The 72,089-nt window shown below is 42.5% G+C and overlaps 1 long non-coding RNA gene across 2 annotated transcripts; it reads left to right on the top strand.

Moving 5' to 3' along the window:
* The first annotated feature begins 17,672 nt into the window (after positions 1-17,672).
* Positions 17,673-44,218, top strand: LOC131585020 (uncharacterized). 2 transcript variants are annotated; one of them, XR_009278841.1, is made up of 5 exons: positions 17,673-17,764; positions 19,822-19,883; positions 23,595-23,750; positions 33,638-33,792; positions 43,984-44,218. It is a non-coding gene; the product is annotated as an uncharacterized LOC131585020 (long non-coding RNA). The 2 variants fall into 2 exon arrangements; XR_009278842.1 differs by lacking the exon at positions 43,984-44,218 and adding an exon at positions 34,848-34,867.
* Positions 44,219-72,089: the final 27,871 nt, after the last annotated feature.

Here is a 72,089-nt window from a genome sequence, read left to right as displayed (position 1 = left end):
CACAAGTCTCTCAAAATCACTCCCTCATAGTCTAAACTCGTCCCTATCACAAAATCTGTGCTGTGCTTAGCCTGAAGTAGGCAGAGCTCTTACAGCAGGGAAGGGAATAGCTGCACAAACCTCTGCCTGCAAGAAAGCTCCTTTCTCATGGCTGCCGTGGTTGTGTTTTGGAGAGAGGGACAAAGGGAAAGCACTGAAAACAATGTTTTTGCCTAAGTAATATAAACTCCTCAACTTTTTCCAAAAGTGTCAATTCAGAGCCATTCCTTAAGAAGGAATGAGTTGAGGATTTGATCCAAAGGCTAGCTGTCAGTTGCAGTCCTGCCCATTGGCTGCACTGGGGATTGGATTTGGCCCTAAATCCTACAGCTGTGCCCATTAAAAATTAAGTAAAAAGCCTTGGCAAAGTATCCCAGGCACCGTAAACAAACACATTCCCAATATGAAGTTCATTTAATGGAGTTTTGCAGCACTGGTCTCCCAGGCAAGTGTATTAGTCTCTGTTTTCCCTCCCTGTCCTAATGGCCACAGCCAGAGGGGGGCTGGTTTGAACTGTGAAGGAGGCTGGTTTGTGTCCACATTGAGTGCAGAGGCATAAATTGGCATTCCATATCATCATAAAAAAACTTCCCAGCAATTATTAAAAGATTCTTATCTCTTGCTCCCTACATGGATAATGAGATCCCTCTCTGCTGGACTGAGACAGCCTGTCTCTCAGCTCACTTAATGAAATGGACCCAAGTTTGCAAATTAGCATAGCCCTGACTCCAAACGTAACCTCTTGTTGTCTAGTTGTACATCAAGGCCTCTGGCTTATGTCTTTTCTTATTAACACCCCGTAATCATGTCAATCCTCTTTAGTTTTCATTTCCTGTTTCCTTTTACAAATTCACTCTTGAGTTTTGAGCAAGATGTTGGATGCCTTTGGATGCACTGAGATTTTATTTTTGTCTCATTTTTAACATTATTGCAGTATAAGTTTGTCAGTGGGTCCTGGGGTAGATCAGGGAATCTGTTTTCTGTTCCATATTTTTGCTGGTTGGTTGCCATGTGATCTTAAAGCAGCTCCTTTTTGTATGTCTGTGCTCATTTCCCTTCCACTGTTTAGGGTTTTTATTTTAGACTGTAAAATCTCAGCGACAGATATTTTGTCTTGGCCTATATTTGGTCGGTGCCTTGTAGTGTGGTTTTTTGTTTCTGCGAGCTTGTCTGTGTAATAGACTATTAATAATCATAAAGAACAGTGATATTGGGCCCTAACAAACACAATATGCTAAAGGCTTTCTAAGAAGTCAAGAAGGATGAACCCTTTGAAACTCTTTTTCTTTCTCTCTCCCCTGATGTGAAACTTCATTGTTGGACCTTGAGAGTAATAAATCAAAGCAGCTGAAAGAGGAGAATCATGATTTCTTTTGCCTATGTGTAGCTGACCCAAGCTGCCTTTGATAAGGCAGCGGCCTTCCACTTTATCCACTACCCTACTAATTATCCTTCACTTTCATGAGCACTAAAATCCACTCAGACATTAGAATAAAAAGAGAAACAGGGATGTGATTAGTTGTGTACAGATAAGAAGCAGCCCACAGTGTTAGCTGGGTAATAACATTTTCTAAGACTCCTTTTTTTTTTTTTTCCCCTGGAATTCATTTCCTCTCACTTACATCCATAGCAGTAAAAAGTACTTACAGTTTGTAGCACAAAAGATAACTCTTAATGCAAAGCTTTAGTGTGTGTCTTTAAAAGATTTACTCCTTTATCAAGTATTAATTTAAGAAAGGGTGCCTTGTAGGTAAGGCAACGACATCAGTCGTAGTCTTCGGGGCAGCAGATTTATTAATTTAATAGGTTTATCCATTTTACAGCTTGGATAATCATATTTCACCAAACTGGTACACAAGGAGCCCTCAGCCCATCTGACAGCTTTATTCTTGTGTAAGTTAACAAGCACATTTTGTACTCATGACCTTGTGAATTGTACAAGTGCGAGGAGCTAGAGAGGAATGACAGACAAATCCAAGGAACATGTCAGCATTTCAGCTTTCTTGAGTGAGATTTATAAAGGGAGCAGTGAGGAACCCCAGCTGAGAACTTAAACATTTGTTAATTTATTTGGTTTAAGAAAATATGTAGAATTTAAAAAAAAAAAAAAATAAAAATAAACTAATGGAATGTTAATTTAAAAAAAAATAAGAACTTAATATATTTATCAAAGACAGCAGTTTAACAGTGGAATTGTTCCCCTGACTGTAGAAAAGTTGTTCTTGAGCTGGAACAACTGGAAAATAGTTGGATTGGGTTTGTCTAAGGTAAATTCCTTTGGTACATACTTGTGTTTACTCCTCATGTTTATCTGTGCTTGCTGTGGCCAGTAAACTCCCTCTGTAAGTGTCTAAAATTCTTGAAACTGGCTGGGAATTAGAAGATTAAGGCAAGAATGGAGCCAAGATTTTAAAAACACCTCGATAAAAATCATTTTATGGTTAAGACCCACAGGAATATGTGTTGCTTGAAAACATTTCTTATTTGCTATATAAGACAGCAAGCATGCACTTCTTTACTGCTTGGCATTTCTTTTCCTATTGAAACTGTTGGGAGAAAAAGAAAATATTTCCCTATTTGTTTAAAAGCTTCACTTAAAACTGCATTTTGTAAAAACTGTGTTTCAGTGTCTTGACAAAAAAGATGACTTATTCAGGAAGAAGATATTTCCTGGGCAAAATAACATCCAACTGAAAATTGTCTTGTGTCAGAAAATTTAAGGTAAAAGTTGGGGCTAATCCTTTTAATAAAAGGAAAAGCAGAGCTACTTACACTGTACTAACTGCAAACCCTTCAAATAAAAGAGCAAATACCTGGGACCTCATCATAAAATGGTCCATTTGGCAGCAGTGAAAGAACTGAAAGAATTGTGGACCTCAGAGATTTGTTTTCATTTATATTCAAACTCCTTTACACCATTCTTGACACATGAAGAGGAGTATTTTGTGCAAATCAGAATTAGGCCGTGACGACAGAAATTTCAAAAGCTTTGAGTATTAGTTGAACATGACAGGGCAGTGCTGAGGCACAATGTGCCCTTAATTTACTCTCTTCTATATCCCTCACTTGCATTTCACTGCTTTGTGACAGCAGGTGATGCCTTTTAAGCTCCTCTTTGAAGGTGTCGAGGTCTGCGTGCCCAATTTGGATACAGAGCAGCCAAACTCTTGCTCTAAAAGTTCAGAAAACTTCATGTCCTCTTCCAGTCACTTGCACTTTCTGGTTTGTACACAGCAAGAGTGTTCAGGTTTAAAGTGTTGTAGCAGGATATTTGTGTTTACTGGAGAATTCCTTTTAAAAGGAAATGTTATTAATCATGTTGCATTTTGAGCTGTTGTATTTACAGCAATGTCTGAACTTTCACCAAAAAGTACACAAACAAGTGTCACTCAGGGAAAATATTTCTCTGGCTGCTAAAAATTTAGTGCTGCTGCCTGCTGTGGACTAGAAAGAAAGAAAAAAAAAGATATTGTATGAACTTCTGTTTGGCCCTTTTTTAATTTGCAGGGCCTGAAAATCTAATTGTGTCCTGCCTTTAGCCGTGTTCCCTGCAGCTCTGGCAGGACTGCTCTGAGAGATTTATTTGGCTGTGTTTTTTTGGGATCCTGTGTTTATTTTCCCAGCTGGAAGTCTGCAAATTGAGGTGGCACTCCCAAGGTATTGTCATATAATTGAACCTCCCATTAATTTCTGACCATCTGAGGCACACAAAGAAGGTGGCCAGTTGTGCCAGAGGACACCAAAGCACATCTTGCCTAAAAATGGCAAAAGAAGAACTTGTTGTTAGAGGTGACACCATGGTCCCTGCAGGCTCTGGAGCTTTTGATCATTCCTTTTCTCCCACTCTGGAGCCTGGTGTTCACAGAACCTGCTCAGCCACAGGGATGTGTTTTAGTTGGCTGTGGATGCGTTACTGGTTGGGATCCCTAATTATTATCAATTTGCAGATTGCCTGGAATGTCTTATTAAAATTCGTGTGGAATGATTGATCATAATCAAAAAATTAATCACCAATCAGCCCTGGCAATTAACATTAGCAAGTCTATTTGCATATATCTGGTAATTTATGCTGCTGCTGGAAGAAGGGACTTTTCCTGAATGTTATTGATTAGGGAAGAAGAGCCAGATGCTTTTTTCTCTGGGATATGAGCCTTTATTAATAGGACTATGTGTAAGGAACTAAAGTCTGCTCTGACATGGACATCTTTAAGTGTCTGAAAGAGATTTCTTACATATTAAAAATGTTATATTTTGCTTTTATAAAGCTTTGGCTTTTGGCTCTTGTTTACTGTAGGTGCTTTAAATCCATTAGGATAAAAACACGCCATGATATCAGCCCAGACAATGAGATTTTCACTGCAAGAAGTTACTTAATAGATGTAGTTATTTAATATTATGAATAAGGAATTTGCAGCCTTGTAATTAATTTGATGAATTGTGGTATTTAAGCTATGAAGAACAGCATAACAAAGTCTTAGTAGTGGTTGACAATAATCTGCTCTGTTCAATCAGGGGATTTTTCTTAATAAATTTTTAATCTTTCTGCATTTTTTTTTTATTTTTAAACTTATATTTTTATTAATGTTTTTGAGCTTTATTATCCAGTCATCAACACTGATTTTGTTTTCAAATTTGCTTGAAATTGCTCATGGGATAACACATCTGAGATGTTCTGGTCAGAGTTTCTGGTATTGATAATCTTTTTTGCACTCTAACCTGTGGTTTTGTTTCAACACCTTTATGAGTCTTTCATACCTGGTGCTGTAACTGCACATGAAAATGTAGAGTCTGCTGTCATAAATTCAGATTAGTTTCTCATTTATAACTGCTTAAATATTAAGAGCAAATTAATTTAAGCCAATAGGCAAAGTGATAACAGTTTATCCTCTGGCCATTGCAGCCCTATTAGTGATAGCAGAATTAAATCTTTTCCAATAACCAAAGAAGGTCAACAATTTAAGTGACAAAATTATATTGAAAAGAAAGGGAAGCAAAACCAAGATTTTTTTCTCTAGCATCAGAATTTAAAAGGTTGAACAATGCAAAAGATGTTTAATTTTAAAAATTTGCATTCTTTTTGAGTGATATTAATTCTTAGCAGTAGCTTTGTTGTAAGCTAGGAATCTTTGTAGTTCATAGAGGATTTTAAAACAACCTCTTGTACTGAAACTCTAAAACTGTGCTGATTTTAAAGCTAAAAGGTGCTCTCTAAAATACATGAGTAAATGATGGGAAGCTCTATTCCTTACATATCCAGATTGGCTTGTTCTCTGATGTCAGCTTATCTCAGTCTTTCTTGAACAAGGTTCTTTTTTCTTATTTATCTGACTGTTTATACTAATCTGTTTTTCAAGCTTTAAATGCCTGTGTCCTTAATGCTATTAATATAGTTCTCTGGGTATCTTTAATTAATTTTTCTCCCCTTATTGATTTGAAATGGGAACAAATCAAACTCCAGCTCTGATACAATACTCAGACCCACAGTTACTCCTTACTCTTTTGGTGAGCAATAAGAGATCTGAGAAGAGCCTCACCAAACCCCAGCTGTACCCTGAGACCTTGGATTAACCAGTTTTCACATCTGGATTCTGCTGAAGTTAGTTGGTAACCATGAGATCTTGTCACTGCAAAGTTCAGGGGTTAATTGAAATCAGAGAAGCATAACCCATTCCATTGTCCCGTTAATTACGCCCGGCTCCTGCCTCCCTCCTGCAGCCTCCTGTCCCCACCGGCCGCAGGGGACAGCTGCCACCAGCTCCTGTCACCAACTGGGAGAGAGAACTGCAATGCCTGAGCCCATCAAAAATGCCTGTGAGAGGGGAAAGGGGCATGTGCAGGAGGGGAGGGAGCTGCTGACATCCCCATACATCATCCTGAGGCACAGCGCTGGCGGCCGGTGCTGAGAGCTGGCAACGCTCCGGGATTTATGGCAGGGGTGCTCTGCTCAGTGCAGAGCTTTGCCTGCAGAAAATGGGGAGGCCTTGCTTGGCACCCTGGGAGAATGGCAGGGATTTCTGGCAGTGGTTTGCAAGGATGGTCTTTAGGCAACAGCAGTTCCTATAGCATTGGATGAGTAATGATTTATGGTTAAAATATATCAATTTCCCTTCTTCTTCACCAAAGTGATATGAACAGTGGAATTTTTGCTAGTAACTATTAATTACCACATGTTGTGATGGTAACTATCTCCAGGGTTTCTGCAGCCAGCAGTTATGCACTATTTACCCAAGAGTAACCAGAGGAGCACAGTAGATTTCAGAACTGAAGGGACATTAAAATGTTAAAATAGACCTGAATCTTGTAAATCTATACTGACCTTGGGGAGAGAGTGGGGGGAAACCATTGCCTTCAGTGGGAGCTGGCTTGGCTGTGGAGAAAAAGAAGTCTTCCCACCTGGGGTAGTTTTGAAGTTTTGAGTGTAAGGAAAATAAATTTGAGACAGATTGGTTAGAGGTGGGTTACAGGTGTCCTAAAAACTGAGATAAACTAACTCAGATAAAGAATAACTAACTCAGGTAAAGATAGATAACTCAGATAAAGAATCTAAAAAATCTCACCTTGCATTTTTGTCTGTATTTACCTGATCTAAACCCCAATTTTAATGGGGTTTCAGCATGGCCTGCTTTCTTCCCTTTTCTTCTCACAGCTGCACAAACCTGAGACAAACCCTTGTCTTTATTCCCTTAATTTAAACCAAATTCTTTTTAATCTGGCTTCAGGTGACTGTTCTCAATATTAGGGGTGGCAGTGTGAATATTACAGCTTGAAATGAGTGTCCCAGTCACAGTGAAGTGTATGAATCACCCAAATGATTCTTAGGAGTAGTTCTTCAATCTCTTCTTACTCAGCCCCCAGAAATAACAATGTAGAAATTTCTTTTTCTTTTTCTTTTTTTTTTTCTGCAAACACATTAAAATAAAACATCTTTGTATCTTCTTTCAAAAAGGCAAAAGCAAACCCCAAACTGTTGAATTTTTTTAATGAAAACTGAAAATTTTTGAATTTCACAAATTTACTTGATTTTAACAGACAAATATTACTTTGAAAAGTGACCTAGCTTCTGACAAGAAAATAAAAATTATCATTTCTATTCTGTATACACTTTGAGTTAATACTTCATAAAAGCTTCTCCTCTGATGGGGTGACAACGTATATAGACTGTACACAACCACAAAAGGTTTTTCCTCTGTAATTTATGTGCCCCAGCCACACACTGAGCCCATACACTGCCGAGGAGGAGAAGGTAAATCAATCAAGGGTGATTTCCAGTGAACAGCCATATCACATCTACCACCCATTTGCTCTTGGCTGGCTGAGAAATGAAGCAATTTAAACCTATTGGGTCACACTGAAATGGGGGCCAAAATCTTATCAATGTGCTGCACACAACAGAGCCTCATTTCATCTTCATTTCCAGAGGTGCATGGGCTGCAGCGTGTCCCCACAGTCCATCAGTGTCTCTGGCATTGCAGCCAGCCCCTGGCTGCTCAGACGATGCCAGAGGTGGAAAAAAAACAACTCTTTGATGTGAAAGGGGAGGGTCTAGATTGGAACTTTTTTGATCTACAGAAAAAAATACAGAGGAAAACACAATTAGCATTCACTTATAGTGCAGATGTGAAGATAAGCCTGAGAAATCCAGTATTGGGGTGGAATATGAGATGAGAAAATAAATGTTCTCCATTCACTTGCTTAATGTTTCATATAATCTTGGAAGCGTTCCACTGGCTGACCCTCATGTTTTCAGATTATTTCCACATTTGTCTCCAAACCATACCCTCCTCAAATGGACCAAGCAGCTAGTTTCTTAGTTAAAATAATAAAAATAAAATGTAAGAGCACCCCAAGCGTGCTGGAGCTCCCCACAGCTCATGCTCTGTGCAGAGGAGATCACCTGGAAAGGCTCAGACCCCGTCCCAAGCCCGCAGGCAGCAGTAACACACGGCATGTGTTCGCCGCTGGCTTTTCCTGTTCCTTGTTGCTTCATATTAAAAATGAAATTCCATACAGACTTCCCAATGGTTGCTTGGAAATTGGATGTCTGGCACCCCGGAGGGATGCGTTGGAATTCTGCACCTGATTGCATTTCCCCCTTCTCCCCCACAGGAGGAGTCAAAGGTTATGGTCCAGAGGAGAAGGAGCTCGTCAGCAGCAGGTTCTCCTCAAGCTGAGGAAGCTTCTTCCTCTTAATAGTGTGGGATGATCCTCTGTGTGGATGTAAATGGATTTAGGAATCTGATCCAAAATGAACCGACATGAACAAGAAAGTTGAGGCTGACCCCAAAATAAATTGTTCTGATCTTAAACATTGGCAAGAGGTGTAAAACAAAGCAAGCAGAAATAAAGAGGCAGTTCAGAGCTAGGCACAAATCTTCATCCAAATCTCTTTTGTTTTTTTAGCCTGCTTAAGGAAGAATTAAAGGGCTTCTCTGAACTATAACACCTCTAAACAGCTTTTTGAAAACTTCAGAAATAATAATATTTCAGTATCTATTGCCATGTTGTTCTCTCCATGTTACCCTTCTCCCAAGAGGCCTGGGTTTGTCTGTGCCAGGGTCACACAGGATGGTTCATAGCAAAATCTCTCACCTGAATCTTCCCAGACCCTTCACAGTGCCCTGGGATGCTCAGCCTTGTGATGCCTGCAGGGATGGGAGCACAGGAATGGGCAGGGAGACCCAGTGTCAGCATCTGCTGTTGAACCTGGGCTGCTGGAGTGTGGCTCTGCACATTATTTCAATAAATCTCGCTCCAATTCAGTTAGGGAGACAGAAATCTGTCCTTACACCTGGGTGTTGTTGTGGGAAACAATGACAAGCAGTTAACAGCTTTCCAATAATTCCAAATATTTAGAAATCATGAATCAGTTTTCCAAATCTCAGAAGTAATGAATTTTGTTTTTTTAAACAGCGTATTTCAGGTTATGTCTAATTTCTGCCTTCTCAACTCTTTTGGGTGCAGCTGGTTTACTTGTGAAGTATTTCAACAGAAATACTTGGGTTTGAAGCTTGCTTTTAAAAATGACACTCAGCTTCTGACATATTCCTGCCTTCTAGATCTGAGCTTTAACAGCAAGACCAAACATTCTTGGTATATTTATACGTGCTAATAAATGCAAACTCCTTGCCAAAACCATATCCCCCACAATATGCAGCGAGCATCAGAAGTGAAAAGTAAATTAAATCTGTGACTGTTTCCTAGTTCTGTACTAGAGGTTGCACAAATTTAAAGCAAGTGTGGGGTTATAGCCAAGTTTTGTTGCACGAGTTTCATTTACAGTAACATTGCTGTTGTCAGCTAGCCAGTAACCTCTATTCTAGCCATCAAATATCATCATTAAAAGTTCAAGATAAATAAGAAATATTTAATATAATAATAATTTTAAATTGTCTTCTGCTTTTCAGTAGGGTTTACCTTACATTCTTCCCTCTAAGTATTGTTTTCATCATTTATTTGAATGGTGACAGCTAAAACTTTGAAAATGAAAGTTGAGATTCATAACAATCACCTAATGCCTGAGGCCAAGGTGGTAATGAAAGCATCAGTCATCTCGAGTCCTGTAATATATTCACAGGAATTAACAAAATCACTTGAGCTGGCAATGAAGGAGAGTTTGTCTTGTCGTCAGGTCGCTCTGCCTGTATGTGATTTTATTTTAAGGCCGTCGCTGCGTTCTCAGGGTGTTTAAAGACTGATAGACTTTTTATAGATTTTCTTTTTAAAATATGCTTTTATAATATATAGTCAGGGTTGTTTACAAGCAGACAGGCCCAACCCAGCTCTAGCTTGATGTTATTAAAACATGAACATGAACAGTCCTTGTCTTGGAGCTGGTCCTCACCTGGCCAAAGGATTCCCCCAATCCAAAGGATTCTGTCCCTGGCACGTCTGTGTCCCACTGCCCAGCACTGCCCACTGTGTCCCACCTGCAGCAAGGGCTCAGTCCTCAGTGCAGCAGATTGCTCCAGCTCTGGTGAGGGCAACTATTAAATTCCCTTGACTTCAGCTGCAGCTGTAAAAATTTCCAGACACTGAAGATTTCACTGCTTTTTCTGTATGAGAGCTCCTCGGAGTTTGATGGAGTTTGCCTGCTCAAGGAGCTGAGCCAGTGTTTTTAGGAAGGGTTTTTGAAAAGATTATATTCTAATTGTTAGCCTTAATTGACATAATATTGCAAAAATCTGAATGGCTTATTGGCCTGACAGAGCAAACAGCTTTTTGGAGGTTTCTTAATATGAAATATTTCAGCCTTCTTTTACACAGAATGCATGGAGAAAATAAGCAATAAAATACCAGATGGATTTCCTTTGAAATGTAATTACTACCCAGGTGCAGTCTCCACCTTTCTTAGTCAAAGATTTCCATCATTTTAAGAGTATTCTTTTAAGTTATAGTATCAGCATCTCCTGACCTGAGCTATGAGATAGTGCACCACACTGGGGAAAAAGGAGAGGCTTCACATCTCAATTGGCTTTTACCCCTGACTTTTTGTCCTGAGATAAAAACTGGTGCCCACCTGGGCAAGGATTTTCAGTGGGGGACACACCAGGCCTGGGGAGCTGCACTGAAATTCGTTTCTCTTCACAGAAAGCCAAACAAGATCATTTTTCCCTCTCCTCTTTTCCTTGCAAAGAAGCAGACCAATAAAATAATAAAAATAATAATAATAAAAGACATAACCAGTCTCCCCTCCCATTCTGACATGCTGAGTGCCAAAACTCAGATCAAGTCTGTCAGGCAAGGTGAGAATGCAGTGAAAACAGGGGCTTTATTTTAAGGGCAGAGCTGTGAAGTTTTTAACTCTCCCCGTGCTGCTGGATGTGCCTCTTCACAGCTGCTGGAGGCTCCCAGGGCGCTGGGTGGTGGGTGAGGAAAGGGGAAGCGGGAGTTTTGCTATGCACAATATTTCCCATAAGAAATAAAGCAACAGAGTCTCACCTCACTGCCTGTTTTTCCACATGTATTGAGACGGGAATGTATTTATATAACCCTATTAAAAGGGAACACTCAGTAGCGAGCTCGGTCTTTAAATAGCTACTGTTCTGCATATTCCCGTCTCCAAACTCCTCAATTTCAACTCACACCCACTTACATTCTTTTGACATATTCCTCAGGTTTGGGGTTTTTTGTGACGTTGGGGTCAAATCCAAAACTTACTGAAAGCAGTGGAAAGACACTCAGTGAATTCAGTGGAATTTGGATAATACTCTTAGAGCTCAGATACCATGGTGATAAATGCAATAAATTACACAGACAAAGGTGGCCCGTTTTGGGCTAGCTCTGCTTCTACAGAAACAAATTAAACTGTTGCTATTGACTGCCACAGGAATTGGTTCTGCCCCTCCCCTGGTGGCATTTAAGCAGCTCTCAAAACAGTTTGCAAACAGGGGAATATCTTTATCTCCCATTTACAGAATGGGATAAACTGAGACGCAGAGCCACAGCCGAACCTGGAAGTAAGGCAGTGCAAAAGAGCTGGAATTAGACCCAGATACCAATCCCTGGACCACCCAGTGGAAAAAGAGTCTATTAGCTGCTAGCAGGCTCACAGACTTTCCTGGTGCTCCCAGATCCCAGTGGTGCCAACAGGAGTGGAGAGGGCAACCAGCATCGTCCTGTAAATCGCTGGGTGTTAATGAACTGTGCAGCCCTGCAGAAGCCGTTTGTTTTTGCCACCAAGATGCATTATTTCATCCTTCCCCCCACCTCACTGGTCAGATTTTCCCTTTGACTCCTGTTATTTTGGTTCCATTTAGCAAGTACATTCTTGGGTTTTTTTCCCCTGTATCCCTCCAGCCACCTTATTTTGCCTTTTTTTTTTTTTTCCTTCTTTCCCTTAAAATCTTTTTTTTTCCCTCATTCAGTGCACTAAGTGGATTTACGACCCATTTAGGCAGCTTACAGTGGCATTGCTTTTACAGTTCAGAGGCAGAAGGGCCATAAAAAGATTTACAGTTACAGCAAAAGTCTGTTGCATGGAAGTTGGAGATCCAAATTAGACAAAGGGAGTGAGGCTGTGTGAGTGGCCAGTAAAAGAAGCTTGGAAACAAAAACAAATGAAACTGCTCTTAGAGGACGAGATTGGGGTGGGGGCAGAGAAGGAGGAGGAAAAGGTGCCTGTTAACTTCACGTTACTATTGCAACAGCTCTGTTACTTCTGTTATATAAAGCCCTTTTTCCTCCTTTTTTTCCTCTCTCGATGTTGTTGTTGGACAGATTTCCTTTGCAAACACAAATCTCAAGCTGAAGAGCAGCAGCTTCACACAGTAGTTGAGATTGCAAGGCAGATATTCCCAGGATGTTGGCAGCTGGTTTTGCTGCTGCTGGGACTCCAGGACACAAACACCAGAGAAAAAGCCAAGTGGCTGAAGGAGCAGGACTGGTCAGAGTGGAGACCTTCAGGTTGTGCTGCATGAGGATAGTCAGGCATTTAATAGAAACTGGAGACAGGGAAATAGGTTTGATCCTCTCCCGCACTAGATTTTTCCTGCTGAGTTCAAAAGAAACAGAAGAAACCAGATCCATAACAAGTTGAGGTAAAAGGAATACTTTTGGCACTAAAGGAACAGGTCTGGGCACAGAGTGAGCCCATTGCTGGAGTCTGCAGAAGCTTGGGGGCTACACCCACACATCCCCACACACCTGGGGGATCCCAAAAAGGACACTTTGCTTTCCTTTTCTAAGCACAGCTCTGGCAGAATGGCCCATGGGCTGAGTCCCACAGAGGTGGGGCAGGTGAGCCGTGGGCCAGGTGCTGTTCAGGCTGTGCCATGGCACTGCCCTGGAGCTGATGGGACTTTCTTGCTGTGTGATCCAGCTACAGGGCTGGGCACTGGCTGGAATGCTGCTGGAGCCAGCACAGCTGGTCAGCACTTATCCACTGAGATCCCCTCCATTGGAGCTCTTGACATTGTTTGGTTCCTTGGACCTTGGCTTTTGGTGTCTTGCCTATTTACTCCCTGTGGGCTCACAGCCCTCCAGTAAAATTAGTGTTAGTGGTGGTGGAGATGCCACTGGGATCCTCTGGATGGAAATACTCTATAAAGACAGACCTTTAATCCATGTTCTTTGCTCCCACACATTCTCACATGGATGTTAACACTCAAGTTTCTGGATTTCTGTAAGAGGAGAAAAGAAATCATAATGCTTTCCCTAAACCCTTCTAGACCTTGTTGCTCCTCCTTCAGAAGAAAAATCTCCTCATTAGAAGAATGACCATGTTTTAGAGAGTTTTGTCTAGGACTTTTTCTTTCTAGAAGAAAAAGAAGCAGCAAGAGAGAAACTTCAGCCTAAACCAGAAACAACATATCACTCAGACCCCTGTTAAACTCTAAGAGCTAACTGGCATTTGCCAGCTGGACATCTCCTCCCCTTTCCCCCTGCCCAGCTGAATCAACCCATGAGTGCAGCTGGAGCCTCTCAGGGGTGCCTGCTGCTGGTTTTGTGTCCTGCACGTTCACAGTGCTGGGTGCAGGTCCCTGTGAGCTCTGCTGTGGGCTCACAGCTCCAGGCTCGCTGCTGTCCGTGTGTCCCAAGAGCCCAGCTGGGCTGGCACCAGTGATGGATCTCAGGGATCCTGAGGGAGGTTTGCAGCAGGACACAGAACCATTCCCAATTCTGCTGCGTCAGGGCTGTTCCTCTCTCCTCCTTTTTCAATCTTGCTCGCTCTCGCTTCTGCCTCATTCCCTTTTTTCTTCTTCAGTGAGAAGGGCCTTGAACTTGTGGCAGAGACTTGACATATGGGAGAAAGCACTGAAAAGGAGAAAAGGCTGTATTTCATGAGTGATGGTTAAAATGTATTCTTGAAGCACAATTTTTTTTTAAGCTGAGTATAGTCGGGTGGACAATGTAGCAATTTCCATGAAAAATTCTTAGAGTAGTAAAAGGTTTCATTTTTCTGGGGAAAAAATATTTTAAATTAATATAGTCTTTTTACAGACTTACCATTTCTGTATTTCTTGTTGATTTTTCCTATTCCCTCTTTTTATTCTTTTCATTTTTCTTTTATATTTATACAAGACATATAACCCCCAGTTATAAAATTTAAAAAAAAAAAAACAAAACCTCAAACAACCAGTAAACCAGTAACTTTCAGACTTTATTATGATTCTACACATTTTAAAATCAAATTAGTATTTGCAGTTGAATCAAGCTGGCAAAAGCATGAAAGCCATTATGGATCTATTTTGAAAAAATCTACTGTTCTTTATAGAAATGGATATATATTTCTAGGAGAAGGCTGGTAGAGCAACCCTCTGTTTTTATAAGAAAATGGGAATTTGAAAGCTAAGTTTTAATGGCCATCGATATCACAGGTCAAGGCATCCAGTATCCAACCCTGGCTGGGTCTGAGATCATCAAGAAAGGCAAATTAATCTTTCCCCTGTTGAAATTGTTTTGACTCCTTCCACTTTTTTTATTTTTTTACCTTCCACTCACCACCTGGCAGAACAGACAGAGGGCCAGGCAAGGGGCTCAGCCACCCTCCCGCACCCTCTGTGTCCCTGGTGGGTCCCCTGTGCCACTCCTGGGGAGCAGGAGCTTCTGCCAGCCCCTGCACACACAACCCCAGGGCAATCCCCACATCCCAGCCCAGCTCAGGCTGCCCGAGCGAGCTGAGGACCAGAAACTACTTTGAGTTACCCAAGGAGGGGCCCCCACATCCCCTCTGAGCTGTTTTGGACTGGGAGAGCGCAGTGTGCTCCGTAAACAAATAACCTGTGTTTGTTTAACTGGGTCATTAGGAGCTGAGTCCTACCTCAGGCACGGGACCTGGGGAGGAAGTGGTGGGACGGGAGCAGGAGGGGAGACAGCAGCAGCCTCAGACCCAGAGGACTGCGAGGAAGCAAAATATGGACGGCTGCCAGAACAAATGCTGAGCCTTTTGGGAAACTGTTCCGAGGTCTCATGAAAAGGCCAGAGAACAAAGAGGTGCAGGAAGGCACTAATGATGCCAGACCTCCAGGAGAGCCCTTGGCCATGGGCAGGTAGCTCCAATCCGTGTGACCAGGTGGCACATTCCCCTCCTGCTCTCCTGTCACAGCTCTGATGAGGCTGTTTGTGGACACTGAGGCCAAAACCTCTGGACTTCTGTAGTCCAGGAGCTTGAAGCATTATAAAAACGAATGGAAAAAAAAAAAAAGGGAAAAAGGAGCTTGAAAATAGCAGCAACTCTCTAAGTCTCCATATGTGGTCTACCTTTTGGGTCTGGAATGAGCAGTCTCAAAGGCACTTATGTGGCTAAAAGTCTGTGAGGCCTCGTCAAAGCACAATGTTGTGTTAGAGAGAGACATCCGGGGATATTCCTGGATGTGTTTCCTCCCAGGCTGATCTCCTTGAGTTTACGGCCCTCTGGCTTGTTCATTAAATTTTATTTTTGGGGTTTAAATCATTGTGAAGACTCATTGTGAGAATAAAATACCCATCTCAGCTTCTGCTCACTCAAAACTGATTAAAAAACTTTATAATTTAAATCCTTGCTTTCTCTAGAATTTTAATGCAGTAAATTCCCTTTTTATGCCACGGGTGACTACATTCACTGTGGGTTTGGACCCTGAAGTTCCAAAGCCTGCAGGCGGCACCCAAGAGCATGGAATATGACTTCTCCAAGCTTTCTGTGTTCCTTGGCCAGATTCTGATCTCTGCCACCTTACAAAACTTTGCTGGGTAGCAGAGACAAGGATCTGATCCCACATTTTGGTAAAATGAGGCTTCACTTAAAAAAAAAAAAAAAAAAAATCTGCCACAATTCATTTCATCCCAGGGCTGACGAGTTGGCTTTGTTGTTCAGTGGTCCATGGAAGGATTTTTGGGTGCTGGTTTTTGGAGCTGGTATGGAAATAGGCAGTGGCCATAAGGAGCTGGGGAGCTGCAGAGCCTCAGCTCATTGACAGGAGCAGAAATGACTCACAAACACACCAAATCAAAATGGGCAGCTACAGGCATACAAGAGTGGTACAGTAAATAGGATATCCTGCCAAAACGCCATCTAAGTGGCCATTAATGGACATCTGAGTTTTGCTAAATAATTAATGTGTCTGTTGTGTTTTTTTTTTCCTTATAGATCTTTCAAGGAATTTAGTTTCTGTTCCTTTGCATTTTGTTTCTGTTCCCTGAAATGTTGCTTTTGAGCCTGTCTTCTCAAGCATTTACAGACATGGTCTGTGTCTAAGGCAGACTTCTAACAGCAGTTCCTTGTCTGTTCTGGTCAGAAAGCATTTGGCCCCAGGTGCATAAGGAGGCAGATATCTCTGTTTGTTGTCCTGGTGTAGTTTGGAAACAGAGGTGCAGCTGAAGTGGGATTGACAAAGGCAAGTTATAGGTCTCTATAATAGGCAAGAACAAGTCTTGTCCTTTGACTAACACAAAGGAAAACATTAATGGAGCTCTAAAAACTACTAAAATGAGCTGTCTGAATCCTAGGCCCCCAGGGGTTCTAAATAATACTCTTTTGTCCATCTCCACCCTTAAAAATAAAGTCCATTTTGTTGTTGTCTGGACTGAAAATATCAGTGTGTTGCACTGGCTTTGCAATCTCACTTTGCTGACTCCCACAATGTAGAAATATCATAGAACCACAGAAAAGTCTGGGCTGGAAGGGACCTTAAAAATCATCTTGTTCCACCCCACCTTCCACTGTCCCAGGCTGCTCCAAGCCCTGTCCAACCTGGCCTTGGAACTTTCAGGGATGGGACAGCCACAGCTTCTCTGGGCACCCTGGGCCAGGGCCTCCCCACTCTCACAGAGTTTCTTGAAAATATCTAATCTAAACTCTCTTTTGGTTTAAACACCATTCCCTTTTATCCTGTCATTACGAATATTATATAAGCTGCAATATCATATAAATAGTAGGAAGGAGAAATGCTGGTAAGATGTAGTCCTCTCTGAATATAATTTTTTATGTCCTTTTTCAGATTTTTCTTTGTGTCTTTGTGGTAGGGCTGGCTCCCCCAGATGGCTGGAATAGGCTTTGTTTCTTGTTTTTCACAACACCTGAATATCTGGGGAGTTTTGCCACCTTTACATCCCAAATCCTGGCTGTGGTGTGAGGAGGATGTCAGCTGTAACACAGCAACTCACTCTTTTTGTCACCAGCTATTTTCTCTGAGTACCAATTGACCACTTTGGCTTCAGCCTGTAGTTCCTGAAGGGATGTAAACCAATATAATCATAGCGTCAGTGGCTGGTTCAAACCCAGCCCCGTGCTGGGGGAATCAGCAGGGCTGAGGTTTTGGGTTGGTCCTTGCTGAAGGTGGGGAATGTTCACCAACATCCACATCCAGGGAGTTTCGAGGCCATTGTTGAGTATTGAGCACACCACTTCTAAAAGGTGGACATGACTCTGAGTGCTCCCATCTGCTCTTAAAAATAGCAGGTAAGTCACAAATGAAGGCATGAGCTTAGCTCCTAATGGTGGTCAATTCCCTGAAACAACCCAAACCTTTCACCATATCCGCTTAGGACAAGGTGTTCTTCCTCTTCTGAAGCACAAAGGAAGGAAATGTATCTTCAGGAAATGTTTATTTTACCCATGGATTGTCTGAAGCAAGGTTTGACAATACCCGGAAAAAAAAAAGTCCCCATAAAATTAATATAAAAATAGGTGGGGTTATTGACAAAATGCATTTTTGTGAGCTAGAGAGAAGAAAATGCTCTGTGCCAGCAGCTGAAGTGCAAGCGGGTGACTGCGGTGCAGCTGATGTGTGACCCATGGACTGCAGGCCAGGTGAGTCAGGGGACAGGTCCCTGCCCTTGTCCTCCCAGCCATTTGCACATCTTAACACAACTATTCAGAAAGAGAACCAGTGAGACACTTAATAATAGATATTTACATGCTGGAAGGAGAGATGCTCCTGAACACCTAATCCTGAGGGATAATTTAAGCCTCCAAATCTACAGGAAGCCTCTTTCTTTCTTCAGTCCCCAGGAGATGTGTTAGACACATTTCTTCTGAACACAGAAGCTCAACTCCCCCTCCTTCTTTCACCACATTTCTTTATCCTAGCCATGGAGAGTTGTAGCAGAAAACTTGAAGGCAGCTGGTCTCTGCAAATGAAACCTGTGAAATTTAATTTCTTGGCTTAGAATGAAGGAGTTAAACAGAAAATAAAAGAAATTTTTAATTGAGCTCCCAGCAACAGAGATCTGCCCGGTGTGCTCCTCCCAGCCTTCCACAGAGACATCCCCTCGGTGCTGCCTCATCCCGGGCTGGCGTGTCCCTGCAATCCGCCGCAGACCTGTGACCTCCTGCTCCTCCAGGCTGGCTCCAGCGAGCTGAGCTGCCTGAAATAGGCCTGGAGAGAGCCTTCCACAGAAACCTCTAAATGGGTTTTAATGTCTCCCCGCCGTAGGATTCCCGGAATTAATTTGTGTCTGGCTTTTGAAATCAGGGATGTTGTGTTGAAGAAGATGGATGCTCCTAAGAAGTATTGGAAAGAATGAAGGGCTGACAGGGGTGGTTTATGAAGTGAGCCTGGCCATGGATACAGAGTAGTAAATGTGGTTGGTTGATTGAGATCAGATTTTTTTTTTTTTTTTATTTTTTCCAGTGGTGACGCCCATGTAGTTTATTTATTTATTTTCCCCTTTCACTTCAAGGCACCTAACAACAACACTGCATTTTATAAATCCCTGTGATTATAAATCTAGAAGGATGTCATTCTTGGTTTCCTCAGAGGCCAGGAGTCTATACCCACAGGAGACGGATGGGAGAAGTAGCCAGCAAAGCTTCTATATTATTGCAGAGAATTGCAGGAACTGGTTTTGGTTTACACCGCATGGGGAACGCAGAGTCTGCACAGAGCATCTCCATTTACTGCTTCCTCTGTGAGCAGCCAAGGCAGGATTGCTGGCACTCCCTCCACACAGTTCCCAGGCAGGGAATGATGCCCTGCAAAAGATGCAAAGCCACGGATTTGCATCAACCCTTTCTGTTATCCTGCTTTGACGACAGAGCCTAAAAAACTTTACAAGTGCTTCATGCAACTGTGCAAATCTCGTGTGAAGGTCCAGGCTGGTTCAGCTCCTTTCTCCACTTCCACTCTGTGCCTTGTCCCAGCAGAATTGCTCCAAAAACGGCACAAAAAAATCATCCCCTTGCTTTGTCTTGCAGGCAGCAGTGGCAGATGAGACTTCGAGTTCCATAAGGTGTGGGTAGCAAAAGGAGATTGTTGCTGTAGGATGAGTCAGGTTGTGCTGCAATGTTAGGAAGTGTTCTTTTTTCCACAGTTTAGGACATGATTTTTAAAAGTAGGGGATTTAGTTTACATTTTTTCATGAGCTACAAGGTCAGTTGTGGAGTGAGAGCTAGATTTAGCTATGGAGTCATCTCTCAGCTTTGAAGAAAGAAAAAACAACAACAGGCATGTTTGATTTTGGTGCTTTGCTTCATTTTCTTGCTCCCTTGGCCATGGGACTGCCTGTGGTATTGTGGGGGCAGCCCCACAAGGTCTCCTTCCCTCCTCTTCCTATCATTCACCTCCTCCCCAGCCCTACCGGAGTCAAATATAAACTTTCTTAAAATGAACAAAGACTCATTCCACTTGACCAGGCCTGACTTCCCAGAAAATAAACAGAGAGAGCAGAGCCAGCCAGCCCCCTCTCCTGGAGCTGCCAGCCTCCAGAGAGCTGGCGGGTGACCCAGAGCTGTTCTGGGCTTTTCCTAGTGGAGAAGAGGGTGCAAAGGAGAGAGAGCCCACCTAAAGGATTTCCAGTATCTGCTGTAAAATAGCAATACTGCTAAATGTCTTAATTTTCACAGTTCTGATTGTTTTCTTGTTTCAGTCTCAGTTGGATAGCTGGACACAACTGTTTCCCTGCCCTGGAAATGGACCCAAAGGAATCAGGTCAGTAGGATCTATTAGTGCTATTGATAGAAGAGGATTCTTCAAAACCCAGCACTTAAACAAATCCAAACTGGTCAAAAGCCAGTTTCCTTTTATGACCATTTTTACCATTATCTTTTGTTTTCAAGGGGCAATGGTTTCAACTTAGAAGGAGAGATTTAGATCAAATGTTAGGAAACAGCATGTGGGAGTGCTGAGGCCCTGGCACAAGGTGCCCAAAAAAGATGTGTCTGCCCCATCATTGGAAGTGTCCAAGGCCAATCTGGATGGGGCTTGAAGGAACCTGATCTACATCCCTGCCCATGGCAAGGGATTGGAACAAGACAATCTTTAAGGTCCCTTCCAACACAAACCATTCTGTGATTATTTCTATAAAAATGAAAAAAAAAAAAACAAAAAACAACCCAGAACAAAACCCCATCATCACAGAAGCTGTGTATATTCATTAAAAGAATGACTGAAAAATAAAGACAAGAACATGCTGAGCAGTTTTCCAACTCAGTTTTGCTGTCAGCTGGGCTGGCTTAGTTTCTGTTATGCAAAGCTCTCTCAGTACTGCCCTGATTGGGGTGTGCCAGTGCTGTGCCCTCTGCCCACGACAATGGCCAAGTGAGTGGACACTCAAAAGGCTTCAGTTCCTTCTCCCCAGGGCAGCTCTCCAGACTCTGGACTTCCCCTGCTCTCTGTGCCAGGTCTCAGCTGCTGGACACTCTCTCCTCCAGTGCCTGGCAGGGTACTCAAGGAGCTTTGTGGTGCAGCTGCCCTAAAACCACAGGACCAGCCATGACCTTTTGGACTTGAAGTCCATGATTTTATCTTAGACTTCCAGTCCTGCAGGCATTATCCCTGCAATTCTCTGGGAGCAGCTGTGTGCAGGTGATTCTCTCTGAAATAGCATGGGAAAGAAACAAGTGTAGACAAAATAATAAATACACCTGTATAGGCCTCCCTTTCCTTGCAGGCAGGAGATGTTTTGGGACCTAGGTCAGAGTTATCTGATATGTCCCAGATCCCCTCTCCCAGCTCTCATCACCTTCTCTAAGTGATGATGTTTATCTGCCTTTCTTTTCCCAGGACAGGTATCTTTGATGTCATCTGGTCTCACTGTTAAACACTCTCTCCTGCAACAAAAGCATGAGCTTCTTATCCTCTCTAATCCCAAAACATCCTGTGTGATTGAGTCTCTCTACTTTCCTCATCTTACCAGCAATACCTGAAGTTATTTTAAAAAATAAAAACAAAACAAAACAAAAAACAGACAAAAAATCCACAGAAAAAAACCAACAAAAAGAAAACTAAGTAAGAGAGTCTTAACACTGCAGAAAACCTGCTCTTTATGGGAAAAAAAAAATTTGAACTCAGCCAGCTCAGCATTCCCTCCTGAGAACTGAGTGCAGAAAGCAGCAGTAGCCTGAGTTTGAGTGCAAACTCAGACACCTTCCTCTGTGGGTCCTCTGCTCTGCCTAGGCTGATATTTACAGGCAGCCTTAAAGAGGACAAATACAGTTAATGAGGATTGGACAGCACTCCTGCAGATTACTTATGTGCAGCTAAGGATAACATTCAAAATTTAAAAGTAAAAATCAATGGAAAAGGTTTGTTTTCATGTTAGCTTTCAATTTGTTGCAATTTTTTTTGGTCTTTACTATCTGCTGTTTTCCTCTATAAGCATTATCTATTCAAGACAGAACAGATTAAAGCTTATTGTTAGGCCCCTCTGTTTTTCCTTCTTACTGTTTTATCTCCTAAGCAACTTTATTTGGTACAAGACAAATAATCTGAATTCCTGAAGTCAGAAACAAGGAGTGGGAGTCCGGGAAACTGGCTGCTGATCTAATGCAGTTTTTTTGCAAGTGTGGTTATGGTCAGAAACTCTAAATATGGCACCGTGTTACTGTACACACGGTGACTGCACCCACTGTGTCAGGGGCTGAGTCACAGCACTGTAGTTTACTGACAAAAACATGTTTTACTACTCTTGGTACTGAGGAGTCAAGAGCTGGGAGTGAAAGTGTTGCATGGTCATCAGCTGAATCACAGAGCCATGGAAAGCTTTGGGTTGGAAGGGACCTTAAAGACCATTTCTTGGCACCCCCTGCCATGGCAGGGACACCTTCCACTAGGCCAGGTTGCTTACAGCAGCTTTGGTGCCTGCCCAGGTTTTGCTGGTGGTGACAGGGGTGGAAGCAGCAGAAGGGACATGATTTGGCAAGTGGATGTTGAGATGTTGGTTTGCTTGTCTGGGATGAAGAAGATGGAGGAGGGATCACTGCCTGGCACCCCATGGTGGGGCTGCATGGGGAGAGCACACTCAGGAGAGCTGTGATGCCCATGGCCATGGTTCTCCTTCTGGGAAAGTTCTGGAAAAGTTTTCTTTCCAGCAGTGTCTTTCCACACCTTCGTGGACCAGAATTGTCAGCTTATGGCTCCCTCTCCCTCTACTGCAGGAGAGGCTCCCTACACCAGCAAATGAACCAGCAACAGTTTGATTTTTTCAACTTTTGAAGTGAAGTGGCTTGATCTGAGTGTTAGTGACAGAATCTACATTAATGTCATATTTTTTCTTCTAACAGAGCCCCCCTTTTTTAATCTTTTCAATAAGTATCCACCAAGGAGCTCAGCTGGCATTCCCATACTGTCCACATTCATCCTAACCTTTAGTATTGACTGACTCATGCAGTATGCATCTGCAGGAGTTATTAATGGAAAGTATTAAAGAAATTTAGTTTAATATTTGGTAAATAGGAGGTGTCTTTCCTTTGTGCTTGAATTCCTGTTTCAAATGTTTGTGTTTGTGTTATTTATATTAATATATTTCATGGGCTGCTTAATAATAGTAGCAATTAAGATAATAACAATAAATACTAATAATACTGAGCTCTTCTGCTTTTCATCTAAGGAGGTCAAGACTCAAGGGTGTACCTCTGGGGCTGGTGTAATGTAGATCTCATCTCCTCCTGCTATTTCTTTTTGTGGAAAGTTAGGAATATCATGTGAAGATCAGATCACCTCTATTTTGGCCTCTGGAATGTCTCTCAGGCATTATAAATGCCAGTAAGAAACATAAAATTGGAAAGAAAATAAGCACCAGGACATTGAAAAATATAACCACAAATAGTGACCCATTTGGGATTTTTTTCTGATTTAGCAGAATGATATTAATACTGTAATTAAAGCTATTTTGAAGCCGAGGGGCTTGAGCACCTGGCTCTTATTAGAGATGGATCCATAGCGTGTGATGAAAAAGCCAAGAGGACAAGAGAGGAGATGGCCCAAAGGAGAACACAAGAGGGCACAGTGGCACCTGTGGTGCACTTTTTGTTCTCTGGCTTTTTGAATTGTTGAGGGCAGGGTGAACTCAGAGCTCTGTTTACATGACATAAATAATTACGGTAACAGGGTTCATTAGTGGGAAGAGTAAAAATTTAATTTTGTCAGCTTGGAGTGGATTATTTATTAGAATTTTTTTTTTTATTTTTTTTTTTTTGTGGCTCAAAGATAGATGTGATGACTGTGTCATACAAGGTCAAAATGGCAATAAGCCCCACTGCAAGTTTGACAGAATTAATGTGGGCAGCCAGTAAGAATGTACTGATTGTATTAAATAAGGTACAAAATGCACATTCCAGGCAGGTGTTTCTGCACTTTCCTCATCAATTCCACTGTTCTTGTATTGTATTGTGCTGATGGAAACGAATTCTGTGATTTCAGAAACAAAGGACGCTGATGCTGCTTTTCATCTTCTGCCCAAGGAGAATAAATGTTTGTGCAAACCTTTTTTCATGTGGCTGCCCAGAAATGACCCAAGTGAAGCCAAGAAGCTGAACATTAAGCAACCACCCCCTGGCCATGCTGCTGAAATGAGAGGTCAGTGGTGAAAACTTTCTTCTGGAAGAGTTAATGCTGTAAATAAATATTTGTAAGGAAGTGACACAGAAATAAGCAGGACCCTATCTCAAATGTTAGGTTGAAGTTCAGTGCTCACAGTTGTCTTCAGATGTTTCAGTGGGACAAACAACCTCCCTGTGCCACAGTCACCTGCCTGGGTGGGCTTTTGTGGAGGTACAGCTGGGGGAATAAGCCCAGAAAAGAGTTGCAAACGGCCTTTTTGGGGATTTTTCAGTCACTGTTTCTGACAGTCACAGGAGGTTACAGCCTGGCCTTCATGATGGGAGTTGTGGTTGAAACCTCTGAAGGCTGTAATCTACGACATGACATTATTTCACAATTACACAATGAACATTCACCCCTTTATTTTGTTTTTTCAAAGAAGCCCTTGTCCTCAGGTCTCCCATATATACTGTTTGTAAATACAACTTCTCCTCCCATCCAAACCAGCCTCTGGGGGTTTCTCTCCCTCCCAGAAGTCGAATGACCCAGAGCCGTGGAAGGAAGGTGCGATACTACAGTGCACGCAACAAAGTACAGAAACAAGATCATTAACATCTTAATATCCTGCCCTGACATCTCACAAATTATTTTAGACTTCATAGCCAATGTAAACAGGTTTGTTTTCAACTCCCCTAATTGCCTGCTAATTGAGAGCAGATGCAGGCCTTAACTTTCGGCAGATAAAGAGCAGCCTCTTCTCTGGGGCTTCGCATCTATCATGAGGTCTCTGATGTGTGCTCTGAGCTTCCCTGGTTAGTGATGCCGAGGCAGGGGGGGATTGGAACAGCTCCTCTTGCCTGAACCTCAGAGAGACAGAAGGGAAGACAGAGCTGTGGGACTCATCAGTAACATCATCATCATTATTGTTTCATTTCGTACTCCAGTGCACTTTCTGCAACAGCGCAGGTCTCCTTCTGTGGGGGAGTTCTCCGAATTATAGATGGGCTTCTCGTTACGATAGAAATCACTGGCTTTATGAAAAATGCATTGCTGTCATATTCCATTATCTACTTCCTCCCATGCTGCAATCCTGTAGCTTGCAAGTCATTAGATTATTTTTCAGAGTTCCTTTGAAATAATCCTTTCAAAAAACACTATTCATTGGGTATGACCCCAGAGAGATACTGTCTGGTACTAAAGCTCTCTTTTAGTTCTGCGAGGGAGACCTGTAACAACAAGATAAGTGCATGTATATTCCAAGTAATGTCTGGAGTTTGCTGCCTCCCATTAAATGCAATAGGAGCTTGCAGTTCAAATGGTAGAATTTTGCTTTGTAAATGTAGGAGAAAATGGAGTTCAGATATATAGGTAAATTTGCATTTGGTAGTGATTTAATGTTCCATGGTCTGTTTTAGCTCCAACTTAAATATTACATTAAAGCCATCAATAAAGAAAAAAAGGCAAGAAGAAAACCCCGAAAAAACGTGCTAACTGCTGGGTTCAGAAGGAGTGGATGTGATTTTGTTCTTGCTGTCAGTGTGGCAGTGAGCTGCCTTTTACTTTCTCCTCTTCATTTAGCAAGTCAGCAGCAGCAGTTAAATGATAGCCCTCCGGTCTTTCTTCAGGACTGTTTTTGCAAATGAAAGCAGGAACTTCAAATCCTTGTGTTTTTCATATCACTTACAAGGTGTTTTGTGAATTTTAACATTTTTACATCTATCTGTGAAACAGTGGAGGGGCTGGAAGTATTTCTGAATAAGTGCCCTTTGTGCAGGGAGGCTGCATGGCTTTGTACCATTGGGTTCAGGAGGTCATAAAAGGATATTGAGGAGAAAATAACAGCCAAAAATGAAAATATTTGGTGGCTTGTGAATGATAAATGGGTTGAAAAAAATGAAAAAAGAGAAGAGTTAACATCTAACCAGTGTCTTTCAGAAATACCTAAAGCACCTGGTGTCTGGATTATGAAACATTATTCAGTCCCAGAACCACAAACTCTCCAGGTTTTCACTGTGATTTCTTCACCAAGAACTTTTTGTCTCCCAGGGCTGGCTCCAGGCCTCTCTGTGAACACAGAGTCACCCCTGCTCACATTATCCCTCTCTGGAAAATTGCCACAAACCTTGCAGAATCCAGTCCTGATCTACCAGCAATGTGAGGGGTTTAATAGGAGGGCAGGGGGCTTGCAGTCAGTAGCACAAGGCATAACAGACTAGAGCAGTGGTCCATTAAATCAGTGTGCTGGGGCCCAGGCATTTACAGTCACACAGTCAGATGTTTCCAGTAATTATTTCCCCACAGCATTTTTATTAGGTGCTCCATAAATAATATTCACTGCCATGCTCTTCTCACGGTCTTTAAAAAAAAAATAAAAAATACAGTAGGAGAGAAAAGAAGGGGAATTCATTTTACTTTCAGCTGAATTTTGAGGTAATTCTATCTTTGAGCCCTACTGAAGCAGGTATGAACTTGGAATATGTGAGCAAATTAATTTCTTGCTGACCATACATTGTGGCCTAGAAAAATCAGTGGACCAGCTTAATGCAAGAGTCGTAGAACCATCATAGAATCACCAAATAGTTTGGGTTGGGGGAGACTTTAGAAATAGTCTTGTTCCACCCCCTGCCATGGGCAGGGACACCTTCAGCTATCCCAGGCTGTTTCAAGCCCCATCCAACCTGGTTTTGAACACTTCCAGGGATCCAGGGGCAGCCACAGCTTCTCTGGGCACCCTGTGCCAGGGCCTGCCCACCCTGACAGGGAACAATTCCCTCCTTATATCTAATCTAAACCTATTCCCTTTCAGTCTGAAGCCATTCCCCCTTGTAAAAAGTCCCACTGGTAGGTTTCTATTTCAGATTTAGATTTGTCTTCTTGTCATGGATCCCATGCAGGCCTAGGATTGACAAGCAAGCCAGTGCTGGGGTTGGAGCAGGATCTTTTTCCTATGTACTGTTTGTTGCTTCACTTTTTTTTGGTCATATTTACATAGCTCAAGCCCAGGGTCATCACAGCACCAAAAGGCACTACCCTCTGCTCTGTGGAAGGACCTCCTGAAGCTCAAGAGTGTCTCTCTGTGTTTCATCTGCTCTGTACATGCAGCCCCTACTGCCAAGCATTGGCTTTTCCATCTAGGCTACTGTGCAAAGGCTTTTTCCAGGAAATATCACTGCCTTGTCTCAGTCATAGCATTAATGTTAAGCAATACAGCTCCTTTCCTGGCACCAGCACCTGTGTTTTGCAAAGGGTTTTTACTCAGGTATTTAATTTTCAGCATCAATTTTGTATCCAAAGTAAGATTCCTCAAACAAACTCAAGGATCTGGGGACTTATTTTTGTACTTAGTGGACTGCAATATTCTAACCAACTGCAAGCAGAATTCAGAGGAGCAACAGTGAAAGGAAGTGGAGTAAATATTCATGGTTCAGGTTTGCTACAAGGGTCGTAAACTCTTCCACCTGTGTGTGCAAAACCTCTGAGCAGCAGGAGGTGTGTATTTATATAGATCAACCCACAAGTGCAATATTTCTGTACCAGCTGAAAAGCTGAGTCAGGGGAGGTTTAGGCTGGATATCAGGAAAGAAATTCCCATCCAGAGGGTGAGCACTGGAACAGGCTCCCCAGGACAGTGGTCACAGAGTCTCACTGTCTGACATCGGGCTGGGTGGCTCGGGGCTCTCTCAAAGGAACGGGGTATTCACATGCAGGCTGCTGTCAGGGGGCTGGAGAGATGTTAGCTCTGGCTGATGGTTCAGATGTGTGGTGAAGACATTGGAGCCAAGGCCAGGGGCAGACCCAGCAGAACTCTCAGACCTGGTCTAAAAGAGCCAGGTGAGGGAGCTTCCTCAGCCCTGCCACAGCTGGAAATGCCCTGCTCCTGGCCACGGCTGAGGCACTGTCAGGGACATCCTGGCAGGAGGAAGAGGCAAAGTCCTCTGCTGCTCAGAAAATCTCACCTCCAGATCATTTCTCAGTTCCTTTTGTTCTCTGTTTAATTTCTGGACTGGGGAAGTTGCAGCCTGAAATTAAATAAGAACCCACTCAATAGAAATGTATGTATCTATTTCATGCTATAGGAAGACTCAGTTCAGTGAACCCAGGCCATTGGCATTTCATAATTTTCTCTTGCTCCAGCAGGTAAGGAATTAACCCATTGTTATTCTTCTCCAAAGCAACAGAGAAAGATATAACCTACAAAGAACATGAATATAAAAAAAAATAAAAAAAAAAAAATCCATTGGGTTTTTAAAGAAATATTTTATTGGAACCATAAGGTTTCTTTTTTTGAGAGAGAAAATTTGAAATCCGGAGTTTATTTTTCCTTCAGTGTCTCTCCTAAGAACCAACAGGAATTGAGATTTTTTTTTTTTTCTCTCTTGTGTTTGTGCCTACTTATTAAACACACATGTGGCCTGGATTCCTTGCGTAGGTGCAAAGAGGTTCGGAAAAAAAACGGAAAAGAAAAAAAGGTGTAACCCAGTCCACTGACCTGTCTCTTTGCCCTTAGGACTCTTTCGAACAGCTGTGAGAAAAAGAAAAGGGAGGGGGAGAGGTAAAAAAAAGAGGCAGTTTAACAGGCCAAATCCAGATGTTCATTTCATACACACACCCTGAACAGCTTTTGCATGGTTTATTTCGTTTTCTGAAACCATTTTTCACCAGCCTGTTTTCTCAGCTGGGAAACTTCTGGTGTAGTGTTTTCAAAAAAATATTGCATTTGGCATTACAAGAAAACAGAGCCTTTAAGACATTAAAAGGACGATATCCTTGTTTGACTTGGCCCGGAGAAGCAGGGCTATAGGAATTTTAGATTTTTGTACCACCCAAAGAATAGGTAAAAGAAATTTTCCACTCTTAAACTCAGTTTACATGGGAATTTGAGAGTTGATTTAGCTTGATTTTTTTTTTTCTTTTCCTTTTAGAGTCTGTGTAGACTTTGTGTTGGTGTAGATAGACTTTGTTAGTGGGAAGGAATAAGCAAAGTGATAGCAATTTCCTTCTAGACCATGATGTACCATGGTTCAAAACTGAGACTGATTCTGAATGAACTCTTATTTTGTGCTATTCACACCCATATCCATGTAAGGTAGACAGACAAATCTGAAATTATTTTTCACTGATACAGTTGATTTTTATTTACCATGTATATCAACTGTGTGGACAGCAGTTAATTTCAGGGAGGATGGTGACAGAACAGAGTCTACACTGAGTTTAGAGGTACCCAAAGGCTGGGGGTGAAGAGTGAAATTAGGGAAGATCAAGTGCAAACCAGATACTGCTCTCATTTAGGCAATCAGAGGATATATTTCTCTTCAGAACACTCAGTGTAAAACCTCAACTCCACTGAAGCCAGTGGATGATTTACAGTTCGCTGCCCCTCACAGTTTAGGTAAAAAACCCCTTCTTTTTCTAAGCCATGTGATCCTACCAGTGCCATTCACCATCACTTATTATGTTAGAGAGAGACTTGGTCTCAATTCCTCCGGGTAAAGAGGGGTCTCTATCTTTGCACCAACTTTGAGAAATTCTTTGGTGATCATTTTTTTCACCTGATTCAAAGAATACAAAATTTAAGATATTCTTATTAGAATAAGGTCACCATCCTGTACAGACCTCAGACCCCACCAGCTGTGACATAAAGCAGATGATAACAATTGCCAGTGAGAATTTGAGGACATAAATTATGGTTAAATTAAATAGACGGTGAAACAGTAGATATTGAACAATTCTGATTTATAAAACGGAGGCGTTAATTAAACAAGTAAATAGAAATTCTTAAGGCATTAAAACATCCCACAGCATGTTTTCCTTTTACCCTTACTAAACAAGGACAAACTTTCAGGTGTCTCTTGCACACAGAGCATGGCAGGGTTTGGGGGGTGTGTGTACACACAGGTGTGGGCATCCTTCAGCCTCTCAGCACCTGGGGTGGGAATATTGGCATTCTGGTGTCAGAACACCACCAAATGGGCTATAAATACTTCAACTAATATTCTCTTCAGACAGAATTAAAAAAAAAAAAATCAAGAAAAAATTAAATAAGATTTAAAATGCATTACGCAGGTAATTTTTTTTTTGTTGTTTTCATTTACAGAACTAGAGCGTAAATCAGCTGATCAGTCCTAGTAAGATCTGTTGAATGTTTGGGGGTCTTTAAAAGCCACTGACTTGGTATACAGATTGAATAATCCTAGGGAAAACATGTATTGTCTGCCTGTTTCAGGAGACTGGAAATTTGTGATGTGAAACAGGGCCCTGATGTGTTTTTCTCTGTTCCTCTTTATCTGGAATATGCAGTACAAAAACATGTGTGTGTGTTTCTGTATTTATGCACATGCATATTTACATGTACATTGTTGGACACAGCTATAAAACAGGAAATTCTTTGATTAAAAAGAACAGTGTGTTTGTGTGAATATCAAGCCTAGAACCCAGGCACCTTCACATCTGACTTTGGGTAATTAGACCTCTTAATACCTAATATCAGAGATGAATAAATCCACAAACTTCTGCACAGATGTTGGCAAGAGCCTGTGTTTGGAATTATTCTGTCAGCCAGTGCATTAACAATGAACTTAGAAAATGTCATTTTAGAGGCATCAGGCTATAAATTTGTACAAATACCACCATGTACATCTCTTCTGGAAGGATGGCACCATGGAAGTGGTGTCAAGGCTGCATCCTGTGTTTGCACAGCATGTGGAGCCTTAGCCTGTTGAAGGAGCAGTTTATGTACTGCTCTAAGACAAGTCCATAAAGATGATTCAGGAACTGAGAAGAAAATGAGGAGGTAATGTTGTTGTAAGAGGAAATTTGGGATAACACTGCCCTGTAGCGTCAGCCCGGGTCCTTCCAGTCATGAAAAGGGGTGAGACTAATTCTGGTGAAGTGTGAGGGCTCTTATCTCTTTCTATCTTTGAGCAAAACAATGACCCAGACCTCCCAAAAATGCCTTCTTTGTTTAGACAAAAATCACACCCTGTGAGCATTTCCAATCTCAGCACTGAAATGGTTGCATTTATTATAACAGCCTGCCACAGGCTGTGGTTCAGGGGTCTCTTCAGAGAGGGGATAATACCTGCTCTGGGAGCACCACGAGCCGTGCTGAGGATCCCCAGCAGAGTGTCTGGGGTCTCATTTGGTGCCCCACAACACAGGACAAGCTCAGCACTGCTCCCCACTCTTCATATTCCATCTCCCTTGGGTTTCTCTACAGCTTTAACCCAGCTTTGCCTAATATTTGACAAAGTATGGGGAAATACTTCCTGTTAAAATGATCAAGGGGAAATCACGATATTCCTCTTTGTCTCTCCCTGATGAATTTATTTTGATACCCCTCATTGTCACTGCAGGGAAGTTGTGTGTCACCCTTAGCTGTCTTCTCTACAGACTTCTACCTTTATGGCTCTGCCAGTGAGAAGAAATGCACTGTGTTTCAAGGGAATTTTTTCCCAATATTGCTGCACTGTTTCCTGAGCCCTCTTTGTCGTCGATGGTGATGATGATGATGCTCACAGAGAATTAAAAACCCTGCCATGAAGGCACAAAGGGAAGGTGGTGCAGACTCTATTTCCAACAAAGCTTCTCTGGTTTGTAGGAGTGAAAGAAAAAGTTTTCATTTAGAGGAAGACATTAGGGTTGAGGTAAGAGATGGGGATTTCAGAAGGTGATTGTCTATGTCAGTGCAGAAATTATAATTGGTATTCTCAGAATCGTGGACTAGTTCAGATTGAAACTGGCATTTGTAGATCATCTTGCCCCTGCTTAAAAGGGGGCCAGCTTCAAAGGTAGCTGAGGTTTCTCAGGGCCATGTTCTGTCAAGTTTTAAAAATCTGCAAGGTTAGGTGTTTTACCATCTTTTTGTGCAACCTGTTCCAGAACTTAACTGTCCTCCTTTCAATTTATTTTTTAATGAAGTAGGAATTTATCTTGTTGCAACTTGCTATCATTGCCTTTCATCCTTTCACTATATCTGAGAAAAGCTGGACTCAAACTCCTGTCTAGCCATCTATCAGTAGTAGCAGGCACTAGTTAAAGTCCCTTCTTTAACTTTTAGATTTTTCAGGCTGAACAAATTCACCTCCCCCATCCTTTCCTCATGTGTTTTGCTATCTTGATAGTCTACTGCTGGACTCAATTTAATTTGTTGATGTTGTTCTTGCAGTGTAAGCAGAGAAAACCATCCAAAAATGGAACTGGGCCTCAGTTGTGGCTAATATTTTGTATTAATTGTCTGCTGTGTTGACATCAGATGCTCAAGCCTTGGCCATAACAGTAATATAATGGCTCTCATTCAAATGCTGGGAATATCAGGGAGTACCTGCTACGCCTGCTTGGAAGAGCCTCTCTCCCAACACTCTGTACCCAGGTCATCCTGTCCCATTCCTTTGGCTCTCTGTGATAGCAATACAGTTAATTGCCTTTTTTCTCATTGCTGAACTGACTGGTTTGTCCTGGAGATGCTGAGTTTGTTTTCTTCTTTCACAAAGTGCACACACTTCTATGGACTTTTTACAAAGGAATCAGAAACATCCAGGAAAAAAAGCAGAAGGAGCAGAAAGCCCTCAAATTCTTCTTCTATGAATAATTTAGTGCCAAGTTAACTGAAACGTTTGAAAAAGAGATTTTTGGTTCCCAGCTTCATTAAACCTTCTATCCCCAAATGGATTCTCTATCAGTGTCAGCATCCAACACTTCATCTTGTCCCAATCACTGCAAAGGCCTCATGGAAATAAAATGTAGAGGAAGGGAGAGGAAAGGCAGATTATTGTTGCCATTAGGCATGTCTGTGTGTGCACATGTGCTCTATAAACTCACAGTGAGGGCAAAAACAGGATCTGTACAAAAAGAAGGAATGAAACCCCAAACCATATAATCCTTCCAAAACCTGTCTTCTTTTTGGGGTGGGCCACACTGTTATAGAGTGCTGTGCCACACTCCAGCCCCTCTCCTCTGGAGAACGAGTTTTAATCAGAGAATTCTGTTCTCATCCACGGAGCTTTTACCAGCACAGTGAGTGGGACCCCTTCTCTTGGCAGAGGTTTCTGTCAGCGATCTGTCTTCTGCAGCTATTTCCGTGGGAAGGCCCTCCATCTGGTGCTTGGCAGGGAAGGGAACTTTCCTCTCAAATGTTTTCTCTCTCTCTCTCTCTCTCTCTCTCTCACCCTGTTTAAGGTATACCCTTTGGAAATCTTCAACGTCCAAGATTTATTTTTGCACAGGGTACATACTTTGTTTTACGTGGTCTGGCTTTCTTTTCTTCTCACAAAACGCCACCCCCGTGCCCTGCTTATCCTGGCAGAGGGAGAAGAATGCTGTTTGCTTTAACATTACCTTGGGTCTCAGTATGCAACAGGTCAAAAGATGTGACAAGTACACATGCTAATCCCTTTCCCTTTCAGTTAATAGAATAACACAGATGGGAAAGTTTACATTGGGATCTGACACTCGCTCTGAGCTGAAGTTAAAGAGGAGCCAGGGTTGGACATTATGTTTCAGATCAGAGCAGTTACTGCACAAACTCACCTTCCCACTCAGCATCAATTGTTCCTGTTATCCTAAACCCCATTTTCTCTGCTAAGAAAGTCCCCCTTCCCCTTATACTCTCCTTTTGAGAGCAGTATATAGAGTTGGCTGTGTCTTGGAAAGCTTTTGTAGAATAAAATATTCCCCAAGAATCAGTGATGTTCAAGTGAAAAAATGTCAACATTTTCCACTGAAATACCACCATTGGTGACTTTTTAAACATTTGGCATTTCTGAGAGCTGAAATATCACATTAGAAAATCATTCCCACCAGATACCAACCAGATACCTTCTTAGATATATTAAACTGATTTGAATAAAATTCCATATTACCAGTTTTGTCACATCTAATCTGACTGTTAGTATTTCATTTGATTCTGTTTTCTCTGTACCCTGCAGAACGTGTCCTCTGACCCTGCATGACATTGCCCACTTGTAAATTTTCTTGCCTGAAGATTTGCTGCTCTGCTGTGCCTCAGAGGGGAAAAGCTGCAGCCATGACTGACCTAAAGGGCTCACCCACATCACACCAAATATCCCTTCCTCAGCACCAGGTATGTACCATTTCACACTGCCTTTCATGAGAGCCTCTGACAGCTCCCCATGATCCCTCAAGATCAAGGTTCTTATTGGGAATTCCTTAAAATTAAGGTTTCAAGGGTCTCTCTGTAATGAGAAGAATATCTAGGATCAGTTCTTAGATACCTGTGGGCCTCAGATGACATACATGAAGAAATTGTATTTCCTACAATTTTTTTCTTTCTAAAAATCTCAATTCTGTAAAGAAAGCTATATGTTATTAATGAAAATAAGATTAGATATGCAATTAAATACATCATTTTCTCTGAAAAAGACATATGTATGTACTGAGCTTATTAGCCATGACAGTACTCTATTTGTATTAGGAACTGTGCCTATACAACTTGTATAACCACAAATATATTGTTCATGGGAAACAGTGACCTGCTTTCTGATTAGAGAACTAGCATTTGGGTTTGAGAATCACTGCCTGCCTGTTTCATCTTGTTTCTTTGAAAATGTGCAGTTTCAGAACTGCTTTTTCACACTGCTTTGTACACTTCTCCATAGATTTCACGACAGAGAGGGCGTGGACCTCTCTCAGCCTGGCACCTTCCCATAACTGTGATAACTCACTAATGATTCAGAAATAAAGATCTCAAATCCAAAATTCAAGATCTTCCTCTCCAGCCTGGCAACAGCTCTGAGGTTTGTTCACAGGCCATGCAGAGGAGAGAAAAGAGGAAGCTCCGTTTGAAGATGCTCAAAGCCTCAAATTTTGGTGAAAGGTCCATCTGGGTCAATGGAAAAATGCTTCCCAACAGGGAGCATGAGGAGGACCAGCTCAAAGTAGACACTTGTATTTTAGGAAATAGGATGAGATAAGAGAGATCCTACAATCAGGGCTGGTCTGCAGAATGATGTAGATGCACAGGCCAAGGTTCGGGACACCTCAGATTGGGCAGTTTTCTGAGGTTTTAGCGCTGATCTTTATTTCTACTGATGTTTCAAATGGGCACTTTCAGGGGAGCTGTGTGTCTCACAGAAGCTCTGATCTGATTTTGGATGTATCTCTCTTTCTACTTTGTAGAAAAACCCTGAAACAGCAACTTATTGATTATCTACATTTGATTAAATGTGGATCAGGTGAGTCCAGGTGCCTTTTCCTATGCAGGGACCAGCATTCCCATTGGCTCTTTATTTGGGGCAACCTAAATGCTTTTGGCACCCTGACCTTTACTCTCTATTATAATTTCACTTCTGACTTCATGACTAAGATCTCTCACAGGGGAGAGAAATTAGTGCCCATCACAAGGCAAGCTTTTTCAACATGGGTGACTGCCCACAAGAAACACAGTTGAGACCACCAACTGTTTTATTTGTTTTTCTTCCAATTTCTGCTGATTGAGAAGCTCATGAGATACATCTCATTTCCCTGGAGGTCCCCAGGGAAGCAGTGGTCACACAGTCCTTTTCCATCCTGTTTTGGGCAATGCTGGTGGTACAGCACTGCTAAATTTTGCCTAAATGAGGCCTCATCAATGCTACTGGCAGCTTATTTCATCCACCAAAATCTTATTATTTGATGGTAAATAGCTTAATTCAGTGCTTTTCAGAGTCTGATTTGGACAAGCTTTGTAGAGGGAAATGGTTTAGTGTCCTTGCAGGTTATAGAGAATTTAACTAAAACTTCCAAAAAAGGTTTTGGTGCTAGAGGCTCCACAGTTGGTGAGAGCCACTGTCCTTTTTGGAAATAGCCTCTGCTCACTGTAGTGGCAGGTGGAGGTTCTCAGAGTCTGTATCTATCTGCAGACCAAAGTTAAAAATGTTTGAGATGTCTTTGGATTTCTCTGCACTAAGTTATCATAAATCATAGAAACATAAAATACCCTGAGCTGGAAGGTTCCCACAAGGACCATCAACATCAGCTCCTGGCCCTGCACAGCACAGCCCAGAAATCCCGTATCTTGGATTATAATTTGGATTATTTCCACCTGTGCCTGAGAACATTGTGTGTTTTCCTCAGTGCAACAGGTAACATCTAAACTGCATCATGTTTTTGCTAATTTGAGCAGGAATTTCTGTATCCCTTCAAATCCCCCTCCTCCCTGCTTCCTCCAGTTTGAGGGAGGCCAGTAATTTGCTGGTGGCTCTTTAACCTCAGGAGGCCTTTTTGCTTTCCCGTCTCCTGCCCCACACAGCCTGAGATGCTCTTGCCAGCAAGCTGAGCTGAGGCTCGCCTCATTTCCTCCCCTGTAATTCCACTCTTTACTTGGATGAGAAAGGCACTGAATAGATTAAATTTACCTCTTCCTCTGTGGCTGGATTGTCAGTGCTTCCTGTGTGTGGGAACAGACCAAGTCACATTGAGTTCTAGGAGTGATCCAGGTAGAGACACAGCCTTCACTTTAACTGGACCTTGCACATGAATATCTCAAAGAATTAAATAATTCTGTGTAAATAAACATGCCAACACGTCTATTTTATAAAATCATCTGGGCTAGACTTAGGACTTGCCTCTGCTGATGTTACTTGGATTATTTCCACCAGCTTCAGTTTATGCTGTATTATCTTAGAAATAATTTTTAATGGTGTCATTTGTGATTCTTTGATGACTTCCTTAGTTTTACCTATTTTCATATAAGGAATGTCTTTGCTTCCTAACACAGGAGGTGCAGCACAGGCCTGATCCCTGTAACCTCACAAGCCAGAAACTGCTAAAAGATCTTGTCCACTACCAGTCATAAAATCTTGTTTTAATGAAAATGTCTCAATTATCCAGAAAATGTGTTTTCATCATAAGGCTGAGGCACAGCATGAACATCATTTCATGTAAAGCATACAATTAAATATGTGTGTGTGTGTAGATTATAAAACTGTTTGGGAAAAACAGCCCAAATATAACCACCCAATGAGTTCCTTGTCTAGAAAGATATGTTTATTCTCATTCCAGAGATCCCATGTCTGATCAAACCAGATTTATAACAAAACATTCAAAATATAGGTTATTTTTAGACCAAGAGAATAAAGTTTTCCCCTGCCATGGTGCCTACAAAGGGAGCTGGCAGTGCCAGGGAACATGATGTGCTGGGACTCCTGCTTATCACAGTTCTCTTTTAGATCTCTTTTATTTCTTGTTTGTTTGTCTCTGTCTCTCTCTTGTCCTACATTTAGATATTAAGCTTCTTGGACAGAGCGTGATTTGACATTCATTGTTCCAACAGCCAGAGATTTATTCCAGAGGAGCTCTTGGTTTGGGACCAGTTGATGATGATAATAGATATTGAGTGTAAGTCACAAAAGAAAACTCCACTGATGCTGAGCTTGATGCAAAGAGTGCAACATTAGGAAAGGTTTATGAAAAAACGCAAATTTTGCAGAATCTTGTTTAGTTCCTCTTTCAGTCTCTGACTGTGGATTTCAGGGAAGAGGTGGCCACACACAAGCAGCAGAGTTTCCTCCTGGTGATACCTCTGTGGGGACTCAGCCATCCCTGGACACTGCAGGGAGCATTGGGCAACGCGTTTATGTTTCATGTGACTGTCCTGTGAGTCACATCTCCTTTTGTCACCAGAGCATCCCATCCCATTCCTTCATCTCAGCACTCACTTTCTGAGAATTTAGTTGACTCATCTCTCCCAGGTTTCTTTTCCCTTGGTAAGATTCTCCTTCCCTTCACCTGATGCCAGTCCTGCTTTATTCCTTGGCACCACTGTGGTGCATTTATTCATTTGCAGGGCACAAATGTGCCATTGGAGCAGAGTCCTACACAGAGGTAGGAGAAGGAGGTGGGCTAGAGTGGCACCATTCCTGGGAGACCAGCAGGGGATGGAAAATGTCCATGAATTCATTGCTGTTTCCAGACAGACTAAATTTTACCTATATTCTCGGGCCTAATGTTATCCACAAGATATTCTGGACCTTCAGAGTTGCCAAACCAATAGGAAACTAAAGCTGCAGTAGGAGAATTAGATGGAATACAGCTGTTGGAGGCCATGGGAGTCTGTGTCCTTCAGAGCCATGGAACTTACATGGTGCAGAGATGGCTGTATTAATGTTCTGACAATTCTGAAAACATGCAGCAAAATATTTGTGCAGAACTTTTGAGTGCATTCAGAAAAACCTGTCTTTAAAAAGTGTGTGAACTGAAAAGCAGTCAGTTCCCTCTGGGATTGAATTTAATTTTTGTTAACTTAATTTATTTTGCTAATTTCATTTTTTTTAGTTTGAAATTTAAAAAAAAAATCAGTGTTTTAAACTGTTAATGAAAAATGCAGGTATTTCCTTCTGAAAACTTGAAAGCTAAACATTTAAATGTCTTATTGTTCGAGAAGGATATTTTAAATATCTAGATTTTGCAGCAACTTACACAGAGCTGAGGAACATTTTGGTTGATGAGAAATGAGATTTTGGTGAAATCTTTGCTTTAACACTTTGAGCAGCTCTAGGCATCCATCTTGCCTCTTCTCCCTTCCTGAATATACAAAGACAGGACATGGCTTCTCTCAAGGGCTGCAAAATTCTTTGGTCTTAAACTGACCTGCAGAAATAGAAGAAAAGTGTTATCATCATCTCTGTTACATGGAATTTTTAACTTTTTAAAGGATTATAATATCAAAGTGTCCAGAGTGATGGCAGGAAGGCAAAGGGTCTGAGGAGGAAAGGGGGTCTGTAAGCTCTGAATTCCATGGGACTGAGTGTGGCTGACATTCCTGAGAAGTGCAGGTAAAGTGCTGGAAACAAGGTTAATGCTTAGGGCTTTATTGGGAGCAGGCCAGTAGAAAAGATATAAATGACCACACAGAGCGGAAGGTGAACAATTAAAATTTCTTTAGAACAAGGAGGCTGCTGGTCCTTCTCCAGGAAATCAGGGCCAAGTCCAGGTTCAGGCTCACTGTCAGGCTGTTCCATGTAAGTCACCAACTCATCTGGAGAAGTCATTCAGTGAAATAATTTGCCATTCACCTGGGATGACCCACAGATATCCTGGGATGTCCAAGAATGCAATATTATTTCTTTAGTAAGAGCAAAGAGGCACTGAACCAACAGGCAAGTTTGGTGTGTGTGATTCTCTTGTGCCATTCATATGTGATCTGCTAAAACCATGAAATATGGGAAAAAATGAACCTGTGTGTCTGGAAAGCAGAGAGTCAGTGTCTGACAGACCTCAGTTGTGACTTGTACAATAAAGAACTTTAATTATGGTGCATCTGTGCTGCATCTCAACTCCCAATGCTCTACTGTTTTTTTTTCATTTTTCTTTTTTTTTTTTTTCACTTCATACAAAACTGAGGGTTTTTTTTTCCATATGCAGATTGAGGAAAACTTCTCTTGGAAAGTGTGGTATCAAGTAGTTTAAAGAAATAATTTCTTTAACACCTTTCCCACTCCTTTTTCCTGCTTAATATTTTATCTTACCTTGGTATCTTAAAGATCCTGTGACTGCAATCTTTTGATTATACCTAGTACAGAATGTAAGCTCTCATCACGATGTGATAATATTTGGCAAGTGGTGACTTGTAAGGGTGCAGTTTTGAGTAAATAAAAAAAATTCTGGGCAAGACTCAGCCTTCAGGAGAGTGGAGCTGTCTCTCTGCAGTGGTTATAGTGACAAATGTAAAACATTTGTACAAAGGGAATAGATTAGTCACCAGCTGTTATTATAAGCCTTTCACATTATTTAATGACCAGAGTAGGCTTTAGGCAGCTAAGCAGGAGACTGTATGGCCCCTAAGTGCCTCTTACAGCCTTGTAAAACCAGGGCACGATCTTACCCTCTCTTATCTCTAATGCTACTTGTGAAACAAAACACACTGGTATTTGGCTTGCTAACCATAGATGCAAACCACTGCAGAGCTTAAGGGTGTTTCATTAGAACTCTATTAAAAATGAACAATCAATTAAAAAAAAAAAAAATCAGATTCCACAGAGCAAAGCACCACAATATAAAACTACCCAGTCCCCTTTGCCTTTCCAGTGAATATACATGTGTTTTCCTCTTAATTTGTGACCCATGCAACTTTTGGGAGCAGCAGAGTATTTTCATTGATTTATCCATGTGTTTAAACAGAGTTTTAAAGCCTTGCACAGATCTGGGCACAGCCTTGTGAAAGAGAGAGCGCAGAGGCTCGGCCTCCTGGTGCTTTGTTCTGCTTTTAGGTGCAATTTTACCCATTGCTGCAGCTGGCTGTTCCTCTTGTGACAGCCAGGCTCTCCAGACCTGGGATTGCAGGTTGCCAGGCTAGCCAGGGATGCTTGTGTCTGGCAGAGTGTCTGTATGGGGCTGGTGGTAAAGGCAGAGCATGTGTGGTGCTCCCAAATGCTGCTGGAAAAGTGAGACCTGGCTGGAGCCTCGCCCTGTTTATGATCCAAGGGATGGTGGTTCTGAAGTGACAGTCAGCTTGATAGTGGATTTAAAGTGTTCTCCCTTAAAAGTGACAAGTGTGGTGGGTATCTAAAGCAAACGAGGATTTAGAGCAAAGAGAATTTAAGACGAATGAACTCTGGAAGTTCGGTTTGGGTTTTTTTCACTCCAGATTATTAAGGTGATTATCAGGGTGATTAAATCTGAAAGCTTCTCTGATCTGTGTTAGCACTGCTAACTAGTGAAATATCTACATGTAGCTGCCAAAGACAGGTCAATACCAGGGTGACTAAAAGGAAAGTAGACAATTGCTAAGATCTGGGGTAAGACCAGCAAAGAGTTTTGTGAGTTTACACTCAGGAAGATGAAATGCAAGTGAGATGCTCTGTGTGGTGTCATTGAGACCTCGGGGAAGCAAATGACAGCAAGCTGAAATCACCAGGGAACCAAATTCAGAGCAATGGTTTGATACAGCACCCATGTTCAGCACAGGGAACTTCGGCCTTGCTCATTCACCAGCCTCAAAATAATTAAAAAGTTTCTTGCCTCAATGAGCTCCACTTTCACAGACTGCTCTGTCTCAGTCACACAGCATGCTATTTTCAGAGAGAAGGGGCCACATTCTGCAAACATTTACAATTTCTCTGCTCTCCCAAGCTGTCTTTAGAAACAGGTAAATACCAAAGTCCACAAACATTTGTAGTGTTGGGATCCTGGCATGGAGTGACTGAAAACATTTTCTTTTTAGCTGTCCGTGTTTCTTCAAGGTGAGTTGAGAATTCAGGATCTCAAAACACTTGGCAAGCAGATAACTTCATCATCTTTGGGCATAAACTGACTTAAATATACTGAAAAACTCTGCTTTATCTTTAGTCTCTAAGGTGCCACTTGTTTATACATAGACAAATCCACATTTTGAAATTAAAAAGGTTGGTTGCACTAAGAAAAAAAACGTAGGGATTATGGTGCCTAAGTCTGTTGGCACTGTATTTAACTGCTTGGCCTTTTTAATTCCCTTTCCCCTGCTTTGGGGAGCCTGTTGCTGGGGAAGGAGCAGGATGTGCAGTGCGGGGGCTCGTGGCGGTGGCCGAACGTGCCGGCTTTGCACGGCACTGCTGATGAAGTGATCGTGTGCTGCTGGCTCTGGAGTGAAAACAATCACTCTGAAATCTCAGGGCTTCCTTAGAAATGTAAAAAAATGGGGTGGGAGCATAAGTTAATTGTGCTTTTACACACTGTTATACTTGTCAGTGTGCCAGGCTCTACATTTCTTCCAAGGGCGAAATGAAAACTCCAAATTCATGTGGTTATGAAACAATTTCAGTACGAGCACTCAGCAAAGAATTATAAAGTGGGAAAGACACAGTCCTGTGTCACAGCTGGTTGAGAAGGGTCTGCACTGATCAAGGCTTCTTCCAGCTTGGAGGAGCCTTTTGGAGTGCATTGAAACCATTCTGTGTCTGTATGTTGAATGCATGGAAGGTCCTACCTAAAAGCTGATTTGCTTTGACATTTCTTTGATCAGGAGATGAGGCAACTGGCAGAAGGCAGCACTGTCATTCCAAGAAATCTCGCTTCTCTGCAGCTGGAGATTTAGGATATCAATCTGTTCCGCACCACAATAAATTCACATGTTGGAAACCGGGCACAACAAGAAATCGTGCAGGAGACTTCTAGAGAAATAATGATTGCAGTGGGAGACCAAACAAGGACCAAACAGCATTTTCTCTGCTGCAGTTGTAGAGCCTGAAGTACTTGAAGTCCTTCGTAAGCTAAACTGGGGGCAACCCTTCCTAGTTTTAGTCCTGAAATGGAGGGAGTGAAGCACCATTTTAAAATCACCCTTGTGAATTTGTTTTGAACTTCATGTGCTTCATGGTGGCTGAATTTTCAAGGTCAGAGCTGATTTGAATCACCAAGAGAGAACAGTCTCAAATGAGTATCTCATTGGACAAACAGCATTTTGCTCATTTTTGTTATTTGAGTCAAGGGAGAAAAAAATGCAGAAGGAGGGGGTCAAAATACCCCGAGGCTAAATCCAAACTGGAGCAAATCCATATTTAAAAAAAAAATGATTGCTCCTGAAATTAGCACATGCAAATCTACTCTTTTAGCTACATAAACTGAAAACCTTAAGGCTGTGTTGCAGCCCAACTCTCACTTGGATTCTTAACTCTCATTGATAACACCATGTGCTAATTCAGGCACCCAGGTTTCCGTGTACTGTTCTTACCATGAAGAACAGTTGGTCTTGAAGGAAAACATTTACATAGATGACAGCTATTTTCAGGAAAATGAAAAGTACTGGGTGGAAAAGGAGGTTTTGACATTGTGTGAAATACGGGGTTTACACACAGTAGTTTTTGCTATGTGTATATAAATTGGTGATTTACCATATATTGATTCACACACCATTTGTGTCTAATTTATTTATTTATAGAAATGTATGGAAACCATGGTTTGAAAAGCAGTTTGCATAACATCTGGTATGTCAACAATGTAACCTTTCAATTTACTTGTTGGTAAAAATGTCAATATAATGAACCTGAACTCAGCATTGGTTTACACAAATTTCCTGGCAGACAAAGCAGTAATGATTTGCATGTCAGTGTAAGTGACATGTGCCCTCCAGTTTTGAGTAGTTTACACAGCTAAGAGGGATAAAAAGGGTAGAACACAAGGCTGATTCCTCACATAATTAGGCAGGCAGGACAAATCTCGTGTATTTGTGTGGTGTGAAACATTTCATCTCATTTTGACTTCTGATTTTTCAAAAGCTGCCTTTGCATTTTCATTGAATCTGCTTTTTTTTTTTTTTTTTTTGATACACAAAAAAAAAAAGACAAGAGAAAAAAGACCTGAACTTGGTATCAAGCACTTTCACAATTTCTATATATTCTACAAAAAAAGTTGTACTGGGATGTGATAGTGGAATCCAGTGGATTCCTAAATGCTCTTAATAATTTGTCCCCAGGAATGACAGCAATAATACATTGTTTACACCTTTTATATTACTGCCTGTACAAGATTGATCATAGAAATCACATCCTTTTTTTTTTTTCACTCTGTGACTCACTGCCTGACAATTTTGAAGCAGAAAAATAAGAAGTGGTGTTGATATTGAATAGTAAATATAGAATAGTAAAGGACCTTGCTTAAGTGTGGAATCAAAGTTCATGGATGGTATTGGGTGTTCCTCTTTATTTTAGGGACTGCAGGCTTGCCCAGAGAAGTCATTGCCCAGCTCCTCTCAACAAATTACCTGTGTGAAAAGACAGCAGACCTGGTCTTAGGAAAGTGCAAGTGACACCCTGAAAGTCTGCTTTGAGATTTGAATTTCCACCAAGTTACCAAAAAAACAAACAAAAAAATCAAAGGTGGAAGAGGGAAGGAGACAGTTATTTAAGCCCTTGGTGTAGGATTTTTCTTCTTCCTTTCTTTTGTGTTTCATTTTACAGCAGCAGATGCTATCTGCTCCCCATTGTTCAGCCCACACTATCCGGTTTGGATCTGATTTGGGGGCTCTCTGTGACAGGGAGAGGGTCACAGGGAAAGCTTTGTGCATCTGTTATTATCTGATAGCTTTAAAAAAAATTAAACCATATTATGGGCCCACAGTCAAAGCTAAGCAAAGAAAGCTTTACCAGCTTTTCCACAGACTGATTGTGATTTTTTGTGAAAGATTTCTGGTATCTTGATGAATACACAGCCTGAGTCAATGCCAGCTGCTTGTAAAAGCTCCCAAGGTGTTTTTCAATCGTTCTATTTTGGTCACTATGTACATTTTCTATTTGTCCATCATTAATATTTCCTTTATACAGTTAAAAAACTACTGACAATTGATATTTTACTTTCATTCCAGTTGGCCAAACTCCATCGTGGGAGCCTGCAGCTCCTGCAGTGTCCCTGGGGAGGACACTGTGAGTCCCAGCCCCTGCAGCTGGAGCAGAGCTCTCCCTGAGCCCCTCATACACAGATTTTACCTGAGCAAACACAGGCCAGAAGGGACCTGCAGTGACATCCACCAGGGATCTGCACCACACTGCCCAGCAGGCAAGACTTACAGGGGGGGCACCTTTTCTCTGCAATCTAGCCACATCCTGAGACACTCACAGTTTCCACGGGATTTGATGACCTGACTTTTTAGAAACAGCTTTATTAAAATTTTCATTATTAACTCTTTGTGTGACACTTGTGATTACAACCCTCTTTAAGGCAGAGTTTTATGAATCCATGACAAGCTTTAAGCAAATGTTTTTTGTTTTTTTTTTGGCTGGAGCTTTTTAACAAAATTAACAAATTCAGTGTCTTATCCAGTAGATTAGATGCACCTGAAAGAATATATGAGAGAACCTCTAAAAAAGTTATGGGGAACAAAGAGAATTCTGGAGAATATTGGGCAGGGCAGGGCTGACCAGGATAAGGCAGACAGAAAATTTATGCATTTATACAGAGGTAATACATAAAAGATCACTAATTACACAAAGGCAACACAGCTAAGGACTTCATTGGCTGTTGAGGATTATTTTAATGTACATTATAACAAAACCTCTATAAATATCTGAATGGCGCTGAATTTTTTTATATCTATTTATTTATTTGCATGGGACTCCTGCAGAGTTTTCCCTCCAGCTGTGTCGACTCAGGACCCCATCTAGCTGGGACTCTGTGACATTCCAGAAAACACAGCATTATTTAGAGTCCTAGGCACACTTCCCACCACATAAAAATCAATTTGAGTTCTCACAGGTCAGGTGGCTGGTACAGCCCTCAAAAGGACTTTCCCCTTTCTCCCCTCTGTTGGGCATTTGCTCTTTTTTTCATGACTTGTATTGGAAAATGAAGACACAACTGAGCTGAAGCTGAAATCCCATCAGTTTTTTTTTGCTGTGTAGCCAAAACTTGCTCAGCCCTCTTTCCCTCTCCTGTATTTCCCCTGTAATGTTAAATTTCTCTGCTCTTTGTTTACACAGATGGAGGCAACACGTTTGGTTGCAAAACCAAAAGCACACGACTGCATCTCCAAACTTTCAGTGCATACAAGTGGCCTCCTCCCCCTGACCTCTCATTCCTCAGCTTTAGATTAAATTCCAGATTTCAACTTCTCAGACTTCTGGAAGGACATGAAGCCCTTGAGCCTTTGAAAGGTCTGAGCCACTTGACCACTCTTCATTTTAAGGCTTGTTTGTCTTTCCTACTTTTTCATGCTGTGGACTATTAAACGAGGCAAGAAAGTGGTGTGGCTTCTCAAGCCACACAAACACTGTCATATCTGCTGAGCTCTGCTGATGCTCAGGCAGCAATCACCCGTGTGTGCACTCCAGAGGGGTTTTTGGGGGACACTGAGCCCAGTATTCAAAGCCCATCAGCACATGCTCATCCATGGAGAACAGGGCTGCTTGCCTTTATGTTTTCAGCAATGCAGGAGGGCTAAAAGCAAAGCCACTGATTAATGTGCTTTTGCAAGGAAAGGCCCAGTAGCCACCTCCAAACACCCTGAGAGACTCCTTATGCCCTGAAAGAAAGAGGAGTGACTAGGGGAGAGTTTGACTTGACTGGGAATGAAGTGGGACAGAGAAAAAGAGAATAACAAAAACAACAACAGAAAAGTGTAGGGCAACACTTCAAAGAAGAGGCTCACACAGGGTTGAGCTTCATTTTAAGGTTCTGATTTGAGTTGAGCATGGCATCAACTGAAATTCAGAATGAAACTAGGACACAAACTTAATTGCAAAACCAGCTGAAACCACAGGATGCAGTCACAGAAAATTCTCACTCGTCTGAGGCTGGCATAGGGTTTCAGCAAGCTTCAGCAGGAGGTTTTGGGGGCCCCAAAATAGATTCAGGGAGTTAAAATTCAGTTGCTTTCCCAAATTCAGCCTTGGCCTAGCAGAAGCAGAGAAGGGGATGATTAGAGAGTATCCACACAAGTGGGAGTGACAGCTGGCTGGCACATTGCTTGTCCACCTAACAAGGTGAGATTTGGAGAGTTTATACTGAAACTGTCAGTGTAAACAGACACAGTCATCCTAAAATACCTCTATCCAACGCTGTGGCCATGAGTGACACAGAAAACTGAAGGTCAACAGCTGTTTCTCTTGCAAGAGAAGTGAACCAAGAGCCTCAGACCTGCGGAGACTGGCCTGCCACAGCTCTCACACCGCTCTGCTAATTGTCAAGTGCTGATGGCCGATTCCTGGAAACAACCAGGGAGAGAGAGCTCTGTGCCTAGCATGAACAGGCTTGTGGTTTCACTCAAAAGCCAACACAACAGCTCAAAGCCAGTCATTCCAGCAGCATCGCTCCTTCTCCTGACACTGTCTCCCTGCTGCTCCCTCAGAGAATATTTTCTGCTACAGACATTTATCCCACTTTGGATTTCACTCCTCCTGCCACTATTCTGGTTTTGTCTAAAAAGGCAGACTTTGTCTGGCCCTCAGCAGCCTGAAGTGTATTTTCCCACACTGAATTCAGACAGGAATCCTGTTGGATGGACCAAGGCTCAGGAAGGTGTTTCACAGAGGGGCTCCCTCACATGGGTGCTCACCCCGTTGCTTTTAGATGCTCTCCACTTTGCTGTGACTCCCTCTTTGCCACAGGGGACAGACATGCAGGGGAGGAGCTGCAGAGATTTTAGTTCTCCATGGTATTTTAGAAAGCAAAAAGTAATTGAGTCATGGAAGACATTGCCTTCAGCTCTAAACTGTGCTTTCCTTGGTTATGCTAAAGGCATGGAAGCTTTGTGAGACCTGATCCTGTGCACACTGCAGGAAGCTGAGGGTCTGAAGCAAAGCCTGTTTATTCCAGCAGCTCCTGCTAAGCTGAGTGGGGTTTTGGGCAGCAGAGAGGTGAATCCCATCCTTGGGATAGGTGAGCCATTGGAACATGCAGGATTTTCTGCTGCCTTTGGCATTTTTAGTTAATGGGAGTGAAACTTCTTTTCACTTCTGCTTTTCGTGTGCATGCTTGGTGCGAAGCACTTATGGTGTGGAGTTTTGCAATCAGGAGATTTCCCCATCAAGTTTGGGGTTGTTTCTCTGATTTTTACAAGGGATGAACAGTCTATCACTTCAGGGCAAAGCAGACATGTAGTGTATCAGGGCAGAGAAATCCAAGAAAAATAATATCTGAATACTATTTGTGTTGCAAGCACATGTGGGCGTTTATTATTTCTGAGAGCTCTCTTGTCAGTCAGACATTGAATAATCGTGACATCTGTTGTAAGTTACTGTCCCCCAGAGTCGTTTCACATAGTTTGGGGTTTGCTTTTTCAAATCCACCACAAATAAAGCCCAGAATTATCTCCCTGTCCCCACAAAGGCAAGTGGAAACCTCCTGGGGAAATGCTGCAGACTGCAAGGAGGTGGAGAGGTTTAGCAGAGGAGGCTGTTTGGGTCCTCTCTGCCTTACCATGGGTTGAGCAATGAACCCCTCAGTTCAGACCATCAGAGGGACCCCCCTGAGGTCCACAGGAGATGAGACAATGGTAATTTCATAAAAACAAAAACAAAGACCAAGTGCAAAAGTTGACCTGCAGCTCCAAACTTTCTGAGCCATCATCCTGCGCTGTGTCGGGGATCCCTGTGCTGGTGTTCACAGGTTTGCACGTTGTTGGTGCCTCCCACACTCCTGCAGGGAGCTGGGAAGGCCAGAGCCAAGTCAGCTTTCCCTTCCAGCCCATCTGCCAGAATCAGGGAAGAAATACTGCCTGTTTGTTTAGGTGAGATATTAGTCTGCCCCCGGAGCTCCAGGTCACTGTAAATGTAACACGAGCCCTATTTCCTGTTAGGAAAGGGGAAAAAATATGCCTGTGAATTGTCTCTGATGTGCTGCCAATTGTCAGGGAAGATTCAATTTGGTGGAGAATTACTGTGCTCTTAAAGACCTGCACCAGTGATGGAGATTTAGGGTAGCTTCTCCTTCCAGAAATGGGAGATTTGTCTGATTTCCACAAAAATAGGATTGTTACTGGTAGCCAGTTGCCCACTCCACAGGCATGAATGGCTTGGAGGGGAGGCTGAGGCAGTGTCTCAGGTTAATGGGACTGTGGGGACAAGAAGGGGACACCTGAGCATGGCTGAAGGAGAGCTGGACAGAAGTTTGGGGTGTGACTGGCAGGTCCTGGGGTAAAGTTTTCTGTCAGTGCTTCACCGACTGGTAAAGGAAAAATGGTGTTTTCTTGCCACCTAGCCAAAAAGTCAGACCCAAAGGGACAAGAATTTGCTGTGTGTATGTGATGCACACATGTGCTCACTGCTAATCCAATAAAGCAAATATGTGACCTGTGGAATGACCCAAAGCTGCTACAATAAATAATGCTATAGATCACTCATGCATTTCGCTTTCTTTTGCATGTCCTGTATCAGCGCCAATTTCAGCTGTTGCTTAAGCAGCCATGTATAGACAGGTAAACTGCAGCCACCCATTTAGCCTCTCTTACAGTGAAAACTACCCTTGCTCTTCCAAAATTGGCAAAATTGAGCTTCCCCTCTTTTTTCATTATGCTTATTGAAAAGAGTAGTATTTCAGTTTAGGCCTGGGTAAAGGTGAAGTGTACTTAGATAAAGCTGATGTTTTTACATCATGTTGTTTGGCCTTGTCTCCTAAAACATTCACCCTGCAAAGTTTCCCGTGGCAAAGAAACACAAAAAAACCTATGGACTATGTCCTGTGAAAGAGCCCAGGTGTTCACTGGATATCAGAGGGGCTTTGCAGCCTGGCATTCTCAATGTGTCCATGTGCCAGTTTGCTCTCTTCCACAAAAGAGATCATCTAAATCATGTTAGCCTTAGTGGCAGAGTAATTGTTAACTAAAAGCTGTATAATCCATAAAAAATGACCCTAAAGAGATTTAATTTTTATTCAGCTTACTACTGCAGCAAACAATAGCTTGGTTGGCAGGAGACCAGGAGAAATGCAGAAAAGCGATTTTAAGGGATATGAAGGCATATTTTTTCAGCCATTTGGTTCCCTCTCCTATTTTACAGAACGAGTGGGGCAGCTGGGTGGGAGTGAGCTGATGGCCAACACTTTCTCTCCCCAGTGCTTGCAGGTAACAGCTCCCTGTGGGCTCCATCTCCAGTCTCTGGGCACTCTCCCTGGTGCTGTCTGAGTATCTCTGAATCAGCAAAACTGTCCTCCCTGTGCTCCTTGGAAATGGGGTAACTCCTGTGCTACAGTCCAGGCTTCCAGGCAATCCTGGGGATGCAGCACGTTCTCCCCAGCTGTTTTTAAAATCCATCAGGGTTTTTCCTGGAGCTCTGGAGCTCAGCAGGGCGGGTGAGCCGGAGCCCATCAGCTGCTGGGTTGCAGTGCAGCCGTACACACTCCCAGGGCTGCCCATGGGGATATTCCCAGCCCTTCCACCCTGTCCAGAGGTTCCTTCTTCTGTGGAAAATGCAGAAACTGCTCCTGGTATAAATACAGATTTTTGTTCTCCTCCTTTTACTGTGTCTCTGTGTTTCAGAGTTACGCTGCTGTTGTAGGAAAAATTAAAAAATGCAGAGTCTTATTCCATGAAAAGCTGCTTAGCAGAGACGTGGAGCCTAAAGCCAGCCCAAAGCAAGGCCTGTGGCTTCTCCATCAGCCTCTGCAATCCCTGCATGGGGAATGAGAAGGGGGTCTCTCACTGACCCTCTCTCAAACACTGAACCCATCCCTGGCTCCTGGTAGAGCTGATGAGCTGATGACTTTTTTCCTTCAGCCTTTCTCCGGCTGCCTCCTAAGTACCTCCCTGCTTTAGGCTCCTCCTGCTTTCCCTCTTTGCACCTCTGTAGCCATAAACATGTGTGATAAATAATAACTATGTATGTATTTTATATTTGTATATTAACTTTTAGGGATATAAGTGATTTGTAGTTTTGCACTAAATGAAGGTAGGAGGGTGTTAACAAGAAATATGTCAGGAAAACTGCCTCTTTCCTTCTCCCTTGCCTGTATTCTGAAATTTCCTTTAAAGACTACTTTTTCATTCCAGTCATCTTAAATCCTATTAATCCCTTTTTTTTATTTTAGTCAATTGAAAAAAAAAAATGCCATTATTGCTAAGGAAGTTTGAGATCTACTTAGAAAGAGTAAAATACATTTAATCTGGTTCTTGTGTGATAAATACATTTTAAGCTTCTTGGTCTGCCTGCACCAAAGATGTCAAATGTAATCCTTTAAAATCAACATGATAGATCCTTTAAAACACTTTCCAGCCTACTGCTCTAAAATGCTTCCTACATTTAAAAATGTATATTCACAGGAGACCAATATTGTTTAACACATAGGTGGGCATATCTGAAATACTCAGGCAAAAAGTGTCTGCTACTACAGTGTCTTGAACTGTTGGGAAGAATAGCTATTACTCACTAAATCTAGTATCCAGTTCCTGGGGAAAAGGTATTTTCTCCTGAAAACACCTGCAGGGTAAAGTTTATTCTCCTTTTGTCAATCTGAGCAGCAAAGTAAGGATGCTATAATAAATGATGGCAGGGGCTGAAAAAGATGTAAGAGGACAGAAAATAAATCATTAATCCACTGCACCAACTCAGATAATAGCCAGCAGACACCAGACTGCCAGCACGTCTCTTTTATCCGCGGGTTTATCTCCTCTTGGGCACTGCTTGATTTGGGTTTCCTGTGGGTTTGTTCGGTTTGGGTTCTTTTCCATCCAGCAGCTCTGAATCTTGTCCCCTCTGTGAAGATCCCCAGATACACAGGAGTGCCCATCTTTATCTCCTGCCTTGTATTCCCTAGAATTCTGCCTCTGCTCCTGTTCTGCTGGGGCTCTGCCGGTAGCCCAGGGAAAGCAGCTTAGCAAGGTTACCACAGAGTCACTCTGAAAGTAGCCAGCAACTCTTTGCAGCTTATTATTATTGCTGTTAAGTATGACCTGGAAATTTGTATCCTTGTATAACCAGATGTCAGTTCCTTCAGTTCCTACAAAGCCACTCTTTTTCTCCCCTTCCCCCTCCCTCACTGGCCATCCAGAGACAAGAAAAACCAACAGCGTGGGTTCATGCTCCTGACAACATGAGCATTGTCAGGAATATACAAGCTGTGGTTTTTCCTTTCTGCATCTTGAAAGTGAAGAAAAAAAACCTTTGATTTATCTAAAGTTCTGTTATTCTTTTTTTCGTCTTTGAGCTAATAAAAGGTGTCATTATATTATCACACTTGTGTCCCTTCCATGTTTATCCTGGCCCATATTCTACCCTGCAACAACAAGAACATAAAACATCCCATGAGAAACTCTAGGTTAAGTTTATTTGACTTATTTTTTCTAACCTATGTTGTAATCAGGATTGTTTTGCTAACTTAGTTCACCGAGGTAGTTTTTGGTAAAGGCTAAGATTTGCTTAAGTGGCCAGAAAGAAAATACATATGACTGGTTTATGCCTTGCCACCCTGAATTGTAATGTTTTGTTTATTATGACTTTGGGCATGTTTTATTGGTGAGTGGAGAGGTCACAGCCTCGCATTTGAAACCTGTATTTGTGCTTTACGGGTTCTGGGATCTGAAACCACAGGCAGTTTTTGGCTGCCTTAGGTAGCTGTGACCAAGTGGCCAGACCAGGTCCTCTCCTCTGTGGTCACCCTGCTGGGAGCATGGGTGTGACATTGGCCTGGGACAGGAGGTCTCCAAAGGAACACATGAGGATGAAATAACCCCTCTGCAATGTGCTCTTGCTCTCCTCATTCCCAGCCTCTTGTCATTTTTAATAGTCTGAAATTCTGAGCTCTCTAGTCAGTCTGTTCTTTTGGAAATGCATGTGTTTGGAAAGAAATATGTGTTCAGACCCCACGTAGAAAATATGGCAAAGATACACCCAGCTTCTGTAGTGGTGGATCCAATTATAACAACTCAGTAGAAAAACTCCTCATTCTACATACAAATGGAAAAATGGGTTTGGGATGAGTCCAGTGCCTTGTACTTCCAAAGAATTCCAGTGGTGGAACAAAGGTGCCTTCACTTCAAGAGTTTTAGCCTCAGATTGCTCTGTGAGAGCAATTGCCAGGTAATACCTGGAGATGTGGAAAGTGTGGAAAGAACTGAGGCAAATTTGCTTTAAATGTGTTTAAAGTAAAAGGCAAATTTTTCCATATTAAAGGATTCAGTGAAATGGGGGATGTTCAGGTGTGTGAAGTACAGTCACATGCTAATTGTTTTCCTGTTTGATTTACAAGCTGAGCAATTATGGTATAACACAAACATGTGGACTTTCTGATCTTACAGGTCTTTTCTTGCCTAAAGTGAATGATCTCTTCAAATATAGAACTAATATGTCATTAATACAATGAAAATACACAATCTTCTGGCCAAAATATGTATCTTTTCTTCCACTGTCTGTGTTTTCTGATGCTATTTTTGTCATGGCCATTTATTTTATATATATACATACATTATTGTTTACTTCAGTTCCCAGTCTCAATATTTCTTGTGGTTTGTCCAGAATTACACAAATAATTCATAGCTCATCCCTGAGAGCAAAGATGTGTCTGAAAGCCACCTGAGGGAAGGGTTCACCCACAGACTCCAGGAGGGCAGATATTGATGAGCTGTCAGTGCTGGACACACCAGAGGGGTGTGGGATTGATGAGGAGAATAATGAGTCCTCCAGAAGATATTTACAGATCTTTGGTTCCAATAACTTTACTGCTGGTGTCACAAGTGCATCAAAAATGAGAACCAAGCAGTGTGCAGTCATAGAGAAAAGTAAACAGCCATGTATGAATGAATGAATGAATGAAAAAAATATGGTTAAAAGCTGTCCCAGCACGTGGCCTTCAGACAGGGCAAGAGAGGAATCAGACATAAGATCTGTTGTGCCCTCAGAAGATATCTGGGGTGCAAAGGAATCACAGTACAGCACTGTGTAGCAGTGAGAGCTTTTTTTGTACAGATTGGGATATTTTTACATTTGTTCCAGTTCTCTCTGCCTGACAATGGTCCCTTGCCCATCAGCCCGCAGTGGGAACTCTCTCTCCACCAGTCAGTGTACATTGGCAGGGATTCTGCTTCCCACTCTGAGAACATCCCACTCTGCTACCAGCAGAAGCTGTGAGAGTTTGGCTTTGTTTGTTTTCCTTACCACCACTCAGAGGAGGTTGTTCCCGAAAATGCTTATAACTGATTCTCACTTCAGGTATATGTTCCTCCCCAGGGCTCTAAAGCTGTGGGCTGTGGAATATCAGCAGCATCGTTCCTGCTGGTGCCCACAATGGAACAGTAGAAAATCATGCCAGGATTGGCATCTCAGGGGAGAAGTAACAGAATTGCCCTTTCTTGATCAAACAGAGTCCTGGAGCTCAGCTCTGGCAATTGTATGTGGCAGATCAATCACCACTGGGGCTTTCCTCCCTCTTATTTGTGCACACTTATTTATTCTAGCTTTTTGCTGCTCCATTCTGGGTTTGATCTTGCCAGCACCAGCTGACACAGTTGTGCAATCAGCACTCCAGTGTCCAAAAGTGCATGTTCTTCATGGCAAGGCAGCGTCTGGCTCGGGGCTCAGCTGGACTCTGGTTTCTCCTTGCTCTCAGCTGTGTGTGCCATGCAGGGGATGACAGTTTCCTGGCCTGGGAGGGGACCAAGCCCTCGTCCCCTGGGTGAACTGGCTTGCACGTTAAGTGGAAACTTTCATTATTTACCAACTGGTCAAAATGACTTTGCTATTGACATAGGCTTCATTATGTCAGCCATTCCATTCTTTGAAAACGTGGGCAAAACAGAAAAAGAGTGATGGCACGGAGGGGGAAATTCCATTTCTTCCTAAATTGAGTGGAAACATCTTCAGGAAAATTAAAGAAAAACCCGAGAGAAGAAGAGCAAAAGAAATAACTGTGGCCAAAGCCACTTTCCTTTCTCTTTTTCAATCTCCTTTCCAACATGCTCCTGGTAAAATCATTACAAAGGCCGTTTATTTTTAAAATTGAAAGATTGGGGAGAGTCATAATGAGATATTATGTGTAAAAGTTGCACATAAATTTCCTTCTGTCATATTTTGGGCTCGCCTGACGCATCCCCTTGGCAGGCCTGAGGGAAGCTGATCGCTTTAGTATAGATTGTATGTGCTTCAATAATATTGCCCAAGGACAGAGCTACTGGGTGGCTGAGTTGGCTACATGCTGATTTAAAAATTAGCTGGGCTTTTATTTGCCACACTAAATTGCTCTCTTAAAAAAAAAAAAAAAAAAAAAAGAAAAAGGAAAATAAAAAAAGTTTTTGTACCAGAATGAAGCAGCAGGTTTGGAGCAAGATCTTTCTTCTTTCCTTTCCTTTTTGGGGAATGTAATTTCTTTACTCCTTGGAGAGTTTTGTTGTTTCTCACCTTTATGAGGAGCCGTGGGAGAAAGGCAAAGGGATTGTGGTGTGTGATGTGTGATGCACAGACAAGGCCAATGTTCTGTGTTTGCTCTGTGGGGTCTTTCCTTGCAGGCTGCCCTGCACAGATCTCATGGATCTGGACAATTACAGCGTCACACAGCACCCTGCTCTCAGATCAAACACATCTGCCATCCCTTTTTAAATGCAGTGACACAAGATGCTGTAAGTTTCTTACAGAGGAGTCATTAAATGTTTTTTTTTTAATTATTTTTGTGATTAGGTGAGTTTGAAATTTCCTGTCACATCTGCAGCCTGGGGTCTGTGTCCCTTCTCTGAGCCACAGGGGTCATGCCTGGTTTTTCTGTGGGTTTGGTGGGTCCTGGTTTTATTTCTTTCTTTGTATTTTGTTTTTATTGTCCCCATCTCTCTCTTTCTGAGGTTTTTGTGCTTCCAGGATCTCAGCTGAGGAATCTTCACAGTTGCCAAGAGCTGGGACGTTTCCATTTCCTATCCTTTCTTGGTTGAAACCAAAAACTGGTCTTCAAGGAGGCAAATACCATCAAAGAGCATAAGAATAAATAGTAATTCATAGCAGTCTTTGCTAATATGCTTAATTTAGAGCTCTGGAGTCCAAGTCCTAGCCACATCGCCTCTGTATTCCATTTTCTATGAAACACTTGACCTATTTACTCACTTTTTGACCTAGCAGTCTAAGAAATATAAGATGGAAAAGACATGACCAAAATGAGAGGTTTAAATAAACAGCTTTTAGTGTGGGAAAAGGCCAAATTTATTCTAAATGTAAACATGCATTTTGAAAATCTGAGTAGCCTCATACACTGGGCAAATCTGAGTGAATCTGAGCTTTACATCTAGCCTGTGTCTCAGTCCTGTGCCAAACAAAAACTGGAATTTGGAAAGCCAATACTTTAGCCCAGATTCAGGTAAACATGCTCTGAATCAAACCTCCCAAGCTCGTCCTTTTGGGAATTGTAGTTAATTAAGTTAAGATTTCAGTCGTCTTCACTGGTATCTTCATCTCTGGGTAGCAGCCTTGGGCAAGGTTGAAAGTGAAAGTTGCTTCCTTTGCTCCAAGGCAGCTTTGCCTAAAATCGACTCCGGAATCAAAAGCTCCATGTGCAGCTATTAAAGCTCCCTCACCACAAGCTGCTCTGCCAGCATTTCTGAATGCCCCATTCCTGCAGGTATCCCAGCGAGCTTTCATCTTGTGTGAACTGCAAAAGGAGGCATCGGGGTTTATTACAGAGTTTGTGCTGCTAACGTGTCATACATCATGCCATTAATTAAGAGAAATTCCTCTTTCCCCAGCTGGGTGGCTGCACGATGCTGCCAGCGTGTATATATTACCCACCCTGGCCTAACCCAAACGCTGCATGACTGATTGCACCCCAGAGACGTTCCAGCCTCCTCAGGTAATTCAACTGCTGAGCCTCCAAACCCAAGGAATTAAAGAAACCTCTGCACTGGGCTCTGCTCCCCTTGTAATTAGTACCAGAGTGGGGTGCGGCGGGTCCATGTGTTCCCAATCACGGCCCACACAATGAAAATGTTTTCTTTCTGGGACAATCTGAAGAAACCTCACGGGGATCTGGGGGTTTTATGTATATATATGTGCATGTAATAATAATAATTATCCTCATTAGGACGTTAGCTCCAAAGCTTGGGATGTGCTTTAGAAATTGGTGGGAGAGCTGGAGGATGTGCTGAGGAATCGCTGCCCACGCACGGCCCCTCGCATCACCCCGGAGTTGGGGAGCCCTTGGAGCCTGAGCCCCAGGAGCTGCTGCCTTCAGCAGGAGGCTGATGTTCACCTGCCTTCAGCTGGGCTGGACAGGGAAGGTGGAGACATCCTTTGTCTGTCTCTTTTCCCCCTGTGTGCACAGCTGCTTTGGGAAAATTTTTCCAGCCAGCTTTGTTCCCGCAGCAGTTGCGTGGGGTTTAATTTATCCAGGGTTGCCAGAGGAGCAGCGTGGACTCACCTAACAGCCCCCCAGATTTCTGTGCTTCTCACCAATGCTCCTCCCTCCAGCCTCCTGGGGATTAGGGACACATAATGGGATGCTGGATGGCTGCCTTGCACAGGATAACAATATTATCCCTCAGACTGAGCCATAGGCTGGAATTACAGCTGTTCAGGAATTTTGTCATTAAAAGTCTTTTGGTTAGAAAATGTCAGTTCTTTGAAACAAATTTTTGAAACAAAGAGGGAGGTTTCTAGTGTCAAATAGGAATAAATTCTGGAATAACCACTAGTCCTGGGTAACGGGGAGCTGTGTTCCAGTCCCAGTGAAAGTGCAGGTTACTTTTACAGAAAAAACAGCACTGTACAATAGCAGTGAAGGATTCTGTGCTCTCCTGGTGTTCATGCAAACTGTAAAGCAAGGGTTTCAAAGAGATCTGCCCTGACTGAGCAGGAATTCTTGGTTATTTCCTCTATTTCAGGAAGCACAACCAAGTTTAATGTGTAACTCTCAAAAATGAGAACATTTCTGTAAAAGGTAATATTGAAAAGCTGTGCAGAGGGATAACCTTCAGAAGAGCTCTTGCTGAAGTGACCCCGCTGCTGGTGAGTGCAGGGCCATTCACAGAACAATAGAATCATTTAGGTTGAAGAGCTCTAAGATCATCAAGTCCAACACTTCCCCCAGCACTGCCAAGGCCACCACTAAACCATGTTCCCAAGTGCCACTTCCACACATCTTTTAAATCCTTCAGGGATGGTTACTGCCTTGGGCAGCCTTTTCCAGTGCTTGACAACCTTAATATCCAGTCTAAATCTCCCCTGGCACAATTTATTAGGGGGAGACCCAAATCTCTGCAGTCACAGGCAGACCTGAATACCAAAAGCACCTCACAAGTGATTAATGAGCAGCCTGGCACTATCATTGCATTGCTAACTCAGTTAGTAATGCCATTAACACAAATCCCACACACCGCTAGCTAACAATAACATTTCACTCCATCATCAGCTAAAAAGGGTTATTTTAGGCATGGGATACCTGACCAAACAAGCCATCATCCTACAGCCTGCGAACAACAGCTCTCAGGTGAGCATCACTCAGCACCCAGCACTCACTGCAGTTATTTAATTCTGCCCAAATGGGCCCCCAGTAGCAGCTCCAGCATCCCAGGCAGTCCCACTGCTGGGCAGAGCTGCAATATTTCTGTAGCAATATTCCTGTAGCAATATTTCTGTAGCAATATTTCTGTTGAGGGTGTCCTGGGCTGGATGGGGAAGGAAGGTGCTAGGAAAGCTCTTTGGAAGGCAAGTCAAGTTTCCAACCTCTGTGCATTGCAGGATATAACAAATTAACCAGAGTAGACAGCCATGTACCATACTTCATTATGTTCACTGAGCTCACCTCCTGAGCTGTACAGGAAAAAAAGGGCTTTTTTCATTATTTTAATAAAGCATTTTGCTGTTGCTCAAGGACTTTGGTTTAATACATGATTGCTACTTCAGTGAAATCTACCCAATTCTCTGAGAAAGGCTGGCTTTTATGAACACTCAGGAATTTTGAAAGAAATTATTGAATGAGGACTTTTCAACATTTTCATAAAGAAAGCTGTGTTCCTCATTTGAAAGTGACTTTATAATTTCAAAAGTGAATAGTTTTTCTTTAGATAGGAAATAGTCCAATTATGAAATAGCAGTGTTCTAAATCTTTAGATGTCTCTATTGACCTGATATCATTATGGTATGTATAATTTAAATTTATTATGGCAAAAGGAAAAGGTTTCAGATAATTCCTTCTAAAACAAAAATCTGTTGAGAGAGGTGATTCAAAAATTTCAAGAAGCCTTGAATGTAAGAAAATCTTTTCCCTCCTCTTTCAAGTACCATTTGCTTGGATGCCATTTAATGTTGGTTTTACATTTGGCTGTATTTCCCCTGTTTTAAAGATTTTTAGTTTGCATTTAAAAAAAAAAAGAAAAAGCTTGAGAATCCATGTGGTGGCCACTGAGGACTTGCACTACTGGGAAACGTTGCTACAAGCTGGAGATCCAAGAAATCAAACATGAGAAGTCGATTCCTAGAGACTGATAAAAGTTTTCACACTAAGCCTGTTTTGACTCACATAGATTTTTGCTCTAAATTTGAGTCAGAAGCAGAACTCAGTAAACTCAAGTCCCATCTGAAGGAGCAGACAGCTTCTGACTCAGAATCTCAGTCTGCAGCTGATACCTGTGACCGTGTCCACCATATCTCAAGACCAAACTGCAATTCATACCTGAAGACCCTCTCCAGAACAGAACTACCATGAACTTTTTTGCAATAAGTCCTCAATGCTTGGTATAGCACATTATTTTTAAGCTTAGAAACAAAATCACTCAAGTTGCATATTCACAGACATAAAAAATGAGGCATTTCATACACTCAACTTTATTTTCAGAAGTGTTTGTGCATTTGTCCACCCTCTTTTGCAAGGACTTGTGCAGGGAGGGCTGTGCAGATGGCCAGATCTGCAGTGCACATTAACTGCTCTGAGTCTGTGGATTAAGCGCACTTTTCGCGTGCACAATTAACCATTCCAAAATTTTGACGACAAAGGAATCATTATGTTCCTGAAAATGTTTATTATATAAATATTGTCCTTTCTGGTTCAGCAGTGTATTATTCTCATTCCTCTTTGTACAGCCATGCAGCTTTCCCTGCCCTTGCTTTCCCAAACTGGTGTAACTGGCATGTGGAATGCAACAGCTGGTTAGGTCTGCAATGATCCAAGAGCAGCAGAAGACAAGGAGTGCAGAGGGGGCTGCTGTCTTCTGCCAAGTGTAGAACCAAGCAGCTGCTTTGTATTTTCACATGAACAAAAATGTTTTGTTAACTGCCTCACTGCCAAGGCACACGGTGTGGGTAGCAGGGTGCAGTTGCTGGCCCCTGGGGTTCCTCAGCATCCAGAGACTGAGTGATTCTCCTTCTGTTCCAAGCAGTGTTTGACAGCATCTCATACAAACCTGTCACAGATGGAATGATTGTAGGACAGTGTTCAAACAACTTCATCTTCTCCTTATTGCTTTAAGGGTGCCCATATGTGCAAGAATCTCCCCTTAAAAGAACATTCTTAAGATTGCAAAAGCTCAAAAGCTGGGAAATGCCAGTGGAAAATATGTTCTCTGATCATCTTTAATTGGATAAAATAAAATTTATAATACAATAGGGTGGAAGAGGCTTTAAGATGTCATCTAGTCCTCCATGACTCAAGGCAGGATTGGCTCCATCATCAAGCTGTGGTCAAACTTGTTCTTTAATGTCTCAGATTCCCCTGATTTTTTTCAAAAGAATTGTGGCTTTTTGGGATCCTAGGGAGGTTGCATTAAACCTGTCCTGAACTGAAGCTCTGTATCTTATTATGAAGATGGGAAGGTGATTGAGGAAACTACTGTTAATTAAAAGAAAAATGAGACTCCTCTGTTTTAAATAAGAGTATCAGAAGGGAGACTCAGAAGAGAGCATTTTACTCTTCAAAGAGAATACTGCCAGGAGAAACTGAGATAAGAGTTACAAGGGTAAAAGTTGAACCTTCTGTAATTTATTTACATCCATTGTTGCTCCTACTTTACTGGTGCATGGGTGCTGTGGTAAAGGTAATTAAGAAGAGGCTAATCAAGAGTCTTAAGGTGTTGTGTCTGATGTGTGCTCATGTACAAATAAAAGAGATGGTGTAGCAGGGGGTTCAGTTGCAATCTCAAAAAGGGATTCTGGAGGAAGTGGAAAAGATGCACAGCAAATTTTCCTGCTCCAGGCTCCAAATGCAGAAGGAACAAAGGTCATGAGACCATGAAGTGCCAGAATCCAGCCCAGGGGAAAGGTGCTGGAAGGTGCAGCATGTGCAGCCTGCAGGTGTGGAAGAAGCACTGAACTACTGCCAACTCACCTCCTTAGCAGCTGGGACAGCTGGGACAAGAGTCCCTCACGGGGCACAGCACTGGAGCCCTGAGTAGTGTGGGACACAAGTCTGTGGTCACTGTACTCATAAATTCAGTGGGAAATTCAATGAGTGTCATTGGGCTGTGAAACACGGTGTGTGGAACTTTGGGTGTCTGTGAGGTGGGGTGCTGAAAACAAGATCTACAAAGCCAGAAGATTGCAGGAGGGAAGGAAACTTTTGCTTAAAATATGATGTGAGGAAATGGGACAGCCTTCAGCCCCACGGGCATGTGGCAGGGGATCATGAAACACCAGGTTTCAAGGTGAGTATTTGCATTTATCTCCCAAACGTTGCCATGTGCACTCTGATGTGCAGGGCAAGATCTGCTGAGTTCTAGACAAAGACAAGGCAGTGAGAGAGTGATCCACCTGCAATGCTAAATGCCTGTGCTTTGTCTTCTGTTTATTCATAGCCTTCTGTTTAAAGTCATCTAAGAGTTTAACTTGCTAAACAAACCTTTCTTATTCATAAGTCATCCATTCATATGTCTTGAAGGATGGAGAGGGAGTCAAGCAAGATGAGAGTGACAAACATGGTGAATTCTTTTGGTGGTGATAGTGGCTCTTTTTATAGAAACAGCAGCTTCTCGAGGAATATGGGACCAGGAATGCGGGCCCAAGAATATTTTTAGGGAAACTGGGGGATAGAAAACAATTACAGCCAAGTCTGGGAAAGAGTAGCTTCCATCAGAATAAAGAGAGCCAATAGTAGAGAAGTTCAGAGTGGACAAAGCCACATCCCATCAGTGCCCAGTGAGTGGGCTGCAGATAAAATCAGTACCAAGAGAACTGGGAGGGCAGAGCCATGGACCCCAGGCTCCTGTCTTTGATAAGGTCACAAAGCTCTGAGTGAACAAGGCTGTGAACAGCACAGGTGGGAAGTGGCTCTCCCAGAGGAGGCAGCAGGGTGTGCTCCTGGACCAGCCTCTGCCATGGAGCTCATTTTGTGCAGAACTGGGAGGTTTGCAGTGCTCTGTGTCACTGGGGTGCTGGGCCCTCACCTGCCTGGAGGGGTTGGAGCAGGGCCTTGAGCTAAGAATTGCCAATAACTCCAGTTCTGAAAACAATGTGTCCCCCTTATCTCACCTTGGTCACATCAAATCCATAATGACTTATACTAGTCTTCATCCTTCAGGACCTCAGTGACCTGTCCTAGTTTTCCTCCTTCAGGACCTCATCTCTTCCCATCCTCATCAGATTGCTCTGAGGAAACAGCCATGGGTATTTGAGAAGCATTTGGATGCTGTCCTGATGAGCCTATTGAAAAGCCCATGAGGAAATGAATAATTCCGTACTTGATGAAGGGTTTGTAAGATGTGCCATATATAGTGCAGGGGGCCCTGTGTTTAGGCAGGGGAAACATGGAATGTGGAGGAGCTGCTCTTTCAGAGAGAGCATCCGACCTTTATCCTCAAAATACTGAGAGGGCTTTGGGGAAAACCAGTGGGTGACCAGCTGTGCTGCAGCACGTGTGCCCCAGTGACTCAGGGTGCTGCTGTGGCTGCAGAAAAATGCTTTTCTGTACTTCCAGAAGAATGGCAAAGTGTGTGTTTTGCTTTGCATATAATGGGAAGCTTCTCTGAGGATTTCACTGTCACTTACTTCAGATGAAGCACAAAGTGACCATTGCCAGCCTAAGGAGTTAACACTGCGTTGGGTGAACCCAAGCTATTGGCTTTGGAGCTTTGGTGAAAGTTCAGGTGTTTGTTTGTTGGAACTTGGCCCTCAGTTAAATCACAGAGCCAAGAATCACCCACAGAAGGGAAGACTGGTCACATCCAGATCAGGTCCCCAGCAGAATACAGTTTAGAGAAAATATTTGCAAAAGCTGGTGTGTGGATGCACTGGATTGTGAGACAGTTTTGGATACTCAGTGCAAACAAATCTCGGTTATGTATCACTAACTTATTTTATGGCATGGCTTTAGGAAATTGAGGGGGTGAATGACACTTGAAACATACATTTTTTGAAACAAATTTCAGTTTTAAGAAAACCTAGATAAATTATGGGTTGGTTCTCCTTCAGCCATTCTTTACTAGATGCTTTTAGAGAATATATATTTATTTATTGTCCTCTGAGAGCACTAGAGAGGAAGGAAAATGCAGTTAGTCCTTCACTTCAGTGGATAAAGAGGGATGCAAACTCTTAATAGAGTATCGATGGCACCCCAAGGGGACAAGAAGAGATTTGCATCCCAGTGGCCCAGCTGACAGAGCTGATGAGTTACTGCAGCAGCAGCCAGGCCCTGCCAGAGACAGGAGCATGTTGAGAGGAGAGGGAGCAAAATATGGTTTGTACTGGCATGCAGCGAACAAGCTAAGCTGTGTAAAAATGAATACACAAAATTAGAAGGATTAATGGAACAAGTTAGTGCAGGGTAGCAGGGAAAGTCCCCTGTCTAGGCACTTCTGCCAGGTTCCACCCAGACAGGTTGTTTTTTTTTAAAACTGCTTTCTTTTGTAAGTGAAATTTCACCTGGAGAGCACCTCATGAGCAAAACTCAATTCCTCCCTCCCAGCTCCACCTGGATAAGCCCTTTGAGCTTTTATATTTTTCTTTTATTAAGAAAATCATGGTGGTTTTCACACAAGCCTGAGATGTTGGCTTGATCTAAGGAAGGCTAATGGCATGATAGCCATCAGAAATCATCCAGTGAGTTCATTTGCATTGAATGCTCCTCTTAACCTCATGCTGTAAATCACTTTTAAATAGCCCTGCCACTTCACCCCAGGGCTGGCTGCTGTTCAGGATGGAGCAGAAGAGTTTCTGCTTATGCTGTGAAGGCCTTTGAAATAATTTGTGATAAAGCTCTAGAGATGTAAGGATTTTACTATTTAAATCATGAAGCAGGGCCTAAATATTTTTTCTACAATAACAGTTTCCTAAGGAGCACAGTCCGTTCCTTTGAAGGCAGTCCACCCCCACCACCTCTGAAGTTAAACAAAGCTCTGTGTGCTATATTTGTAGCATTTTCCCCATTAAGTAGTTGGTCTTTGGGTTTTTTTTTTTTAGTCCTATACCTGGTTTTGATCTTGCAAAAGGCAATTACAACATTCACAAGATGACAGTCATTTCATGCAATGGAAGGCTGACTAATTGAGGGAAAGGGATGATATTTGGGAAGAAAAAACAAAGCTGTGACATGTAAAATTGCATATAAAGAGAGCTCTTTTTTCTTTTCTACTTATAAAATTCTCAACAAGTGAACTTCAGATGTCAGCATTTAAACACTGTCAGGTATTGCTTGTTTTAGTGTAGCATCTACAGAGCAACAGGGAAATGTCAGGTGTTACACAATCCTGTCCTGGGGGCCCTGATGTGCACTGAAGAGATGGACAAGTCAGAAAAAGTGAAGAGCAGGATATATTGGCACTATTTCAGTTCCTCTCTTTCTCCATTTAAATATAACTTAATGAGTTTCAGCTACCTGAGATTAATCAGAATTTAAGATGATGTCAAAATTGGGAAAGTGAAGAAAAGATATTTTAAAAAATCTTAAAAACACCAAAACCTTGAAATTCCCAAGGTGCAGTGGCAATCCACTCCTGTTCCGCTCAGTAGGAATGTGTACCACAGAATAAGCTTGGGCAGCTTCAGTGGCAGCTGTTGTCATTTTTTCATAGAGATTTGAAGCTCCATGGGCAGATCTGCACCTCTGTGCTGCTCATTTTGGCAGAGCCATCTCTGTCCTGCAGGTCAGATCTCCTATTTCACCAACCATAGCCACTCCTCAACGAGTTGTTGCTGTCTCTGTGTAGCTGTGATAGTTTGGGTCACAACACTTTGAAAGGTGAAGCAGCTTCTCTGCTGGTCTGGGGAAAAGGTGGGAAGAGGCAGTTTGGAGGTGGTGCTGCTACACTGGCTCTGACAAAGGTGTGTGGTCTTTTAATGGATTTTCTAAATCTGTTTTCTATGGCTTATCATTTTTTCTTGATCTAGAAAAAACTTAAGTCAGGTTTGGAGGTCTTATCCTTGTGTATTCAAAACAGACTGGTTTGTACCTACTAAAGGAGATTTATTGAACAGCTTGAGGATTTGTAAGCCTGATACTCCTAAAGTCCTGCCTCAGGAGGTACTAGCATGAAACCTTACACAGATCTACTGGGAATTTTAGCTTTTCCCCTACTTAACCTGACAAGGTTTTATTCAGAAATGCAAATCCTTCCTCCCCTGCTCGTCACCTTTATCCATGTTCATATGTCCTGGTGGGAGCAGATACAAGCAAAGCCCTACTTGTGATGAATTTCCAGAAGGCTTCACATCACCACTGGAAAACAGGGTGGCCAGTCTTCATCCCTGACTTTTGTCAGAAGAGAGCTCTTGGCCTGAATGCAAAGTTATTCCAGGAGTTATCCAACATAGCAAATGCTAACACCACAGGAGCCCTGCTGCTAAGGAGAATTAAAGCTAAATTGGACATGGTCAGAAGGGTAATGGGAATCAGAGAGGGAAGAAGAAAAACATGTAGACTTCAAAAATAATGTTTTGTTTAGATTGTTGAATTGTGGTCAAGGGGATGAAAAAGGGGACAGGGCTGTTGCTGGGAGTTTCCCTGTGACAGGGAATGTATGTGCAGGAGGATCTGGTATGCTTGGTCCTGCTGAAGTAACCCAGGTGTAAGTGGTTTCAACAGAACAGCCAAAACCACATCTTACTCACAGAAATCGTGTCTTGAACATGAAGGCTTTGTTCTCCAGGGCCAGGGCTCCTCTCTCTGCACTGGTAGTCCATGAAAGTGTTTACAGAGGCCAGGAGCCCAAAGGAATTGAATTCAGGATCTTGAAAGCTTTGGCCTTCACAAAATAAACCTTCAAAGGAGATTAAAACTATCAGCAACAAAATACATTCTATCCTCATACATGACAGCCCCCTCCATTCCTGTCCCATGTTTACTTAACAATTTAAAAAATAAATCCATTGCCTTGAGCTCAGGAGATTGATATTTTTAAGGTCTGTGGTGTTATTTTTCCATGTACACTTTCAATAATATTCTATACTTTCTTTTTCCTTTTGTTATTTTACATTAACCTTCATTTGCTCTTGCTGGCAATTACAACCCTTGCTTTTTCCTTAGATTGGCAATAAGATAGGTGAGGTGAGGAAATGATGGTGACAAAACCTCCTACACTCCTCCTCTTTACCTGAGAGGTCCCAGTTGATGCCTCTTTTCCACATGGGAGTTTTGGCTTAAAATAGACCCAAAAGGCCATATTTTCAAATATCAGTACTAAGGCTGTTCCTACAGTGCTGCTCATTGTGCTGTTAGCACAGTTCAGTGTGAGCTTCACAAAGGGTGTCATCAGGAGGCTGTTTAAGTTTCACTAAAAAATAAATAAAACCCAGTTCTTGAGATCTGCTTAACTGCCCCCTAAACTGGACTAACACCAGAGCAAATCTGAACTATTTGCTCCAAATTACTCTTGTGAGTTTAGCTCATTTCTTACTGTATAGCTCAGAAATCAGACCAGATATACAGAGCAGACCAATAATTCTGGAAAAAACATCATGAAGCTTTTTTGCTGCATCCAAGTGGTTGAATTTGATTATTATTGTCTGATGAGACTGACTGCCAATATCACATCATGTTGTTTCTATTCCCTCCTTGTGTGGCTGAAGCATTCCAAATGGGAGGTAGGGAGGAGGGGGAAACAAAAGCCAAGAGCAATTAAAAACAAACAAAATTCCATAATGACTTTTTTAAGCCTATTTTGAAAGGGAATTCCAGCCTACTGTTTTTACTGTGTGTCCCCTCTAACAAACTATATTATTTTTCCTATGGGCCTTTTCTCTGTTATTTTAATGAACAAATAACAGAAAGGGCCCTGTATTACCTGGGTTTTCTTCCATGCCCATAAGTGGTTACAGTCAGTTATAAACACCAGAGCACCTTAAAAATGGAAACCAAGATGGAAAAAAAAGGCCAATTCAAATATCTTCTTAACTGGGTCTCATGCCAGCCAAGCCACACTGGAAATGATTCCCAGCAGCTTCCCAACTACTTGTAAAAGAAGAATAAAGCTTTAAGTCTTCATATCATTGGGGCTTAACTCAATTTTCTCACTCAACAATTAGCTGGTGATCAAGTGTTAATAATCCAGCTCTGTGCATGAGCTATGCAAGTTTTCAATCTGGAACAGTCCCAGCAGGAAAAACTTCTCTAATTGAGAGCATCTTCTGTAACTGGGAGCATTTTCTGCTGCCATTTCCCAGTGCAGGTGCCAATGCCTCTGCTGCTTTCACTGGAAGACGAGGCAGCAGTGGAAGATCACATCTCCCCAAATCCTTCCATAGGATGAGGACACAAAGGGCTTCAGTGGAGACTTAGCAAACCTCATCACCCAGAGGTGATTATTTGAAGGAGATGATGTCCATTGTGTGAGCTGGGAGGAGATTAGTGTCCCAGGAGACAGGGGGACACACTGAGAGACTGAGCACAGTCCCTGTGCACGGGGCAGAGCTGTAGAGTGAACACACACCTGGCACACACACGTTCAAAGGCTGCTGGCTCCTGCAGCTCTGAGCACTGCACACCTCAACTGCACCAGGGTTTGTCCCTGACAGAGGTCAGATTTCCAGAGTTCTTTCCATTTTTACTGATCTGACAGTAGGAGGAGACTGTAGTAGGGAAAATTACCAGGGGGAGAAAAAAAAAATCTGCATGGATTAACTTTACATTTCTCAGCGCAGCCACATTATCAGGACTGCAAATCAAAAGTTCTGACTAGAAAAAAAAAAAAAAAAAAAAAGAGATATACACGATGGGAAAAGAAGAGAAAGACATTCTATGCAGCAGTGTAGTTCTCACAGCTTATACTCCCCTTGTCCACCTCCTTAAAACTAGTTTTACATGGGAGCTGTGCAGGTTGGCCCCATGGGGAGGATGCACCTTGAGGCTGAACATGTAGGAGGCTCCTCACTGCAGAACATCCCTGGGTCCTGTGCAGAGCTGAATGCATCACACAGGGCAACATTCTCCATCCAGTTCACATGCCATTGCTTGTGCAAAACACGTGTCCAGCCACCAGGCTTGCATAAATTGGCTGTAAATAGTTAATTAAATGCATTTGTACCCCACCACCTGATTTGCATGCAGAATTGTCAAAACAGGCTGCTAAGATTAGACACAATGTACTCCCCGAACACAATTGTACCACTGAAATGGTCTGAAAATCTGGCGCATTGAGTTAAATTTTCACATTGTGCCTTCTTGTGTAATAACAATAATCTCCTCTGCCTTGGAGTATAATCGCAATAAAGAGCTTTTTGTGATTCATTCAGTGTTTATTCACTCAGTAAACAGCCCTTTATTGCTTTTTATACTACAAAGCAAATGAGATTATTGCTTAAATTGTCCGGTAGCAACTAGCTTCTGTCCTCTGGCTTGCTTATTCAGTTTGTTTTTGTGTTGTGGTTTTGGAAAAGAAAACTTGTTTAAAATTAGCTCCCCAATAAATCACAGTAACAATGAAGTGAGAGTTTCTGCAGTGTGACAGATTTGTAGCTTTTTATGTTTGTAATGATGATGATATGTTTTCTATCTTATTTATTCCCTTCTGCCTTTATTCTCCCAAACCCTAAAGTCTGCTTCTGTGAAGAAACCTCTAAGATGCTTTGGGAAAGGGGAACTTGCAGTCCTTGGACTGCACAGCTGCTTTTGCAGTATTCCCAAGAGGGAAAGGTGCAGGAAAGAAGCAAAGAAAGAAAACAGGCAGGAGTCTGGAGCTCAGAGTCCAGAGGCATCAACACTAATTCACATCCTGCCCTGTTCCTAAAAGCTTCAGTGAGTTCTTTCCCTGTATAATACTGTTGGTGATGTTATCTGCTTTGAAAAGTGCCCCAAGACCTTTGGATGGTTAGCAATAAGCATTTCTGTTATTCAGTGACTCTCCAAGCTGCTCTCAGGAGCAGCTGTTGTCAGCACAGCATCTCCCTGTGAAGGTGTGTGGTGGAGCAGCCCTGCAGGCCCCAAAGGCTGGGAACCCTGTAATGTTCATCACAGAGAGCGAGTCAGCTGTAGCCAACATTTGTTCATTCTCTCCTTTTCTGAGTGTGCAAATGGAGCAGCCCATAATTATTCCTCATCACGAGGCCAAGTGGAGTATTCATCAAGAGAACGGGAAAGACTATTTCTCTCTTTCAGGCAGTAGCACGTAAATGGCATTTCTTATTTCAGTCCTGCCAGCTTTGAGACGTTAGCAAAGCATTTCCCTGATAATTATTGATCTTCTGTATTTATAGAAAGCTGGAACCCAGTACAATTCAATATTCAGGAGATGCCAATTTTCTATGAATACCTGAGAATGACTTGGTCATTTTCCATTTCTGTAATTGCTTCTGTATTGCTGGGGCATGAATTGCATTCTTTAAAATCCACCTAGAAATGGAACATGGGCAAGGAAACGCTGCATGATTTTCTTTCTCCTCACTGAAGCCAAGCATGTTGTTTTCAATTTGGGCATTTCAAGTATTAATGTCCAACTTCATTTACTCACATCTACTGCCAGCTTCCACACTCAAATGGATACCTTAAATTAATTGATCTAGAATTGCAAATCGAGGCTCTCAACCTGTTAAATATGCAACTGGGTCTGTATTTTCTCTAATGGACTCTATATTTTCTACAGGACTCTTTGAAATTAGCTAGTCTTGGCAGCTTTTGAGTGACCATATTTCTCCTCTGGGTAACAGTGTTTCCTAGATTTAGCTTTTTTCCTTCTTACGTGTTGTTACATTCAGTTGTCTTATTAGTTTTTAGCACCTATTTTTAGCATAACCTAACCAGTGACTTGAAAAGCACAGGCCAAGTGAGGTCCCCAGCAAAATCTTTGCCCATTGGCACCAGAAATGAGATAGTACATCTCCATTCCCTTGAGCTTGCAGTGTGGTTCCACATCTCAGAACCAAAGGATCTGATCTGGCTGTTCCAAGGATAAATCTGACACGTGAGCTGGTACCTATGTGCCTGAGACTGCTCTCTGTGCTGACTGACTGGGGAATTATCTGCTGCAGAGCTTGTGCTCATTGATTGAATGGATATCTCCCAGTGCTTGAAACTGGGAGCAAGGCCTGGAGTACCACGGCATCACAGTTTGGACAGCAAGACCTCCAGAGCCTTCTCCTTGGGGGTGCTACTCTATAAAAGCTACGCTGACCCTAGGCAGGAAAAAATGCTTTAAACCACCCACATACCTCTGATGATAAAATAAAAATTAATTGTCAAACAGTGCAAAACATCTTCTATATGTAATTAAAGTGGAGATGTCAGAGTCAGACTGGCAGTGAAGCAGTGTCCTCCTTTTGGGAGCGAGGGCCAGGCAGGCACCAGCCTGTCAGATGTGTTGGATGTGTCCCCCCTGCTCACCCCGTGCCAGTAGCTGCTGCAGGGGACTCAGCCCAGGCAATTCCCCATTTTCAGGTCTCAGACCAGTGCACTGTGTTTTCCAGCTCTGCACTGGAAGTGCCTGGGAAATGCTCCTGTGCAGTGCAAGCATTCCCCCGTTTTCTGCCAGTCCTGGCACGGGCTCCCCCATGGATGTGACATGTTTGGTGTCCCTGGGTAGGAACACACCCTGCTTCATAGCTGTCATGCATAAGAAACTTGCTAAGTGCACAGTCTCATCTATGATTACATTTTTGTTTCACAGGGGCAACAGTGATTTATGTGATTTATGTGATTTATACATATTTTCATGTGGTGACCAGAAAGTGTTTCCATTTAATGATTGGGCAGTGTACTTTCCTTTATCAAACCTGCTTGAAAACCTTTTATTGTTTAAAGAATCTATTTTCACAGGAGTTTTGCTACTTTAAGCAGATTTCTTTTTAAAGGGGTCTTCTCTAGTTTGCTAAAGCCTCCAGGTTGCTGAACAAATGTGTGGTTTGTTGGAGCAAGGTGAGAAAACACAAGCTGATGGTCAATATAACACACAGGAACTTACAAGTGTTTCCTCAAATAGTGGCCCTGACACTGAGATTTTGGGTGCCCTTGACCATGTCACTTTGCTGCCTTGTATGTCATCTCCTCACCTGAAAAAGAAGAACAATCCTGCTCATTTCCCTCAGTCCCTCAGCCTGTTCATCCCTCCAGACTCCATCAGAGGCTCTGCTTCTCACTGGGGCTTGCTGGTAGCCCAGCATGGTGAGGGTTTGCAGTCCTGGCTCTCGCAGGATATTAATTAATCATTCAAATAAATCATGTCAAAGAAATATTAATTAATCATTCCTCCAGAAAAGAGCTCACCACAGACACTCTCTGTGGGCCCTCAGTACAGCCTCGGAGCTGCTGGAAATTCACTGTCTTTCAAACAGGGCCCATGGACATGATTAAAAGAACCGCCTCAAATCATCCCAACTTTCTCACTATTAAACAGCAGCTGCAGCTCCTTCTCTTTTTGATTTTCGTTTCTTATTCTTCTTTTTTTTCTTTTTTTTTCTTTTTTTTTTTGAACCTGGCAGCCTTAGTCAATAAGCCATAAGCACGGAGCTAAGAAGAACTGCTGTCATCAGACAAAAAGGCCTCCAAGTCCACATCCCTAACAACCTATTTTAATAACAAGAGCAATAACGGGATTTATTATGCATGCGGCTTTCTGCAATCATTTCTGAAGAGAAAATTAGTTTGAAGCCTCAGGCGACAGTTGAACTCTCAGAAGCGCCTAAAATAAAATAAGGAGGGGGGGAGGGGATGGGAGGGGGCTGAAAAAAAATAATAACTGGGGGGGAAAAAGTGTGATGGGAAAAGTTATTGGAGCAAAAATGCCGGTGAACTTTACCTGTGATCTGGTTGTGTCCTCCAGAGGGAGGATGTGGCGGCTGGGAGCTGGGCAGGATTGCTGGGCAGGGCTGGTGGGGACACAGGTGACATGAGAGCTCCAGAGCACGGCCTGGAGCTGGCAGAGCATGGTCCAGAATGGAGCAGCAGTGGGACAGCCCCAGAGCCTTGGTGTGCAGTCAGTGGTGATCAGTTCTGGAGGGCTCTGTGCCAAGGAGTCAATCTCAGCTCAGGCAGGGGCTTGAAAGGAGAAGAAAAAAAAACCCAACAAATCCCAAACCAAAACTAAACTAGACTAAACTAAACTAAACTAAATTATATAAAAAGGGAAAGAAGAAGAGTGCAAGGGCCAGGAGAGCTGCTGGAGGCAGGAGGAGTGAGGGGCTGGCTGCAGGTTAGGGGCAGGAAGGCAGGAACACTCCCAGGACCCACAGGCACCACACCCACACCTGCCCCTTCACAACCACCAGAAAGTTCCTGTCTTCCCAGCCAGCTTCAGGTCCAGCTTGAAACAGAGGTTTTTGGGTTCTGGCATCAGCCTGCCCTGAAAGACCTGCACCATCCTCTGCTGCTTGTAGGGAGAGGGAATGAAGTTTGGGAATGGGAGTAGGGTACTGTTCCTATTCTCAGCACTGACTCTGTGCTTTTCTCTAACCAGGAAAAGGTCAAACTGTAAAGTGGTTCCTCACAGACATGCCCCAGTTTGCACCTGCAGACCCCATGCCCAGACCCTGTTCCTGTGGCACATGAAGGGGTGTGAGGGGATGGAGGCAGATGATGTTTGGGAGCTGAGGTGGCTGAGACAACCTGAAACACAAAGATCACTTCACCAGCATGATGCTGCTTCCCAAGGAGTATCCCATGCAGCCCACCACTGTGCAGGATGGTGTCTGTCTCCAGCAGGGATCCAGGGAAAAACATGGAATTTCAGAA

The sequence above is a fragment of the Poecile atricapillus genome, chromosome 15, assembly GCF_030490865.1.
Source record: "Poecile atricapillus isolate bPoeAtr1 chromosome 15, bPoeAtr1.hap1, whole genome shotgun sequence".
NCBI classification, from domain to species: domain Eukaryota; kingdom Metazoa; phylum Chordata; class Aves; order Passeriformes; family Paridae; genus Poecile; species Poecile atricapillus.
The sequence above is the reverse complement of the archived record's forward strand: the minus strand, read 5'-3'. Positions and strand labels throughout refer to the sequence as shown.